The 69490-nt window shown below is 42.0% G+C and overlaps 3 protein-coding genes and 1 non-coding gene across 4 annotated transcripts; 2 read left to right on the top strand and 2 right to left on the bottom strand.

Moving 5' to 3' along the window:
- The first annotated feature begins 15435 nt into the window (after nucleotides 1-15435).
- Nucleotides 15436-31448, top strand: LOC141019080 (NACHT, LRR and PYD domains-containing protein 3-like). Its single transcript, XM_073493876.1, has 8 exons — nucleotides 15436-15715; nucleotides 18741-20610; nucleotides 21495-21668; nucleotides 24953-25126; nucleotides 25382-25555; nucleotides 25858-26031; nucleotides 26149-26195; nucleotides 30490-31448. The coding sequence occupies exons 1-8, from the start codon at nucleotides 15439-15441 to the stop codon at nucleotides 31050-31052; spliced, it is 3453 nt and encodes a 1150-aa protein (XP_073349977.1). The 5' UTR covers nucleotides 15436-15438; the 3' UTR covers nucleotides 31053-31448.
- Nucleotides 31449-31536: 88 nt separating this feature from the next.
- On the bottom strand, nucleotides 31537-42939 carry ube2z (ubiquitin-conjugating enzyme E2Z). The gene is made up of 7 exons (XM_073493877.1): nucleotides 42042-42939; nucleotides 41354-41426; nucleotides 38391-38578; nucleotides 38137-38248; nucleotides 36516-36628; nucleotides 36258-36348; nucleotides 31537-35310 (listed from the first exon to the last, which is right to left on the bottom strand). The coding sequence occupies exons 1-7, from the start codon at nucleotides 42506-42508 to the stop codon at nucleotides 35128-35130; spliced, it is 1227 nt and encodes a 408-aa protein (XP_073349978.1). The 5' UTR covers nucleotides 42509-42939; the 3' UTR covers nucleotides 31537-35127.
- Nucleotides 42940-44031: 1092 nt separating this feature from the next.
- atp5mc1 (ATP synthase membrane subunit c locus 1) lies at nucleotides 44032-50677 on the bottom strand. The gene is made up of 5 exons (XM_073494707.1): nucleotides 50601-50677; nucleotides 48977-49024; nucleotides 47990-48070; nucleotides 47237-47415; nucleotides 44032-44458 (listed from the first exon to the last, which is right to left on the bottom strand). Exons 2-5 carry the CDS (start codon nucleotides 49013-49015, stop codon nucleotides 44344-44346), a joined length of 414 nt encoding a protein of 137 aa, XP_073350808.1. The 5' UTR covers nucleotides 49016-49024; nucleotides 50601-50677; the 3' UTR covers nucleotides 44032-44343.
- A 3965-nt stretch (nucleotides 50678-54642) lies between these two features.
- trnas-uga (transfer RNA serine (anticodon UGA)) lies at nucleotides 54643-54724 on the top strand. Its single transcript has one exon. It is a non-coding gene; the product is annotated as a tRNA-Ser (tRNA).
- Nucleotides 54725-69490: the final 14766 nt, after the last annotated feature.

The raw sequence follows: 69490 nt of genomic DNA, 5'->3' as shown, positions 1-69490 counted from the left end.
AACTACCACAAAAACAGGTCTGAGTGCTTTGTCTGTCTTTCAGCAGATTTTGAGCAAGGGCAATGGAAGTAGGTCACAGAAAGAGGGAACAGGTCGTTGTCTCTTGTTCTTTTTGTCAACAAATCACATGCCGAGGCCAAAACAACACTGAATGTATCTACTAACAAGTATTGCGTCTGTATCAAAGGCTGATTAATAATCATAATAATGACTGTAATAATAATAATAATAAGAAGAAGAAGAAGAAGAAGAAGAATTTTGTATAGCGCCTTTCAAAACATAGTTACAAAATGCCTCACAATGTCAAAATAAACAGAATCCAATAAAATTACATTATAAAATTACCATAAAAGAATAATCTAAAGTTTACAATGAGATCAGAGGAAGAATAATGGTAACTTTATTTATATAGCCACTCTAAAAACAGAGTTACAAAGTGCTTCACATGCAACATATCAACAAAGAATGAGTCACAAAAAAGCAAGTAATTGCAGTGGTAATCGCAAATATAAATATAAACAGCAGACAGTGTAACACAGGACAATACAATAAGTCAAATCTGGATTTTAAAAAAAAGCTAAAATTATCTAAATCAGGTGTTAAAGGCAGCTTTATGGAAAGGTGCAATTTTGGAAATGATAAAAGTTTTATGTGATGGTCTTAGGCAGCGCATTTGGGCATAGGGAGAGAGCAGCTCTGCAATGTAAGGTGGTACCAAACCAGACCAGGCCTTAGTAGTAATTAAAATAATTTTAAAATCAATTCTAAAAGACACGGGTAACCAACGTAAAGATGCTGAAATCGTACATTTTTTTGTATAAGTTGGAGGAAATGGAGGGATTTCTGAGAAAGACATGCATACAGGGAGTTGCAGTCGTCAAGGCACGATTAAATAAATGGGACAGCAATGACTTAATTTTTGCAATATTACGCTGCTGATGAAAACCCGTCTGGACAACCTTTTTTTACGTATACTTCTAGTTTAAAATCTGAGTCAATGAAGTACCAAGGTTTCTGGCTGAGTTCTTTGTTTTGGAGCCAAGTGGACCAAGGAGGTGATTATCAGACTGGGTCCTGATATGGAAGGGGCGAAGAGAAGAGTTTTTGATATCTGCTCAGCGGTCGTGAAGGCTTTGGAGGGAGGTTTGGTCATTTGGTTTGATGGGAAGATATAGTTGTGTGTCATTAGCATATGAATGGAATTGAATGTTGTGATTCCGTATGATATCACCCAGGGGGAGCGTGTAGATGGAGGACAGGATGGGGTCTAAAGTTGAGCCTTGGGTGATACCACAGTGGCACGTAGCTGGAGATGACACAGCGTGACTGAGAACTGCCTATCTGTTAAATAGGAGGTGAACCACTTAAGTGCATGACTGGAGATAACTATGTTGACCTTCAGACAGATTAAGAGGACTGCGTGATCAATGGTGTCAGAGGCTGAGCATAGGTCCAGGAGGACCAAAATTGAACAGTACCATGAATCAGCTTTATTATTAAGATGTGTGATGAACTGATAGAATACTACTTTATCAATTGCCTTTGAGAGAAATGGGAGTTTTGAGATGGTTCTGTAGTTGAGGAGAACTGAGAGGTCTGGGTTTGTTTTTTTAAGGTGGGGAGAGACTAGGGCAGTTTTGAAATAGGTGGGAAATGATCCAGTGTTCAGAGAGCTGTTTCAGAGGTGGGGGAAAGCATCTTTGAAATAGTTCTGAGGGGCACAACATGATTGCATGATTAATGGTCCTAAATAAGATTCTGGAGTTATAGTAGTTGCTGGAAACCAAGGTGGAGAAATGTCATAACACAGGCAGGGTTTTGCATAATTTTATTGTATACATTCAATTTATTTGTGGAAGGCTGCTGCAAAATCAACACATATTGACATTCAATTTTGTGGACACACAAGGGAGTGAGCAGCAGCAGCTCAGCAATGCAGCCACCACACACTAAACAAGCATCCAGTGTGGCCAGCCTGTAACTGTGTTGGGTGGACTGTTCAGGTGTATAAACAGCAGCTGTATAAGTATATTTGGTGACCCATTTTAATGTTTCTTATTTCTATTTTTTCATCCGTGTGAGAGAACGACACCATCCTCGATCGGCCGACAAGTGGACAATCTCCCCTCACGCTCCTCCTCTACAGTGGTACCTGCGCTCTGCAGAGAAGCACAGAGGGAGAGAGAGAAAAAAACAAGCCTCCTCCATGCGCGGCTCACCTGCTTTAGTTAAGAGGGAATCTTGAGTGAAAAATCAAATGCGAGGGGTGTTTTTGTGCGACTTAATAAAACATACTGCTGATGAGGAAAGTCCACAGAGCACACACATAGGCTACAGGAAAGGCGAAACCCTGTCCATCAACTTAAATGCATGAGCACCAAGCATCAATGACGTCAACACTGAGTCCACCTCTCCGCTTCCCGCTGAAATCCTGCGCTCTGTCGACTTGGAATGCGGTCCGCTCGTCGAGTGCAACAGCTTTACCGGGATGTTGCAGTGGAGACAGGTCTCTATAAAGATGTGGGCTAAAACATTCCCTGAATACCTTGTATTACACATCATCATCTTGCGATTACATATCTTGGTTACAGAGTCACTGTACAAAACATTGTCAACACAATGTTCTAAGAGTTGATGTATTGTTGGCACCAAGCCTTAAGAGGCTGTTTGATATACACCCATATTAGGGACATCTGATGGGTCTGACATGCCCATTTTTATTCTTGCCTTTTAAGTTATAGAAGTGAATTGGTTATATCTCTATTTTAATACATGTTACTTTCAATAATGGTGTGAGGCTGTTATAATGACACTGATAACAGAGTTTGGTTCACAAATAAACTCATGTGTTTTTTTGTTTGTTTATTTTTTTTTACCTTTAATGGTATCTGACCATGCAGATAGTTTCAGGATTTTTTTTCACTGAAACTACTTTTCACGTCTGTGGAATGACATGTTGCTGTGGTATTTATTAGATGCAATTTTTTCAAACCTGTGAGCACCACAATTCATTCACCTGCTTTGTATCGGAGTGGACGCATAAATGTTTCACGTGGATATCTCAGCATCGACTGATATTGTTTTTTCAGGGCCAATAATTGATAATCAAGGAGACAACATTTGGAACCGATATACTACATTTGTAGTAGAAATTAAAATCTTGGTGTCAGAATGTAGACAAGTTAGAGAAGGAATTTAATCAAGAACTGAACTTGAACTTGTGAAACTTGATAAAGGAAAAAATCAATAAAGACCCTAAATTTGTTTCATGGTACCAACCATCTAATTGTGCTGGCTGGTTTCTGCTGCAGTCAGTCAAAAACGGGGCCAAACATACTCAGGATTACATTGGACAACCAAAACCATAAGTGCTGTTGTGGAATGATATCTAAGAATACAATGTTATGCAACAAAAAGTCAATCCTGGGAATGCCGTGGTAGGTGTTGGCACCACTGGCACTGTTCACGAAGCTTCACATTAGCTTCATTCATTAATTCCAACATGCTCCGTGTGATCACTCAACTAGAAACAATGGAAACTAAAGATATTTGCAAAAGGTGAACTACAGCAGCAAGTACCAGGGATTTAATTTAACTAACAGCTTTCTCACCCAGGACATCACACATACAACACCCCCTACTATAACTGTCCCCCATCTGCTTCTCTTTGGTGGACATCCGCAGTCTTTGCAAACAATAGCTCGCAGCTGATGTCATAACTCAGGTATGACCCTGATATGTTGAGTCACTGAGTTAGAGGAAGAAGTTCAGCACAGCCATGAGAAGTATGTAGTCCGACCAGTACACCAGAGAGAGAGCAGGAGCTGAGATACAGCCCTGAGAGCATGATATAACAGCCACCTCTTCAACCTTTCCTGGAGCACAACAACAAGGTCATGTGTCATTTGAATTCTACAACATGTTTCTGGTGCCATCACAAACAAGATCCTCAGCGTCTTATAGCTAATCACTGCGACTCTGGAACATCCCTTGTGGCTTAAGTCAAGTATGTTTTGCCCAAGCAGCAGCTACCAAGGCTGAATGCTAAACAGGTAGTTCATTGTCTGACATACACTTCTGTGCTAAGTTTAAACATGTCCATAACCTATTGTGTTCAACTGAAACAAAGTTTGCAGGCTAGCTATTCTGAGGAAGCTGAGCTAAGAAAACAATAGTGCAAATAACAGCAGCACAATTGAAAGAAACACACAAACAGCGACCCAGGGAAAAGAAACACTGCCCAAATGTAACTGAGCATCTTGGGTCTGCCTAACAGGGCAGGGTTAATAAGAAAATAATAAACGGGATATGGAGACGCGTGCATTGACCAGCAATACGTTTCTTTTTATTTTCTCTCTCACATGTCACAAACTCCTGCCTTACAGCAACTCTGAGGGGATGCGCTACCTTTTTTGCAGCCTCTCGCAGTTGGTGGCCTTTTAAATCACACTGTTACAATGTTAGAGGGCTCAGTGGCCGATGATGACTGTCAGCCACTGACGTTCGGCCAAACCCTGCTCAGAACTAATGGAAGGTGGAACATCTGTCCTGTAGTTTCAATATGGAAGGAATGTAAATGTCCACAATGGAAATTAGTCAGAAGATGATTGTTGTATTAGCAAAATCATAATTACAGTGAGTTATAAATGCAACATGTGTTTCAGTGGGTGAGGCACTGAATTATGTAACGGTGTATCACATAAACATTTCACTTTGAAAATATAAACAATTTTGCAGTGTCATAAAAAGCTAAAATATGGCTGCATGTTTGAGAAGTTATTTGGCTTCAACATGTAAAACTGCTGGTATGGTCCTTCAATCAGAAGGCTTTTCCTTTCAACCACGAGAAGCAAGATAGGTTCTCAGAAGCTAACTTTACAGTTGCTCATCATATGATGCAGTATGTGCTGCTTCAGCCCATGTGAACCACTGAACCAGTCCAGTTATGCAAATGGTGTGCAAATATTGCTGATATAACACTATTGTTTTGTAGTACAGAAATACCCACGATATTTTTGAGGTCATTTAGAAACAGTAACATGATTATATAGTTTGTCCATCGGAAAACTCTGCCAAGTTTATTTTTTGTAAAACTTAAGTACAGTGGCTTGCTCTCAATACTTAGGAAATAAAAATCCTTTCCTTATCGAAAATGTTAGTTTATGCCTTGTGCTGTCATATTTATGATGTGTTATATATAGCTCAATAACTTGTTTTAATCTTAACAGTGGCCCTTGGTATGATTAGATGATTACAGTACTTTGTAACGTAGGTTACAGAGACAGTGTACAGGAGTCTTTTTCCTGATGGTCTACTGTGTCGAAAGCCACACTTATATCTAAAAGAATTAAGATTGTGCCCTCTTCTCTGTCAGCAGCTTAAAAATGGTTTCCTTGAGAAGGGCCGTTTCCTCACACAATGACACAATGAGATTTTTGGTAAATATTCATCAGTAATGTGGATATAATGACTCCACTTAGTCATTATATCCACATTACTGATGAATATTTACCAAAACTCTGGGTAAAGGCAGGTATTAGACACAATGAGATCAGCCGGTAGAACTTACAAGTACTGTAGCTAAGTTCAGAAAATGACATCACTTTACTGTAATGCAGCCTTTAAAACAAGGAAAAAACAAAACACTTAAGACACATCACATTATAATGATATCCAAAATCTATGATGATATATAGTCTCATGATAATGATATGATATTGATATAGTACCCAGCTGTAACTGAGGTCCATCCCGCGAAGATTTTCTTGCTATGTTTAATCAGTGGCCACAGTCAGCAGGACAGTGACTGATGGAGATCAGATGGAGAGTAGCTGTGCCAACATGACTGTGGGTTCTTATCATTTCTCGTGTATCCTCATTTCCTGCACTTGTGTCTTTTTCTTTGAGTTTTAGTCCCTTTCTTGTAAGACATGAGGGAAACACGCAATGAAACGATCCCAGGAAAGAGGACTCAGGGAAACATACATGTTTTAGTAAAATGAGAGTCTTTCCTCTCAGGCATCAGTTTCTGATTGTGGCATCACCTGCCTGGGTAGTTTGATGCCTTGGAGTTTGTATTAGCACTGATAGTATGATGTACGGTCCAAACAATAATAATGGGCTGATAGCTATTACTTTCAGTGCTGTTAGATACATCTTTGTATGTACAGATCCACCCAACCACAGCCTATATGTGGACTCCACTGCACAATCACTGAATGATGTCTTATGACTTAATGAAAAGTGTTTATTACAGACACAGCATGTCTGGGAGTGACATTACACTCCTGTGTAAGATCTGTAGAATGATACGTGTTATATCTACAGCTAACACTTCCAGTGAGTCAGCCAACACAGGAGCTATGGGAACCATGATACAACCTGACTGAATCAAATAAACAGATGGTGTTGATATACAGTAAGAACAATGTGATCTAATCACATTCATATCTATATGATGTCATCTCAGACAGGGCCAAGACCCAAACAGACTGGTTCTCTCTCTCTCACTCACACGTCTATTCTCCATCTTTTACTCCCTCCCTCCCTCCCTTTAGGAATGTGCCAGAGCAACCTGCACAGTCTGCTTGGCAACACGTGACTAATGGGACTTCTATCTAGGTTTACAACACAGTGTGTACAACCCAACATTTGAATTTTAGGTGCAGTTTTGTCTTAATCTGTCAAATAAGAGGGAAAGTCAAGTATGCAGTCTACACCTGTAGTTTTTTGATCTCCTTAGAGATTTTGATCTCTTAAAGCCTCATTTTAATTCTAGTACCACCAAAATCCAACAGTTGTGTTGCAGATTTATTTGCCATCTATAGTGATAGAGGGAATGAGACAAAAGTTTGATTCATAATTTTACTTTACATCACTGGCAGCCATTAGGGTTGGGTTTCCAACCTCAATTGTGGTTTGGCACAGACTGAAATGTATGCGGAGCCTAAAATAATAGTACTACACTCAATCCAACATATCTGTGATAAAACCTATTCTGACCAAAAGCATTATACTGTCATGTGATCTCCTACTTTAATGCACGCTAACAACAAATATTACCGGGACCTCAACAAAAACGGTCCACCCAAATACTAGGTTTTGACTGAGTCTTGTTATAGTCTTGTATGCCGTTTCCTGTATGGAAACCAGCAACTGAACTGAAGACTTCTCTCAAATTCGTGTGCAGCCGCTGTTGTTCTGCGACCCCTGTGGCACACATGACAGTCTCGCAGAGAAGAGAAGAAGAGAGAAGAAGAGAAGAACAAGTTTTCAACTGAACAATGTGTTCAGTTGAAAACTTGTATGTTGAAGTAAACATGTATGTAACGCTGTGATCCTACCCTCTCACTGAAGTTACACAGAGCAGAAACAAGAGACAGAGACACCATTCACCCTGTTACATCACACTGTACCATCAACATGACTCTGAAGCTGGTAGTTTAATGTGAAAAAGTTACATTATGTTGCTTTATATTAGGGCAACTTAATGTCTGAACAAGGAATGAAGGGGGAGAGTACACAGTCAGCCAAGTAGGCACTACTCTGTGATAGATTTAGACAACCATCTAGTGGACAAAAAGAGGGAACTAAACTTCCTGTCTGTGCTCGTCTAGATGGAATTGTTGTGCCCTGAGCACGGCCTCTCAGGCTTCATTTCCTCCCTTCTACATACCGCTGCTGGCAAGATAATAATACATAGAAATTAAATATTTTAGATAGTTCATGAAAGTATGAGGTACTTGCCAATCATACTAGATGTGGCCAGACTCCAGCATCCAAGGAAATTCTGCCTGGGAGGTTTAACTCAGGGAACCTAAGCCGACTTCCCTTTCCTCCACCTCAGACTTGCACAGTGTCCTGCCAGTTATGCCCTTAAAGTCAACTCAGTGTTTGCTCTACTGATGAAGAATGAAAATCTCAAAAGTTCTCATTTTTAATGAATAAATTATTGCTTTTTAGTCTATAGTCATTTACAACAATTACAACTGGGGTACACATAATGCAGAATATTCATTTGAGTTATTAGTACTGTGATTTTGGATCTTTGAAACCTTCAAGTTAATGAAAAGTTATTTATTATTACAGACACAACACATCTGGGAGTGACATTACACTCCTGCAACCTGCGACGTCAGATATGTAGAGTGTAACTTCTGGAGTGTGTACAACTGCAAGACATATTGTGATAGTTGACAGTGGAAATATACAACATTATATCACAGTGTGAAACCTTTTCACATTGATTTTTTTAATGAAAAGTGGAGTGACTTGAGTTCCCTTTATTTTACTTCCCTATATTTAACTGAGTTGTCAACAGGTTATGTGTCACACTGCCACGCAAATTACCACATCAACATTTACTCTTTTGAGGAACCAATCAGAGATTCTACTAGCAAATTTGCTACAAATTACACATATTTTATGTGAGACCAATGTCCAAGCATCTCTGAAGAAACACACTCCTCGATGTCAGGTCAGGTATTTAATGACAACGATGAAGGAGCCCTGCAGCAATACACAGAATAGCAACATAAGCTAAAACAAATAGCTAATTAATATGTGATACTGTGTAGCAAAGGTAACAGTATGAGCTTAACCAAGCTTGATAGTAATGAAAATAAAATACTAAGACTTACAGGAATATGAACAGAGATGAACCTCCAACCACCATAGCAGGAACATAATAAACAGATACTCACAAAATGGCCGACTACTAACTGAGCCAGTGTAGCACTAATAAGATACTGCTCCCTAGTGGCCAGGAGTACTCCTCATCCCCCCCAGTCCGTAAAGCTATGAACAGGAATAGGTTAACGGACTCAGTCCCTTATCCAATGACCAGTCTCAGGCTCGTAGCGCCTGGGCGGCCTCCTCGTGCGGCCCGGCTGCACAAGCAGGGGCAGCGATGGTGGCGACTGTGACACCGTAGGAGACGCCTGCGGGGTGACATCCGCAGGAACGGGGTCACCTCGGGTCCCGAGGCCAGGGGATGTCTCATCAGGGGACGCCAGCGGGGAGGTGTCCAAAGCGGTGTCGCAGGGTCCATCCAATATCCGTGGGACGACCCCCTGGGGCATCACAGGTCCAGGGTGGACAGGCACGGACTGGTGTTCCAGGGCCAGCGGCGGCGGCAACGGCACAGCTGGCTGCTGTCGGGTGTACGAGGAGGCTGGCGTGTAGCCGCGGAGGAATCGCCGGTTGCGCAGAGTCAGGCGCCCCGACCCGTCGACCTTAATCCGATACTGATCATGACTCAGCGACTCCACCACCACGCCCGACCTGTCCCACTTGCGAGGGCTCGGGCCTTGCTGATTCTGGAGGAACACCCTCTCACCAAGCGCCAACGGGCGGAGAGGCCTTGAATGAGCTCTCAAAGACTCCGTGGTGCGGGACATCCGGGTCCGAAGGGCATCTTCCTTCGCCGCCCATGCTTGGCGCCAGAGCGGTCGGACATGCGGGTTTGAGAACTTCTCGAGTCTGTTGATGAAGGATAACGAATCTCGAAGAGGTCGACCAAAGATGATCTGCGCTGGTGAGAGGTTGCAGTCGGGGTCAGGCGTATTTCGCAACCGCAACATGGCACGCAGGAAACGGTCATTATCAAGACAGCCTGTCGGGCCAGTGTTGGACATCAGGAGGCGCTTAGCAGCCTTCACTGCAACTTCCGCCCTTCCATTCGACTGTGGGAAGCCAACAGAGGACATGCGATGCTTGATGTGCCACAGGCGGAGGAAGTCCTCTGTATGGCTTGCCTTAAACTCCGGGCCACCGTCGCTTGAAAGTTCCTCCGGTACGCCAAAGGTGGCGAAGAACGTGCGCAGGTGGCGAACCAGGCCAGCCGAGCCTCCCAGATCGGTGCCCGCTGTAGAGCTCAGGACCTCTACCCAGCCTGAGAGTCGGTCTCCAACAACCAGGTAGTGCCGGCCCCCGTAGTCGAAGAAGTCAGCAAACACCGCCTCGAATGGGGTCGACGGTGGCGAGGACGGTAGGGGGGGTGTGGCTGCCTGTGATGGAGCATTGCGGTTACAGTCTGCACATCCGTGCCTGGTGGCTTGGATGTCCTTCGACATCCCGGGCCAGTAGACTATGGCGCGAGCCTGCTGCTCCATCGTAGAAATCCCTTGGTGGGCGGCATGAAGGTGGCGAAGGACCCTTTCACGCAGCGATGGAGGAACCACAACACGGTCGCGGAATAGTAGGACGCCATCCTGCGCGTAGACGGACTCGCTCACCGGTGACAGACCCATCAGAGCAGGGTCGTTCGCGTCGATCCCGCCCCCGTGCTCAATCAGGTGCAGAAGGTGGCCAAGACATGCATCAGCCGACGTCTCTTGTGCGAGAAGGGACCACGAGATAGCCCCAAGGTCCTGCGCATCATCACGGATGGAAGCCATAAGTGCTGACTCTACGGCGTCGGGCACGCTTGGTGATCCCAGAGAGAGGCCATTCGCCGAGCCTGAGGGGAGGGATGTCTTGAAGTCGCGTCAGCGGCATGGTTACTCTTGCCGGGCAGGTGCACGATGTCAAAGCGCCATGGGAGGGTACGCTGCTTAAGTCTGAACAGGCGTGAGTTTGTTATCTCATCCAGCGTACGGTCGCCGAAAATCTTCACCAGAGGCTTATGGTCAGTGACTACGACGAGGTTGTCACATCCCTGTGTGAAGTACCGAGTCTGCTCCAGGCCCCAGGCCACGGCCAGGGCCTCTCCCTCGATGGCCGCATAGCGTTGCTCTGCCGAGGACAGGAAACGTGAACCCGCAAGGGTGATCCTCCATCCACCCGTGCAACAGTCTGGCACCCCAGAGGTGCATCCACAATGTTGTTGGAGTAGGAAGTAACCAATGCCGCGCCTGGACCAGTCAGGGCGGAGGCAGGTGCGTCTCTGCATGTCGTAGATCTCCACGCCCTCACGGATGGCTTCAACTATGGCTAGTTTGGACGTCCGAAAGGCTTCCTCCAGGTCAGGGGACCACGAGAATTTACAGCGTGGGCTCAGGAACGGCTTGAATGGTGCCATCGTGTCGCGCAACTGGGCGTAGTTGGCCACCTGGTTGACAAGGCCGAACCAGCTTCTGACATCCGTCGTAGAGTCCGGGGTGGGGAAGTCACGGATGGCGTCCAAGTACTTCGGGAGTGGTTCGATGGTAGTGTCTGATACCCGGAAACCAGCAAAATCGACGCACCTCTCCGCGAACTGAAACTTATCCGGGTTTAACACGATGCCCGACCGGCCAACACATGCCAGAAGGTCGATGGTCCTCCACCAGTGTTGCTCCAGGTCAGAGTCATAGTGGATAGTGTCATCCACACAACGTTCCTTACACTCAAAGTCCGAGAGGATGGCATCAAAACGGCGGTTGTAGCCATCACCCGACGATAGGAAACCTTGCGGAGCCCTGGTGTAGCGCCAGCAGCCGAAGGGCGTGATAAAGGTGGTCAGATGACGATCCGATTCGCGGAGAGGCACACTGTGATAGCCGTTCCAGGCGTCCGTGACGGTTTTCCAGGTGTCCTTTGGGATGCGACGTGCGAGGTGGAATGGGGACTCGGTGGCAAAAGTCTCACGTAGGCAGAACTTGTTGAGAGGTGAGAGGTCCACAGTCCTACGGGGGGAACCATCGTGCTTTCGAGTGACTACCATACGATGGCACCATGTCACCGGTTCACCATACGGGACACGTTCGATGACACCAAGGGCTTCATCCCGGAGGAGGTCGTCATAGACTCTCTGCTGCCAGTGCAGAGGCACGGTGGCCGCGGTGTGGCATGCTTTGGGTGTGGCTCCAGGGTCCACATGTATTTCAACGGGAGGCCCATCCATGCATGGCAAAGCTCGATGAGGGCAAGTGTTGAATGTAGATGAAGCATATCTCTCAAGTAGCCAATCCCTCATCTGGCCATTGTTCTCTGGAGTGCAAGGGAATGGTAATGTCACTGGGCGAAGCGGGGGGACTGCACGCAGGGGACATGAGCACTGGGCGTCATGGAGATCCTTCGGGTACTTACAGCCGCTGTTGGTGGACCTAGTAGCATTGACAGACGAGGGCTTGTTTGTTGAGTCAGGAGCGCCAGGGCCGTGCTCGTCTCTGGGTCCTCCTGCGCTGTTACTCGACGGGAAGTCCTTAGGCAAGAGGCTGAGGTCGAGCAATGACTCATAGGAAAGGTACATGGCACGGACCGAGCTGCTCACGTAGACCATGGAGCGGCAGGATTTCACGCCACCGCTGCAGGGAGCTGTAGAGAGCCTAGCAAAGAACGCTCCTTCAACTGCTATGGGGGAGCGGTTGGCGGCTGACAGGCTGAGTTTCACTGGACACAGGTCATCGTGCGAGAACCCACAGGCAAGGAACTCCTCCAGAGACCAAAGGTCAGACTGCGCCCCGGTGTCTGCAATGGCAGATATGTTCGCCTCGTGGTCCGGGCCCCGGGTGTTGGGTCGGCTTCCCGGTCCAACAGGCTCGTCGATCGAGATGGTGATCGACACACGGGGGTGGTCCCTCAGCTTGGCCCGCCTCCATCCTCCCTTAGAGAAAATGTGGTGCTCGAGCCTGACGGGTGTGGGTTTGTTGACATTGCTGAGTGTCGTTTGAGTACGGCGTCGATGATGACTCCTGTAGTGTGGGCCAGGGCGGGCTCCAGATTGGACTGAAGAAATCTGGGAGATCGGCTCTGACTCAATGGCGGCCTGTTGACTGTCAGTCGATGGCTGTTCCCGCCTCTTTCGTCTGCGGGTTCTGTAGCAGTCGATACAAACTTGGTGAGGCTTGGTATTCCATCCACGAGGCCTCTCCGTGAAGACCTTAAAGGTGCTCTTGCAGTCTGGGCACGAGGCTCGCTTAGCCTTGTCTGCAGGGGCTTGGGTCGGGGCGGGGCTCGTTTGTGGATTTTTCTTCAGGCGCTGGAATGACGACATGGCTGATAGGGTGGACGACGGGAGCGCATTGCGGCGTATGTCCGAGTCATAAATCCCGTTGATCAAAACGTCACAGATGATGTGGTCGGTGTAGTCTACATCCTTGCCACACTCGCATACCGCCTTGTAGGCGCAGGTCTCTGCTTTACCCCGCACCCTGGCGGTGAAGGCGCGGAATGCTTCGTCGCGTTCCTGGTGTAACTGAAGCAGCTCGGTGCGCAGGACACATGTAGCGACTGGAATGACTGCTAGTGAACGCATGGCAGCGATCAAATCCGGCAAGGTCCCAGAAGTGGCGTTGGGGTTAGCTTTCAATAGGTTATCTCCGAGTGTAGGCCCAGCGCACTGAAACAACTGGGAAGGGGCCTGGGCCGCTCCTATGCCTGAGCCGGTGCAAAAGACCTCCCAGCGACGGATGAACACGTTCCATTCCTCTATCGATACGCCAACATCAACTTTAGGTCGATCGAGCTTCGGGCCTTGAGGAGCTGGGGCTTGGGCCAGCGCAGCCATGACAGGCGGTGGGTTCTGATGGGCAAGTCCATGATTTGTCAACACAGCAATGGCGAGTGCTTCAGACACGTCACCGGTGTTGAACGTGCAGTTGGGAACAGAGCACTGAATGATCACCATGGCTCCTTCATGAAGAAACACACTCCTCGATGTCAGGTCAGGTATTTAATGACAACGATGAAGGAGCCCTGCAGCAATACACAGAATAGCAACATAAGCTAAAACAAATAGCTAATTAATATGTGATACTGTGTAGCAAAGGTAACAGTATGAGCTTAACCAAGCTTGATAGTAATGAAAATAAAATACTAAGACTTACAGGAATATGAACAGAGATGAACCTCCAACCACCATAGCAGGAACATAATAAACAGATACTCACAAAATGGCCGACTACTAACTGAGCCAGTGTAGCACTAATAAGATACTGCTCCCTAGTGGCCAGGAGTACTCCTCAATCTCTGTGACCAGAGTGGAGAAAAAGGAGACACCAATAAAGTATCACAATAAGTACTCATATTGGTTTCCTACATGACAGTACACATTGTTGGGTCCTTTTGAATTTGAATATGTTGCACTTTCACAACTGCTTACTAGATACCTGAAAATAAAGCTAAGTGTCTACAACCACACAGCCACAGTGGCTCTATGAGCACTGGCGCCCCCAAAGGGGGGCCAGGGGGGCCATTTTTCCATTACATCTGCAGGCCTGGCTCTGCTCAGTTTGACTCAGTCCATCAGCTTCAAACTAAACTTCAAACCACATATTACATGAATAGTGTGGCTTTGATTTCACGTAAATGTTTGAGTGGTGGAGCAAGAGAGGCTAGAAAAGAGGGCAGTGAGCTGTAAGTTTGCAGTTTAGCAGTGACTTCAATGTACAGTGAAGGCCAAAGTTGTCAGTAAATAAAGGCCACTCTTATTGGTGCTCTGAGGGGCGGGGATTGAGGAGGGATCTCTGAGGAGCGAGTGAGGACACGCAAGTCTTTCTACCGGCTGATAGGCCCCCTACTGGATATCAGTTAGTAATTGGATGATTTAACTAATGTCATACATCAGAACATCAGTGGAGTTTCATACTGCAGCAATGACAGTTACTGTAACATATTAAACTCAAGTGTATTACTCTGAAGTTTTAGATTTTGTCTTCTGATTCATCATGTAGTTAAAATGTGCATGCCTGATTTTAGGTGAACACAAGGACCACAAACCACTTTCTTTATTTATTAAAAAAAAAAACTTTTCATGATCTGTTTTATACATGTGAAGTTTTACAACAGTTTCCACTGTTCAACAGAAACCATAATCACATTCTGAGTTACTGAAGAATGATTTCACAATCAAGTTATCAGTGAATACAGATGCAAATAATGGATAAATAATACAAATGCATTCTGCAAGTTGAAATGGCCGACACAGTACACAGTATAAATATAGAATGTAGCTTGTTATTTCTGTGCAGGTGTTTCTTAAATAGGTAACAGGCTACCAAGAGAAAACCATAAGCGCAGTTGTAACATTAAGGTTGGGGGTTAAAAAAAAAGTTTAGCCACTCATGAGGTAACGTGATTTTTTGTAATAGATTAAAACCAAAGCATTCAAGTTTAGTTGCTTTTCACAATTAACAGAGTCTTCAGGAAAATGAAATCCCTGGAAGTCCCTCACAGCTGACCTTTGACCTGACTGTGTAACAGGTATGGACTATAGTATAACTTTTGAAGTTTTTATGTCAAAAATGGCAGCTGTCCATAGGGTGCAAAAATCCTGTTGACAGTTGAAAATCTCCTGTAAACATATACCAGCAAAAAATAGCAATGTGAAATGTTCATTTTAGACTCATTTAACGTATAAATATTCATACTACTGATATTGCATATTATAATGTTAATAAAATAATAAACATAATCAACATATTGAAAACACTGTTAATCCAATGCAATAAGATGATACCCTTTTGATCACCTTGTTGTTTGAGTCAAAAACACCCTCTCACTTACCAGGAACCAGTGATGGCAGCAGTTACGGGACTGCTTTTGGAAACACTGGAGGATCTGGGAGATGAAGAGCTAAGGACCTTCAAGTGGTTTCTGCAGCATGATGAAATCCTCGAAGACATTCCAGCCATCCCAAAGAGCCATCTGGAGAAGGCTGACAGGCTGGACACACTAGATCTGATAGTACAAACTTACAATGAACAGTCTGTGAAGGTGGTCAAGAAAGTGTTGACAAAGATCAACAGGAATGATCTGGTGCAGGGTTTGTCCAACATCGACTCAGGACCCAAATGTAAGTCATTTAATCTGAAATCTGAACAAAAAGGAAGTTCTGGTTTAAATAACATGACATTCTTGGGACTTTCTTGATTCTTTCTTCATCTTTATGTAATTGTACATGATGTTGGAGAAATTTCAAAGGGAAGCATTTTCTACTTCTCTTCTTCAGCCTCCCACCAACAGCAACAGACAGAGGCTATGTCTACACTAATAAGTTCTCCATGGGGTTTAGCATAGTTTCAGAAATATTCTATATCCATAATACATGCATAAAAAAACATGACCATTCTCGTACGTGCGCCTGCAGAAACAGGAAGCTGATGGTTGCTGATTGGTTGCTTAGTTACTACTTACTCAGAGCAGGACAACAGTAGGAGGTCCGGCTGGGCATCGTCAGGTGTGGCTGACTGAGGTTCAGGCAGTGTCAGCAAGGATGGCCCACTGGTGCTCAGGTGTGGTGGGCTAGCTGACTCAAGCAAGCAAGGTGCAGGGTAATGAACCAAAGGCCAATTGATTGGAGTGCAGGCTGGATGCTTGTAGTTTGTGGCATAGGCAGTTGCCAGCATGGTGAGGTGCAGGCTGAAGGTTAGCAGGCCAGAGCAAAGGCTGGTAGCTAGAAGGCTGGAGTGAAGGCTCAAGGCTAGCACACTGGGAATCACAAGCTTTAGTAAAATCATCTGCCTACCCAGGTTGCAATTTCCTCAACCAAGGCTTTGAAAACACTTCCTGCCGTGCGATTGACAAGGCTGCCTTCCTGACCTCACCATTGGAGGCATATTTCCAGTGCAAAAAACGAAAAGTTGTACGTTGCTTCATATAGACCCCTACAAACAAGATCCATCTGCTGGGTTTATTATTGGTCAGTACATTCTGTCACAATCATGAGGGAGAGTGGAACCAGCAGAAGGATCCAGATGCAGCCATACAAGTCAGAGGGATGATTTCAGTGCTCAAATAGAGTTTGAAATAGAAAAAACACAAAGCAAAAAACAACAAGGCAACTAGGATGTACTGTCAGGGGGTGAACAAAATTAGGATGATTAAACAGCTGGAGGACTGATGAGCACAGTGGGGACAGGTGAGCAGGTGGGTGGGGAAGGTCAGGTGATGGGGAAAGAAGGGAAAATCCAAGTGCATCAGGTGGACAAGAACAGCAGTAGTCTGAGGAAGTGGGCATGTGGCTGGGTGGAGGCAAACAAAGGCAAAATGTGACAGATAACTACAAAGCACACTGTGAGCTCATAATTTCACCAAGACAGCACAATTTTAAATGTGATTATTTTAATTCAATAAAATGTTAAGAAATGTTTAAGCATCACAGCCCGGATCTGCACTATATAAAGCTAAAGGAATAGCATTGACACTTCTGGAAGAAGCTTATGCTTAATCAGATCAATACCACTCTCGTGTGTGATTAAACTGTGTTCATCTGTTCTAATATAAGCTGCAGATATTAGCAATCCTTACTAACTAGCTAACTATATTAATTAGAAACCTTGCACTTTGTCCAACAGCAAGTGGCACAGCTAACTACTTTCTTTTGTGTTGTTACATTTTGTTAGAAAAAATATCTGTTCAGGACTGGAATATTCATTCTGTGGGAGCCAAGCTGCTGCTTACAGGAAAATTCCAGGATTTTTTTAAACCTGGGCCTTATATTTACATTTTTGGTGCATAAATGTTTAATACTGACCAAAAGTTTTGAAATCACTCCAGTAGATTGTCTCAGCTGGCAGCAGCAACAAAGCTGCAATGACTGCAACCATCTATGACTGTCAAAGTTACATCCACCAAAAGTGCTTGTTTTTGTCACTGAAAGGCTGGTGGTTGTTCTTCTCGGTGTTAACATTACAGAAACAATTCCTACCGGAAAAGACATTTTTGTTAGAGGGTACGATTCTTAGTGAAACCAGAAACACAAGTCTCGCTCTGAAGGAACTGCCACCAAGAATTAATTTCCAAAGTCAGGCAACAATTCCGATGAGGCAACAACTACAACACACCTCGCAACATTTCAGAGCGAGACTACTTGAATGAGACTGTTTGTGGTTACAGAAAGGATCTCAAATAAGGTCTCTCTCTGGAGGAATTTCCTCAATGTTGTCAGATACTTAGAATAGCAACCTCAGCCTGTCAGTGACAAAAACAAGTACTTTTAGTGGACTTAACTTTGACAGTACATTCCACTTGTGCGTAGGAATATGGATGTACGGTTGAGGGAATGTAATGCCAAAGGAAAAGGCTGTTTAACTGCAACATAAGGCACAAAAAATGTTAAAAACATAGCGTACACTTTAACTTTATTTTAGGTTGTTAAAATTCGTCTTGCTGCTGGTACAGTTTCAGCAGTAAAAAAGCCCTGCTTCCTGCCGGTGCTGCGCATTACTTCTCCACATCAACAGAGAGCTGACGGTTATCTACTGCAGGTAACACACTGACTAAGGGACAAGTACTTCATACAAGCCTACATCAAAAGACCTAAACTATCCCTTTAAGTATGAATCTTTTACACACCAAAACATGTAAATATAGGGCCCAAATGTAAAAATACTGGAATCCCCCTCTAATCAAAGTGACATTAGCAGCTCTTTGTCTTTGGGAACTTGCATCAGATAGCAATAGGTTTGCCAACAGTTACTTCCTCTTTATTTTTTTTTCTCTTGTTAAAGTGAGGCACACTGATGGAAATCAAAATCTGACCACTGTGTTGCTTGTCCATATTATTTTCTATAGTTAGCGTATGAACCATCAACAATGAGAACAAATAACATTTTCCATTTGTATATTATAAAATATATAATATTATGACTAAATAGCTCTACATTACACAATACTGCTCCTTTATTTCTCTGTCTTCAAGGATCATTGTGTCAAGCTTAGAATGAAAAGATTGATCGATGTAGCAAATGTAGCTAAGCTGGGCAGGACTTAAAATATGTTTGATTGGATGCTACATGTGAAATGACATATGTGAATCCTTTTGTAGATATACAGATTGATTAATTGTTCTTACTGAATGTTCATTTGTTTTTGCATAGATTCGCCCAAGCATAAACCTGACCCTCCAGAACTCATTGAATCATACCAGAGCACACTCCAATCACACCTCCAGAATAGGTTTATGTGTGCACAAGAAGGGTGGACAGACAGGGTGGACAAAAAGCATCTAGATGATATCTACACCGAGCTCTACATCACATATGGGACAACTGTAAACATCAACAGGGAGCATGAGGTCAGGCAGGTTGAGATGGCATCAAAAGAACCAGGAGGAACAGAGCAACCAGTTCAACCCAACGATATCTTCAAACACCCTTCTGGAAAAAACACGCATGTAAGAACAGTTCTGACCACTGGGATTGCAGGAGTTGGTAAAACGTTCCTTGTACACAAATTCATCCTGGACTGGGCTGAAGGACGAGCCAATCAAGATGTGCATCTCTCATTCCCCTTCACCTTCCGCCAGCTGAGTTTACTGAGGAGGAGAAGGTTTCGTTTTGCTGAGCTCATTCATGAATGTATCAGGGAAACTAAAGACATCAGGGAGGAGGACCTTAATGACATATTTACAAAACTACAGGGTTCAGGGAATACCAACTATGACAAGAGCAAATTTAAACTTCTGTTTGTGCTTGATGGGCTGGATGAAAGCCGCCTTCAGCTCGACTTCACTTCAAACAAAAATCCCACTATTGATGTGACACAGGCAGTTGGAGTAGAAGTCCTGCTGACGAGCCTCATCAAAGGTGAACTGCTCCCCTCTGCTCGCCTCTGGATAACCACACGACCAGCAGCAGCCAATCAGATCCCTCTTGACTTCATTGACATCATGACAGAGGTGAGAGGGTTCACTGATCCACAGAAGGAGGAGTACTTCAGGAAAAGATTCAGAGATGAGGAGGTGGCCAATAGAATCCTCTGCCACGTCAAGACATCACAAAGCCTCCACATCATGTGCCACATCCCAGTCTTCTGCTGGATCACTGCCACAGTTCTAGAGGACATGTTGAAAACCAGTGACAAAGAAGAGCTGCCCAAGAGCCTGACTGAGTTGTACACAGAATTCTTGGTGTTCCAGATCAGACAGACGAAAATGAAGTATAGCACAGAGAAGAGCATCCAATACATTCAATCACTTGCAAAACTTGCTTTTCATCAACTGGAAAAGGGGAACCTGATCTTCTATGAAAGAGATCTCAAAGAGAGTGGCATTGATTTCAATGAAGCCTCTGTGTACTCAGGAGTGTTCACACAGATCTTTAAAAAAGAGCACCACTGTAAGAAGAACAAGGATGAGGACAAGATGTTCAGCTTTGTCCATCTGAGCATTCAGGAGTTTTTGGCTGCTGTTTATGTGGTGCAGTCACTCATTAACAAAAACAAAAACGTAATGGCCAAACAACAACACAAATTCCAAAGTGTGCAGATGTTTTTCAGTAAACCATCTGTAGCGCAGGTCCAAAGAATGGCTATTGACAAGGCTTTACAGAGTCTAGATGGACACCTGGACATGTTCCTCCGCTTCCTCCTGGGTCTCTTCCTGGAGACCAATCAGAACAGCCTACAAGACCTTCTCAAACAGACAATAAGTACATCAGAGGCCAATCAGGAAACAGTGCAGTACATCAAGAAAAAGATCCGGGAGGATTCATCTGCTGAGAGATGCATCAACCTGTTCCACTGTCTGAATGAGCTCAAGGACCATTCTCTAGTGGAGGAGATTCAGCACTATTTGACTTCAGGAAGTCTGTCGACATACAAACTATCTCAGGCTCAGTGGTCAGCTCTGGTCTTCATCTTAATGACATCAGTAAAAGACCTTGACGTGTTTGACCTCAGGAAGTACGCTGCTTCAGAGAGAGGTCTGTTGAGGTTGCTGCCAGTGGTCAAGAAGGCTCATGTATTCTTGTAGGTTTATAGACAATATTATCATTATTATAACTTTATGATTGTTTTTATTTTTTAACTTTTTAAGCCTGTAAAGTCTTGAATGCGGTGATAATTGACCACCACAGTTTCTGACTAAATCACAGTTACAATTGCACATAGCCAGCTATCAGACCTTTTAAATGGCAGGCATTCAGACTTGTCATAGCAGGAAAGCACAGATGTAACTAATTTTATCAGTTCCATCAAGTGTAAAACTAAGCCATGACTGTGTATCTGCTGTCGCTGTGTTGTCCTTCTGAGAGTATAATTAATGTTGCTTCAGGGCTATCAATTTAACTTACGAGACAGCGATGAAGTCCATATTTGGAGCAAATCATTGTGGCTGAATAGGTACACAGAAAGTGTACGACTCTCACTCAGGAGACTGGGGATCATATCCCATTTGGAACATGATATTATTACTGTACCATTCACTTATTGTTATTATTTACTTGTTCCATTTCTTTTCACTTTTCTGATGCAGTTTGGTTAGGTTTAGGCAACAAAAATACTAGATTAGGTTAGGGTTAGCGTTAAACGTATTTCAAAGGACAGCTCTTCCTATGTGCACTCCCATGTAACGGACTTGCAAAGCTATGGCATTACAAAAACATGATTGGTAAATTGCAATGGTCGTCCTGGGGCAACATTAATCATGATTAAGATTATGAACGCATAGATATCAGATTATGCAAGCCATCACAGTGGGCCAGCATGCACAATAGCAGGACCTCTGGAACTAACGCCTCTAAATGAAATGCATTTATTATGAACGTCTTCAATTTCACTTGTGCATTTCCTACTATGGAAAAGATCTATTGTGGTTTTGGCTAACTTCATATCTTTCACTCATTCTTCTTCAGGTTGAGTGGCTGTAACTTGTCAGAGAGAAGCTGTGAAGCTCTGGCCTCAGTCCTCAGCTCCCAGTCCTCCAGTTTGAGAGAACTGGACCTGAGCAACAACAATTTGCAGGATTCAGGAGTGAAGCTGCTTTCTGTTGAACTGGAGAACCCACACTGTAGACTGGAAACTTTTAGGTCAACTTACGACTATTTTACAACAGTTTGTAATTCACTTTATTTGTGATTCACTTTACATATTTTATGGTTGCACTCTTTGAAGGGTGGAAGTAACAATTGTTTGATAAAAATGCATTTCAAAAAAATGTTTAAAAATTTTGTGTTAAATTATCAAGTGATTTGATTAATTTGAAGCCACTTTGATTAAATCAGTTAAAATATATATGATAAAAAAATAAAACAGGGCAATGTTTTACAATTTCCCCCGTTTCACATTCCTCATTCACAACATGTTTATGGCATTTATCATTTAATAAATGTGGCCTCAATGGTCTGGGATAATCAACTGGGCTGTGTTACTGTCTACCATTCATCATTCTCACCACCCAACTGACATTAATGTTTACAGCAAGTTACTTCTGCCCAAAATGTCCCTCAAATGCTTTTTCCTACTTACTTTTACCACTTACAGCCTCCATGTGTGAATAAACTTGTTTAAGCAGATTTTGTGTAAACATTCCATAGCAGAGTACGAGGAGGAACTGTGTCGACAACGGAAAGCACTGGAGGATGTTAACAAGCCTGAAGTCCTGTTCCACAGAGCAGACATGGCTGACATGGTGACATTGATCACAACTGTGCTACCAAACTGCCAAGTGCAGCCTTTACTGGATACACTCGAAAGCATCGGTGTGAGCTCATTAGAAGATCAGGGGTTTGTGGAGCTGGACAACCTCAAAGGTGTCTTGAAGAAAGTGGAATTGAGGAGGCTTCTCGCTCGTGCCAAGGCTCTGATCAGCCCTGCAGAAAGAAATTACTCAGAACACGAGTCGTATCTCAGCTCTCCTGCAGGCTTCTCTTCATCACAGGCTACGCCACGACTTCAGCCTTGTGTCAAAGCTTTTACTTGCTCTCCAGCCTTGTCCGGGAATTCAGGGGCAGGATTTGAGGATGGGACTCTTCCAAACTCTCCTGAAAGCTCACAGTCAGCTCTGAGAATCAGCACCTCCACTAATGCAAATACAAATGTTGACAACTTGACAACCTCCACCAGTAACAGTGATATGCTACTATCAATGCTGGACCATGACTGGCACTTTAACTTCTGCATACCTTGGAATTCGATGCCATCACACATTAAAGAAACTCTGGAGAAGCAAGAACATCCGTCTGCTAAAGACAGAAGAGAGGTGATCAGGATGGTCACTGCAGAAGTCCTGGCAGTGTGCAAATGCCCACAAAAGAAACACTTGAGGGAAATTGCTCGCAAGATGGTGTTCGCTTATCCTAAATCATTCAAGGACGTCATTGAGGGTCAAGTAGTAGGCAGCGGCTATGATTCCCTTACAAAACAACTGCAGTGCAGAGTGGACAACTGCAGACGAGCACAGCCAGTGATGATCACGCCAACCAGCTCTGGACGGAAAAGAAGACAGCAGAAGAACGTTTATGGATGTGTCAACCCTGATCCGCTTTCAGAGGAAGCGGTGCAGCGAAGCTCCTCTGTGATATCCAGTCTGCAAATACATGTGGGGAATTATATCATGCTGTGCTGATGCTGTTACTCCACTTCAAGGAAGACGAAAGCAAGATTTTTGTCCAAGCTGAAGACACCTGCGTGTCAGCTGAAGTCCGGCGAGACGATCTACCTCCAAATCCATGCACTGTGGTGTTTGGAGACAGCCCACTGACGACGGGAGAGTTCATGGTGGCGGTGGATCAAGTGGTTGTGATGGAAAGAATCTCCACGTTCACCGGTGCGATAGCTGCCACGTTCATGATGTACTACGTCATGAATATTGACTACCCTGCTGAGGTTTGCACCACCCTGGAGTTCCTTCAGAGATGTATATTCAGAATCAACCCTGACAGGAGGCCAGGAGAAAAGAAAACGTTTGGCTGTCAACCCAAAGGTCCTTTCACTCATATCCAACATCTCAGAGAACAACTGAACAGGGGGACAGATGCAAGAATCAACCAAGGTACACGATACAAGAATCGACCAAGATGGCTATCCCACAAGGCAATGCTACACATTTTACGGTGGTGAAATAAGTGTTCTTTGTGCGCATTGTTAATTTCTCTACGGGGAACATTTAAGAAGTGAATCGGTGATGTCAGACACCAGTTTACTACTCGATGTTTGTGCTGGTCTGATGCTGTACGCCAGTCATGAGCAAGATGTTCAGCATGATGCCTGCAAGTATTGTTGTGTTCAAATAATGGCAGTTTTGATTAAAAAAAAAAAAAAATTAAAAGAAGGGGCGGCTGTGGATCCGGGGGAAGAGCCAGCATCTTGTTATTGGAAGGTCGCTGGTTCGATTCCCCTGGTCTGCATGTCAAAGTGTCCTTGGGCGAGATACTGAACCCCAAACTGCTCCTGATGTGCTGGTCGGCACCTTGCATGGTAGCCATCACCATCAGTGTATGAATGTATGAATTACTGTGAGTCACTTTGGACAAAAGCGTCTGCTAAATGCCCTAAAATGTCAAATGTAAATACAATGCCCACTGACTAAATTATCAAGTTTTTAACTCTAGACTTGCAGGCCTGGCCTCTTCTTGAGCCTATTTGACTTGGCAGTGGCAAATAGAGACAGAGGAATGAGAGAACTCATCCTGTAGACAGAAAAAGTCAAAAGTCAAATTTCTATTTCTTGTATTTTGATAGGGTGTAAGTAACAAAAATTGCTTGCTGTATACAATCTCAGTGGGGTGTTTGGAATGATGAATGGTTGACAGAAACACAGCCCAGTTGATTATCAGAGCAACACTGTTTGAAATAAAATGTCAATCAAGTTTATGAAATCACTTAACAGTTTATTACTCCATTTTCAATTCACATACATTCCATCACCTCCATCATTAATTCATAAGCATTTCCATTTTGTTACTTCCACCCTTGAGGCCACTTTCCTTAAATAATGAATGGTAATTTTTCATTGTCAGTTATGAATGATGAATATAAGATGGGGGAATGATAAAACAGGGCTGTTTTCATCATATCATGACCGTTTTAATTGAGTTGGCTTGAGATGACTCAATGATCACTTGATCAGTTTTACAAATTTTTGCCTCTCTATTTTTCACTTCACATGTGTTTCCATCACCTCCATTTTTACAAATTAATTGTTGTTACTTTCACCCCTCATAGAACTCTGCTTTGGTCTCTTTTGTGGCAATAACTAAACATAGTTTTACTATAGAGCAAAAATACAATATGTTTGTATTTGTGTGTCTATGGGTGTAGAGGTTTGAAGCTAAGCTTACTGTGACCAATTTAATTTCTGATTCCTTTTCAGGCTTAGTGGCTGTAAGCTGTCTGAGAGAAGCTGTGAAGCTCTGGCCTCAGTCCTCAGCTCCCAGTACTCCAGTCTAAGAGAGCTGGACCTGAGTAACAACAACCTGCAGGATTCGGGAGTGAAGCTGCTTTCTGTTGGACTGATGAGTCCAAAGTGTAGACTGGAAACTCTAAGGTATTCATTCACTGTACTTATCACCCACCTTCAATGCAGTACTGAGTTCCCTCTCAACACAGCTTAACAACCATTCATGCCCAAGCAACCCAAATGAAGGCCAGTTGGGTCAAGGACCCACAAGCGGTCCAATTCCGATACCTGAACTGCTTGTTTCAAGACATTACGTATTTAAACTGAATGGTATGCCTTTACTATTATTTAACTTGAACTTTTTAATGCTCTGTTATATACCTTTTTATTTAAAATTTTCAGGTTGGATGTGTGTAACCTTTCAGAGAAAAGCTGTGAAGCTCTGGCCTCGGTCCTCAGTTCCCAGTCCTCCAGTCTGCGAAAGCTAGACCTAAGTAACAATGATGTGCAGGATTCAGGAGTGAAGCTGCTCTGCACTGGACTAGGGAGTCCACACTGCAGACTGGAAACTCTCAGGTCAGGAATCCTGATTTTGAATATTTAAATCTTACTTTATATGCAGCTTTATGTCAGGGAATGTACCTAATGTCACACAACATTCTCTTCTTACATACTCATATATATATATTTTTTTTTACACATTTTAATGACCAAAATTACATTATGAAAGAGAATTCTGATCATTATGTAGCAAGCTTAATCAAGAAAGAGAGAGAAGATTATATAGCAGTGGCCACAGTGTGTTTTTCTGGTACATGGTACCACCAGACATACTAAGAGCTTTAGAGTAAAACCATGGCCCTCTCATGTATGTGTAGGTTGTCAGGCTGCCTGGTCACAGAGGAAGGCTGTGCTTCTTTGACCTCAAGTCTAAGTTCCAACCCCTCCCATCTGAGAGAGCTGGACCTGAGCTACAATCATCCAGGAGACTCAGGGGTCAAGCTCCTGTTGGCTGGAAAGGAGGATCCACAGTGGAGACTGGACACTCTCTGGTATGGCTTTATATAAAACAGTCATACTGATTAGTTGAGAAAAATGATCTCATATGTAACAAGGTTATGACTTTTATTGCCTAACCTAACTGTCTGATTTTTTTTTCATCTCTCCAGTGTGGACCATATTGGCATGTGCTGGTTGAAATCTAGTCTGAGGAAGTGTAAGTGTGTATACTGTTGACTAACAATCTTCTCACACTAAGTCCCGTTCATTCAAAAATGGACAGAAGTTTTGTATGAATGCTAAGCTGTGACACATTTGGGAAGCAAGGCTTGGGTCTGTTAGGGCTGTCACTTTTTATTCAAATGGGGGAAATCAAATCTTAATCTGTAACAGGGGCAAAATAAGAATCAAAAATAAACAAAACATGGAAGTTCCCCTTAGCAGCTTTAAAGGGATAGTTCGGATTTTTTGACATGAAGTTGTATGACATCCTCACCATCAGTGTCGTGCATCAGCAGTGACTTTTCCCCCACTGCGTCCTGTGAGCCGAGGTCTGTCCCGCTGTTGTTGCTGAAGAAAGCAGTTCTGGCTAGTTTGCGGGGTCACGAAGATAAAGCGTTTTGCTTCAAAAAACAATATCCGTTCAAAAGAGTAAAACATTTGCATCACAAAATCGTTTACGACAAAAAAGTCAGACCTCACGATCACCTGGCACTATTTCCCCTCCCTTCGTATCACTGCGCGCTTCCGCCTGTTGACAAACCGCACCGCTCCGTCAGCTGTTTCACGGTGTTTACATGCTCGGATGTGCGAGAGAGCTAACGAGAGAGCTAACGTGAGTACTAGCGAGATTATTAGACAAGAGGATATATAAAAATGGTGCGGATTTGCGATTATCCGGGTTGCAACAACAAAGATCACACCAAGTCGCCGTATATATTTCACCGCTTTCCTGTCACGGACATTGCTATTAGGCAACTTTGGCTTCTTGCCATAGGCTTGAACATTGAAGCGAGACTGCCAAGGGTGAAAAAGCTTCGTGTGTGTAGTGCACACTTCAGCAAGGACGATTATGTTCCTACACGCCCAGGAAAGAGGAAGAAACATGTTTTGAAGAGCGCTGCTGTGCCACGACCCCAGGTAAGAACAACTATCTACAAGCTAAAGATGGTGCCTTTTTATATGATGACTGTTATTATTATTGTCAGCAACTATGTACTGTCTGTACAGGTCCAACTTCAGCTTGGACCACTTCTCTGTCTCTCTCCCCTCTCTCTGCCCGTTCTAACTCCCATTTGACGAAGCTCGGTGTCTGTGTATTCGGGTTCATAAAGATATCCCTTTGGCTCTGTGGTAAAAGGAATGTCTTCATCACTCGTTTCGTAGTCAGACATATTTACGTTTACCATCCGAGCATGTAAACACCGTGAAACAGCTGATGGAGCGGTGCGGTGTGTCAACAGGCGGAAGCGCGCAGTGATACGAAGGGAGGGGAAATAGTGCCAGGTGATCGTGAGGTCTGACTTTTTTGTCGTAAACGATTTTGTGATGCAAATGTTTTACTCTTTTGAACGGATATTGTTTTTTGAAGCAAAACGCTTTATCTTCGTGACCCCGCAAACTAGCCATAACTACTTTCTTCAGCAACAACAGCGGGACAGACCTCGGCTCACAGGACGCAGTGGGGGAAAAGTCACTGCTGATGCACGACACTGATGGTGAGGATGTCATACAACTTCATGTCAAAAAATCCGAACTATCCCTTTAAGTAGTAAACAAAGATTCAGATTTTCGAAATTTAAACTTCATCTTTCCCTCCTCCTAAAATTTCAAGTGGCATTACTGTTGGCACCACTGTCACAATCACAGCATTAGCAACAGGGCTATCACTAACAGCCTGGCTTGTGTCCAAAACAGAAAACAGCCATAAGAATCCCAATTTAACCTAGAAACCCTGATCTCAGTGCTATGAAAAGGCAGAGTAGACCTGAGAACACCTGATGGCATTAATAAGTAGGCAGGTTTTGTTACTTACTGATCTAGTAAAAAGATTGCTGGTTTTGCACCGTCTTAAGTCCAGTTGCCTACAATACAGCACTTAGATTTACCATGACCTGGATGACTGAGAACCTTCATCAACATGCAAGATTTGTTGCTCTGATAACATATTAAACCAGCTTCCTGTGTATTGTACCTGGATTGGCTGTTATTTACTTGCTGTCCCTTGAGAAAAAGAAAAAAAATTTCCACAAATAAAATAAAATAAATTAAACCAGCCTCGAAGACCCAAAAGGTACTGTCAACATTCTAATCTAGATAACATTACAGGGCATTGGAGTCACTGCGCTCTTCCTCTACGTCATCTGCAGAGCTACTGCTGCTATTACCTTCAGCAGCTGAATGTACAAGTAATTTTGAAGAATTTGGATACTGTATTTTTTCGGGATTCTTCTCTTTTAAAGGGTGTTACAACCCAGCTCACTAGGGAAAAGGAAGCAACATAAAACCACATGTTATGGTTGAAATATAAATAATTTATTTGCCAAAGTTTAAACCAAATGAGAATAATACAAAACGGAAGACGCTGAAAGGGGGGAAAAGGCCGATGGATGCTGCCCAAATCAACAAATAAATAAAACAAAAAAAGGACTCCGAAATCCGGAGCTATGTCTGCTTAACAAGGAAAACATTGAAAATAAACCTACGTAGACCTCGTCTGGTAATGGTGGTAAAACAGAAATACAAAATGAAGAGCACCCCTAATACTGTTGAAACTAACACAGAAAACCAACTAATGAGTGTGATCTCAGTAATAAAATACTAACCCTGGCCCAGTCCCCCGACACAAGCCACAATCAACAATACAGAGCATATAACCGTCCGAATCAAGCGAGACGAACTGGCCACAGGGATCAGCAGCCGCGACTGGCAAGCTGGCAGACCATTTAAAAACTCAGTCCCTGATTGCTGACTTCGGATTGGCGCGCCGGATTGGCGCGCCGGACGGAGCCACACCAATCAGAAACCGCCACTGGAACCATAGACGAGGGAGGAGCCTGATCTGGAGCCGGAGAGCAACTGAGCAGGAGAGGGAGACCAAACGGGACAAAACACATACACACACCACTTCTGTGTTGTACAGGAAGCCAGTCTAGGCTTATTTTGTCGGACTTCATTTCATTACTAACGTTAGCTACCATTACTCTCTGTAAGGGGAGCGGGGAGAGGCACTGAGACGAGACAATCAAGAATGCATAAAGTCACATCCTTTGGACTGTCGTGTAAAATCCAACACGAGTCCTTCATAAAGAAATCCACATTCCAGCAGCATTAAACAACTTTAACAAGTTGTCCACAGGCTTGTATTGTTATGCTTGTACAGACATTACAATCTGCTCACAAATGACCAATAACATAACAATTATCACATGTAAATTGTTACAAATTGTTACATAGAGCACCTTTAACTTTTCAGGCCTAGACTTTATATTGTCAGCTTTGTTATTCATGTTGCACCATTTTCTTCTATGCCTGTTCAAACTGCAAGCAATGCTGTCAACAAGTCTATTCATTTCCTGTGACACTGATGAGTCAACAACAGTTGACTGCTCACTGGGTCAGTGTTACGACAAAGTTAAAGAAACATTATATGCAGAAATGTGCATTTTGTGCTATATGCTGCTCTTACAGTTTCTAAGTGCAACACAAGTGTCGTGAATACAAATCCCAGGTTTCTGTAATAATTTGTCAGATGTAATGTAACGTTACGTGCTTAACCTCTAAACCTCTGTTGAAATGGCCTGACTTGGCTAATGTTAAAAAACTAATGAGCTGACAACTTTGCTAACACAGCCAAACATAAAGCAAGAGCAACAACACAAGACATGTAGCTTCGCAAGCCAGATAATATTTTTTACTATTCAACAGCATCAAGTCCAGCACGACGACTGTCTGTAGCTTTTATTCAGTGAAGCTATCACCAATGACAACAAAAATCCTGTCTTAGAGTTACTCATCTCTTGCCTCTCACTCGGCTGCTGTCTTTTTCTCGTCTTAGCTTCCTCTGTCAACATCCTCTTTGGTCTCTTCACTTCTGTCATGATGTCTGTAGAGGCCGTTGAGCCTGGTTCCATTGCCCACGTGCTCCTCCTGGTGGTCCACAGCTGCTGTCATAACGATGTTAACTGTCGGTGGTGTTCCGAACAGGGTCGGCTAACAGAGGGGGGACCCCACTGCATGCCCTACTGTCTGAACAGTCAACCCAGCTATTGTTGTTTTCCTAACTAGTGCAAAATGAAGAAAATTTGCAGGCTGTGCTAAGTGGAAAATCATGATAAACAAACCATCTGCCATGTACTGTCTATATATGTATGTTTCTGTGTGGAATATGTACAGACAATAAAGATTATCTATCTAATGTAACAAAGCATTTTGGCCTTGACGCCGAACATGTAAAAATCATATCAAAAGATAAGGCTGTTTGCTAACCTTTCTGTATATTGCTGTCTCAGATACCTGTGAGCTAACCCTGGACCCAAACACAGCAAACACATACCTCCGTCTGTCTGAGGACAACAGAACAGTGACACTGATGAGAGAGAAGCAGCAAGATCCTCATCACCGTGAGAGATTCCAGCACTGGAAACAGCTGCTCTGTACAAATGGTCTGACTGGCCGCTGTTACTGGGAAGTGGAGAGGAAAGGGTGGGTGTCTGTGGGAGTGACTTACAGAGGAATCGGAAGGAGAGGAGAAGGTGCCGACTGCTGCCTCGGCCTGAGTGACATGTCTTGGAGTGTGTGCTGCACTCATAACCATTACTCTGCCTTTAACAATAACAGAATGACGACCATATGTACGACCACCTCTGTTTCTGACAGAGTAGGAGTGTACCTGGACTGGCCTGCTGGCACTCTGTCCTTCTACCAAATCTGCTCTGAGACACTGATCCACCTCCACACCTTCCACTGCACATTCACTGAACCTCTCTATCCTGTGTTTGGGTTTGAGTACATGATTAGGTTAGACTCCACCGTGTCTCTGTCAGATGTAGGAGGGGAAAGTTGCCTCCCGTAGACAAACGCAACTGCTGAAACAAAACCATACAAGAGCAACCCCCCGAAAAAAACTTTTTTCATGTGACTGATCGATCACAATGTGTTAATGTACTCTGTATAGAGTGAAATGATCAAGGTTGTAACATAACTTGTGCAAGGATATGGACAATTGTGTGAGGGATCCTTATGGCAGACCACTTTATTTTCTCTGTCACTTTTGGTCACACATCCACCCTGCTGTAACACTCTTGTGGGTCTTGGTTGTCACTGTTTGACACGACAACAGTACTTGGAAGCTGGAAAGCTTTGATACCTAATGTTTGTACATGTTTTATGTAATGTACCAGGGCTAACTTGAGCCAGTGTTTTTCTTTCCAAATGTTCAAACATGATAATGAAATAAAAGTTAGTGTCCAACAAAGTTGCACATTCTGTCTGGATTTCCTCCTAAGATGCATCAGTAGTGGGTGTACATATACAAGAAAAAAACAACAAAACACTAGTTAGATGAATCAGGACTGAACAACATTTTATTCTGTACTTTTCCAGAACTTCTGTACAATACCAACATTTTCAAGACCTGGAAATAATCACTTCCATCCGTAATCCAGGTTTTATAGAGACGTAGAAGAACCCTGATTTAAGCACAACACAACACAACCAAACAGGGATATGATTTCTTCACTTCCACTTCAGGAAGTGTGTTGCAATCAATCACATTTTGGCAATCACATATATTCTGCTAGGATCTGCTTCTCATATAACCATTCTATAACGTAATAAAACAAATAAAAAGGAATGCCCTATATTAGTGATCCCATTCGAATCTTTTGCTACCCCTGCCAGTGGAACAGGGTTTGACATAACACCAACAACAGAGGCAAACTGCTCCTCTCTCTCCATTAAACATGGCTGCAGAGCTAAAGGCAGACTGGAGGACAATGGAAGGCAGGAAGGAAATACAACAAACACAGCGCTTATACATCTGTCTGACACCTTGTCTCAACATGTTGGAAAGCTTCTTGAAAACTGTATAAGAAGATCAGTATGCTAAAGTTAAACAGCCCGTATTTGACTTAAGGAGCAGTTCAACATTTTGGAGAAAAAAAATATTTCCTTTCTGGTAGAAAATATGATGTGAATATTGATACTGCTGTCATGTCTGTTAAAAATGACGTTACAGGCATCAGCTTGTTAGCTTAGCTTTGTACAAGTATGGAAAAGAAGGGGAGCAGCTAGCCTGACTGTCCAAGGGTAACAAAATCAACCAACCAACTCCTCTAATTTGAACTAACAAGCTACTAATCTTGGATGTTTGATGTGTAAAAAAATACATGTGTACAATGTCATTTTGTCTTTTTTATTTTTATAATGGACTGTTTCTTGGCACATAATCGCACTGTAAAATGGCTAATGTCATGTTTACCCTTTGACTTTGTTCAGACGAGACAATATATATCATGCAAATCAGTGAGCCTTAGAGGTGGTGGTAGGTATGTTTTGTTACCTTTGGACAGAGCCAGGATAGTTTTCCCCGTTTCAAGTCTTTGCACAATGCTAAGCTAACCAGCTGCTCGCTGTAGCTTTACATCAACTGTACAGACATAAGAGTGGTAACAATCCTCTTATCCAAGGCTAGGCAAGAGCACGAATAAGTGTATTATAGAAAATATAAAAACCATTTCCTTTAAAGAAGATCTCAACACAATACCCATACCCTTTATATACATTGAAGGAGTTGCTGGTGCTGGTTACTCAGTATAATCATTCCTCCTCTTCATACTTCATACGTTTACTGAAAAAAATGTAAAGTCAACCTGAAGCTTCTACGACGCTCCAAGTCAAATCAAGTGGGTATCTTTCAAAAATATCAATAAACCTCCGCCTGACCATAGACGGTATAAAATGGGGTCGGATGCCTTAACCAGCACTCTTTTTAATGGTCAGCACTGGATGCAAGAAAAGGGTCTGATTGCATGTTAGCTTATGATTTATTTCCACAGTGAACAGAGTTTTTTGGTGAGTTTATGTGAATGACTTATTCCAAGTCTTTTTCAATACAGTGGGATGTTCATTTTGTAAAGTATGGTCCTATTTCAAGTAAAATAGACGATAAAGCAGGATATGCTTTCAGGCATGGCTACCACAACGACTGTCAATCAGGTAGATGCAATGTGTATCCTCCCCAGCTCCATCCTCTTGTCCAGTTATGGTCACACCAATGGCGACCCCAACCCCTGCCAGAAGTCAACAAACCAATGGGTAATGTCAAAGTGGCAATGTCCACTACTTTATATACAGTCTATGGGACCAATGTACCCACTGGATTTGTGTTAACTTTAACTGTTGAGCTGTTTAAATGTTGCCTCATTAGCTTCCACTGAGGAACTAGAACGAGGACTGTAGATCTAGTCCTATCCTTACAGTTGAGTCAAGCTAGAATGGGATTTAAAGTGGAATAGGTGGAATGAATATAACAGTCAATAACACTTTCAATGTACATAAGACATGTGAGATAACTGTATTAAGGTGGACTTGAGAGACCAAAACCAATTCCACTGGAGACTTTCTTTTTATAAAGCCCTAGAAGTTCTGCACCATTCTCTTCCTTGCCTCGAGAACGCTATGTTCAAACTGCAAGCAATGCTGTCAACAAGTCTATTTATTTCCTGTGACACTGATGAGTAAAACTTGGCCGTTAGCTGATGTTAGCTGAAAAATGCTGGCTAATCAGATTTCAGGGTATAGGGTTTATCAGTTTATTTACACCAAAAAGAAAAAAGCTACTTAGTCTGGAAATGCCATATTTAAGTATTAAAATCCAATTATGTAGCTAGCAATGCCAAAGAAGTAAAACGGCATGATTTGCCCTCACGTAAAAGTCTGTAAACATGAAACCAAAGTGTTTGGTTGGGCCATCATTTAGATAGAATGGACTGAGTTACTTGCAGTATGAACGAATGGAAAGTTGTGTTTGCTTGCCTCCATTAGTTCCTCCAAGTGGCCCTAGCTCAAGCATGGGGTGGTTTGGTTTGTATCTTGATGGGTTAACCACAAGAACCAGCAGCCCAAAGAGCGGCAGGGTTTCCAAATAAACAATTCACCCTACACACACTGCAAATTAGCATTAGTTTCAGCACGACAATGAGAAAGCAGCATAACAAAGGGTATAAAGTTGGATGTCAATGAAACTGACATTTCTCTAACGGCTTTTTCATCTGGTAAACAGATTTCAACAGCACTATTAGAACTGAAAGCTAAGCAGAACTTTTTGTATAATACACAGGAATCATTGTATTCAGAATCGCGAGCAGCTGATGTTTGATGTCCAGTCTGAAAGAACTGCACTTTTTGCGCATTTGACTTCACCCTGCCCAGAGGAGACAAGGCACGTGACTCGCAAAGCCTCGACAAATAGTCATTTTTTTCAAACTACCTTACACTGTTAAAGGTTCGTCTTTCTTTCCTCCGCTCTTCAATACAAAGGTCTAAATTGAAGGGCAACCTGCTCAGATGAAACACCATCAACTTCCACTGCTCCAGCCAACTTACTGTGGCCAATTACCCTCCTTTCCTCAAGATCCCTTCATTTGGCCCAAGCCTTGCTCATCTTTAAAGCCTGACTAGATTTCTGTTTGGGCTAGTGGGCTTTTTGTGCATTCTTACAGCGCATTTAAAGGTTTGAGCCATGAAACTAACCTTTTATTTCGACAAGCAACAATGGCTGGTAAATCTCAAAATCTATCAGGCATCTGGGCAGCCAACTTGAGTTTTAGAATCAAACTGACAGCATCAAAATTACAGCTGGTAAGCTACAAAAGTAGCACAAATACACCACTCCAGGCCAAATTTTCCAGCATTTGACTATTGGATGGTGTTTGTTTTTCATAGTTGAGAGACTATCATTTCTTCTCTCTCTGCATCACCAGTCAACAGAAGCTTGATTCCAAACCTGAACCCTGGACACACTAAAGCCTTAAACGTAGGTGTTGCATTCTCTTCTGTGATTTTGTTCCTCCACTGCAAACAAAACAAAAAAGGTCCCTTTGTCTTTAGTTCTTGGCCTGGCTTTGTGTCCAGCACCATCCAGGGAGTCAGGGCTGGGAGCTGCCCTGACTGTCGGGGTCTGTCCCAGAAGAGCTGGTGTCTGAGTCTGAATCGTCGTCATTGTGGTTGTCCTCCGCAAGGCTTTTCTCCCGTATTCGTCTGTGGGTGGTGCTGAGGCGAGCCAGCAGGCCCTGGTAGTCGAAACGACCACGCTTCTCGCCAAATGGGTCCTGGGTCAGAAAGAGAGGAACAAGAAAAATAATCAGAGAAGACTCAGAAATAGAGCTTGTGTTATGGTATGTGCATTTAGTCCTGCAATGGGAGTGTAACACAGGGCTACCATCTCTTTCTATTAGAATTTAAAAAATAAAAAAAATCTACAATCATTTTCTTTTTTTTTGGTATTATTCATCACTTTGGAATCTTTTTTTTTTTGGACACATTTTCTTTGACATATTTGCATTTATTGGTAATTTGACCAAATAGACCAGAAGAGACAGGGGTGTGAAACAAAGGCCCCAGATGGAACTGAACCAGTGGAGCCATTAATGTAATACAGAACTGGATACTGAACTGAAAGATGCTGCCTATTCTATGGGACCTTGTCGAACCAAAACTGTTCACCTGGTGCAAAGTTTTCTCCTGCTGGCCCTTCCTGCTAGTTCCAGCTCTGCCCGTAGTTTTAAATTGTGATGTCACATATTTTAAAAATCCTTTTCTCGGCTTGAGGAAAGTTTTACAAATATAAATCATCATCCATAAATCCAAAATGAATAAACGAAAGACTCTTGACCTCGTTTACAGCTGGAGGTGTCCTGTTAACAGTTTTACAGATGTCTTTTCTATTATGGTGCTCTATGGGAGAAATGCTTTTTACTGCAGCTGGCCACTGGGCAAAATTAGAACAAGGCTGAGCAGCGCCGCCATATCCAGGTCTGTAATACATTCATGGAGGCAGAGACAAATTAGCATTTGAATATCGTAAAAAAGATGTCTCTGAACCTTTTTATTCCTTAGTGGTGGCTGTTACAAACTCCTAGTGTCAGTTTCAAATAAGACACTGCATTGACACATAAATTGTGACAATAACAAATCAACTAAAAATATACTGACATCTACAAATTAAAAGAGATGTGAGAAACATGGATTAGAGAATAAATCATATTTATATAGTCACCTGCATGTTCTGTCCCTGTAGATGCAGTCTCTCTTTGCAGACTCCCTCGTAGAAATCATAGTATTCTAGGAAGGACTTTTCCATCACACTCCTAAAAATAAACAACAAAAAAGAAACCACACACACATTCACACACCAATCAGCTGATATGCAGAAAGAAGAGATGAGAGTGTGAGAAGTACAGCAAAGTATCAGAGAGAGGAAAAGATGTTAGAGACAAATGGAAAAGAAGAAGAGAGACAGTGACGTTTATCTCACCACAGTGCCTCGGGACAAGGGACTTTACCCTCCAGCATGTCACACACAGCCACTCTCATGGTTTCATGGCGGATACACTCGTTGTAGTTCTTGCTGTCCCCTGGGTGTCGCTCCTGAGAGACACGCACATTACTGGTATTATTTCATACAGTTGTTACAATGCTTCAGAGCTGAAATTCAACTAGAATCATCTCTCAGCTACATTAAATCTCCCATTTATTAGTGTGTCATGTGAGAGTCACCAAAGACATGCCAAGAAAATGTATAAAACGCAGTGTGGTTTAAAGATTTCCTCCTATAAAATTGCTGATGTAAAACTACATGTATACATTTTTTCCTTTTTCCCCTACAGGATCTTAACAACCCAAAACGTAACTGGTATCAATTGTCACAGGCTCTGCTTTTATTTCCACTACTCAACAACAACTTTGGGGCTGGGTTCTTGGCTGAAATTTCAGAGTGACTCAGGAGATGTTATGAAATGCAAGTTGCAGGTACTATTGGGGCCAAGGAATGCATCAACTTGCTGAAACATAATGACACTAAACACAGCATTGAGGTTGTTCATTAGGGGTGTCATGATTTTGATTCTAAATAAAAAACGGACACAGAAGAGCTTTTAACTTTTGTTTTCTTTTTCAAAGAGTTGATGAACCAAACTTTTTTACAAACTGAATTTCTATCTTTTATTGTAATTCATTCCATAAGGATGGGATTTTTTTGTTGATAAAGTCAAGCTGTTGTTGTAAAATACCCATGTCTTTTTGTCAAGGCATAAAACAATGATCCGTTGATTTTAATGAATCCAAATGTGATAGTGTAACAACGGCATAGCTGTCAATGCTGAAAAAATGTTTTAATCAAACTGAATCATGGATTTGAAGAACTATGACACCCCTTATATAAATACAATAATCAGATTCAGACTATCCAACTCAACTTTTGGTGCCTCGCTCTGCATTTGTCTGTGTAAAATGGAGATTGTGCATTGGGGAGTACATCACTAATTTGATTACATTTCCCTGTAACTTTCAGGTACATAATTGTGTTTATAACATTTCTGGCAGGGGGATATTTTCTTCATTAAGTAATGGGGTAGTGCAACCAAGCATTACATCAATATTTTTCACTTATTCTTACTCTAGCTTTAAGTTATGAGTCATAAAGTTTCTGAAATGGGAAGAGGGATGAGGGAGCTCCACTAATGTTAAGGTATAAAGGCATTTACTCAGTATTCAACATCAGAAAGCTGCTAGATTTGAAAACATTTGTGAAATAATACTTTACCAGGACAGTGGACACAAATGTTTTGTGCTTAGGTTTGTGTTTTAGTCTAGTTTCAATTTCAACTTTAATATGGTGTGTTTATAAATTCTGACTTCTGTTCCCGCATGACGCTGACACAATGTGTTTAGGTGCATGTGCTCAGAGCCTTGCATAAAAGCCTTATAGACTTTCTCATTTGTTTTAAATACAATACAGATACAAATATGTGTCACTGCTGTTTTGTAAAATTGTTCTGAGGCAAACACACAGCTCTCCCAGCTTACACACACACACACACACACACACACACACACACACACACACACACACACACACACACACACACACAGAGTACCTGCTCAAAGCCTGGCTCGTTGTGATAGGGGTTCTCTGTCATCAGAGACTGGATGGAGATGAGGACAGATGAAATACTCTGAGCTGGACTCCATGCTGGGCCTGTCCATGTCCTACACACACACACACACACACACACACGTTATAAAGTATCGTAACCATAAAGTAGTCAGTAGTCTGAAACACACAAATGGTTTCCCACCATGACCAACCATCTTTAATGGAGTCCTGTGACAGAAATGAACCCCGACTCACCCCAGGATGCTGAGGCAGACCTTGCCGTTGCGGTAAAAGTTGGGGTTGAAGCGGACAGTGTTATGTCCGGTGGTGATTAGCTTGACCCGTGGTGGGTGGATGGGGTAGTCGGGGGGGCAGCGGAACAGGAAGAGGAAAAAGCCACCCTCGTACGGTGTGTCGAATGGGCCTGTGATCAGGGCATGGATCTGTTAAGGAAAGAAAAAAATATGTGTCAGGAGGCAGAGAAGGACTGATGGATAAGCGGAAGGAAGACCCTGAAGCGGAAAATCTGACCTAGAATACAACTGACAACATCCACATCAGACCCCAGTTAGGAAGAAAATCAACTTTCAGCTAGGCTTGCTGCAGTAGCTTGTGTTCCTGTGTTACACGGTGGTCGGGCATACATTTGCCCAACGCCCCCACCGTCTTTTTGATAATTGATACTTAACTGGACGATAGACGATAAAATTTCAAACTCTCTGCAGCACCTGCAGCAGTGCATGCAGCACAAGTACCAGGAGTCACACTCCACTGATCATACAGTATATTGAAAGTAAGGAGAGTTGACGATGCCAACAAGGAACCTGATAACGTTAATGAGGGAGTGCGTTGCGGTGTGCGGTCTTACGCCTGTAGCTCTTCATCTAACAGCTCCTTCTTGATGAAAGCATTTTTGATAAATGGTAGCGCTAAGTGCTAAACTCACTGATCAACACATGTCCCGCTTATAGTCTACTTCAAAATAAAAGTCAACGGTTAAATGCTTTTAAGGTGAGGCTGCAGCTGTAAGAAATGTTCATTTTCCATCATCAGTTAATTAACACAGCGCTCTACAGATAGTGAGGACAGCCACAAACACTGACAGAGATTTATAGCTGGATCAAGTTGTTTCTGTGTCTAAAAAGGGCCTCATATAATGCAGCTGGAATCCAATACATCACACACAAACAAGTTAATTGCTGAGATCTGGGACGCAGTGACTACACTCACTACAACAACTCCGAATGGACAACAAAACACAAGCAGTCAAACTGTCAAACAGTGTGAGTAATTTTTTTGAGGAAAAAAAGGAAAAATTCTTCAATTCCAGCTTCTTAGATGTGAATATTTTTTGGTTTCTTTCCTCCTATACAACAGTAAACTGAATATCTTTGGGTTGTGGACAAAACAAGACATTTGAGGATTTCATCTTGGGCTTTGGGAAACACTGATCGACCTTATTTTTTACCATTTACAAGCAAGTAATCAATTAATTGATAAAATAATCAACAGTTCATTGAAAATGAAAATAATCGTTAGTTGCAGCCCTATTGTTGACAAGGCATTGTCAGAGATGAAGCCACGGAAGTCAACGCCACAGAGTGTAGATTCCACTGTATGAATAGAGTAGACTCTGCACACTGATGTCTGTGCCTAACATACAGAAGGAGCAGTTGAACTAGTGTGTGGACTTCTTTGCATCCAGCACTGACAGGAATACTTGAATATGCATGATGATGACAGTTTTGCAGGTGCCGCAAATGTCGTATTTGTCAGAGTCATTAAAATGAGTGGCTCTAACAATGTTTAATTTTCCTGCATTTTACATGAAAAATAAATGTGATGAAAATCATCATCGCTTTCACATTTGTAAAAAATATTTTTATGCCCATATTGCTTAGCCCGAACCCAATTGCAAATCAACCAAAATTACTTTTAATTATGTTAATAATTGTATACAGCAATCCCTATGACGCTGTAAGTGTAACATTTGGAAATGCAGCATCAGGTTAAAAACAACTTGGCTGTGACTTTGCAGATGCAGTCTGGAGACTGTGGCCCTGACTACAAACAATCAGAATAGAAGGAAGCTTGCTAAAGACATCACAGTAAACCAAACTGCACTTAACTGATGACAGTTATGTACAGATATTCATGCGTTGGTTTTTCTGTAATGGTCAAAAGCAGAAAAGTGGTGGCAGCTTCTTCTGTAACTGACTGAGGGAAGATGATTAAATGGGAAGATGATATCGTCTGATATCGATTGCCCCTGAATTTAATCGAATCCAAAACGTATCCTGGCAAACTTTGTGACATTGGCAAATACTGTATCATTGTCCAAATAAGCTATATAATATTGTATTGTGATGAAACTAGTGATTTACACATCTAGTCAGTAGGTACTCTGTAGTCATAGCCACAAATGTTTGTGTCCTGTGGTAACAGCAGCTGAACTTACACTGAAATTAGCTGCTGTTCTCTCCGTTTCATTTAATAGCTCATACATAGGCCCCAAACGTTTGTAGTGCTTATCTGATACTTGATCAGTTCAAACAATGAATGATTTGTGTGAACGCAGAAGCAGTATGCGAAACACTTTTTGTCTCGCTTGTAATCCATAAATACAATTAAACCATGTGTTTGAGTTATGCTGCATTCCAGACAACTCGCATGTCTAAAATTACGGACCTCCTACTCGATAAAGTACAACAGAACGCCACTTAATGTCAGAATTCCTACTTGTAAAAATGGGGCGAATCCATCTAACCCAACTTCATGTGGGAGCAGTTGTCTAATGTCACACAACAATGGCAGCAACCGTGGGGAGGTAATAGTATCAATTTGTAGATGACAGTATTTGTATTGGGCTAATGAACGGAATATTTAGATTAGTATCCAGGTATCAAAGAGGTGTAAAATAAAATGATTGATGGAGTCTGTTAACTCATGTGTTGTTTCCTTCTATTTTTTTATATATGCAAATTTTGGAAGATGGAAATTTCAACTAGGAAATTCCTACCTCCAACATTGACTGGAACACAGCATTAGTTCTTGCTTAGCTAAGTTTTTCTTCTTCGGGTGTTTTTTGAGCTTGGCACATATACGGCCAAGTGTATCACATCTCATCTAGATTTTATCTGGATACAAGACACTTGAAATGGCAAATGTAAATCGGGTCATGATGTGAATGCCTCTTCACAGGGGACCTCAACTTTTACCTTGGTCATGTCCTGAGGATCGGGGACAACAAACATCCCTGGTGGAGGTTCCTTGTAGATGGACATGATATCCCTGCAAAGACAAGAGAGAGGGAGGGAGACATATAAAGTCATGGTAGCGATGGAAAGGATCACACATAGAGATCTTACACAGACATCTGTCCCCGGTCTGAGCACAACCTTGCTTAGCACCACAGATGAAATTCCACTTATGTCCATTGTGAGACTTAGCAGCAGTGAGCTCATGGATAGACAATCTCAAAACCACAGCAGCAGGTAAATCCAAAACTCTCTACTTGGTGATACAACGGGGGAAAAAGAGAAATGTCTTTTGGGTGAACTGACCCTTTAAAAACGTCTCACTCTCGTTTAATTAGGAAGCAACATGTCAACAGTAATATACAATAATTAAAATGGGTTTTACATTTAAGTGCATGTTTAAACAAACAGAAGAGGTAACACAGCTATCCTGAGTTAAACATGTGCTCTGTGTATTGGCTTATTTACATGAAGTTACTTCTCCGTCATTTGGAAAGTCCCTAAAGGTTTCCATTGATGGCAGAAACTTTGTAGAAAGCTTTCACTTTCGATTTTTATTCACCTCATTGGCATTTCAGGGCCTAAACACCAACATACAACTACAACGACACAGAATATTCTTCAAAACTGTTTTACTGCTGTTTAGTACCTCTTTATCCTCAAGATGCACTGCTGGGAAGCCTTCTCGTTGTCCCAGTCCGTACTGAGGGTCGGGTCCCACGAAGTAGCGTGGATTTGGGACAGGAGGCCCGCTCCTGCTACACCAGCCACCCCGCCGACCCCTAGCCCTACACCGGGGAGAGGTGAGGAGGCGTGTAATGTGGGTGACACGGCCACGACGGGTGGTGAGGAGCCGGGGGTGAATGTGTTGCCAAAACCGGCTGGGGTAGCAGTGACAGCGGACATAGGGGCCACCACAGCGGCTAGGCCACTCTGCGCGGCCGCGGCGGGAGAAGGGGAGGCCGGGTTGGCGCTGGAGTGAGCGCCGCTGGCTGCCGAGTGTCCCACCGGCAGAGAGTTGGCCAAAGTCGGCAACAGCGAGGCTCCGCTGCCCTGTCCGGTAACGCCTAAGCCAAGGGCACCTCCGCTGGACTGCTCTCCAAAGCTGTCCGCCATGGCTCGCGGGCTAGTAACGTTAAGCTAGAGTAACCGTTATCGTTGACTAATTTACTGGGCTAGCTAACTGTTAGCTGCATTGACAGCTGTGTGCGAAAGTTACCTCTGTTTGTTTTGTCCACTGGAATCAGAGAGCAGAAAAATGGAGCCGAGCCGAGCTCAGAGGCGAGGCCAGAAAACAAGGTATTTCTTCCCACGACATGGTGGCTACTTCTCGTTAGCTTATGTGTTTTTCCACAGGCCTCCAAAAAGTATGAAGTCGTTGGCAAAATTACCGCGTCCACCTTGCTACGGCTTATGAAGTAGGTCACCGCCCGGTTGTTATCGGTTTAAATGAACATGTTGTCAGAATAGCTGGTTTTCAACCGACCACATCCCCACCAGACCAGTCCATCACATAACGCAACTTCAGGCTCTGTTTTCTCTCCAGTCAGGCAACACGGGACATCCGGTGGGCACTTTCAAAGTAAAATTCCTCCTTTGGGTGTTGCGATCCCATAGGTCCATGGACCCGATGTGTAACACTCAGAGGTGGTACGGTTAAAATGAGTGTTTATTTCCTCGATCACAGTATGGCTTCCTGTAATATATAGCCTATTTTAGGAGTAGTTGATTGGTTGCTCCTAACTCCCAAGTAGACGTTTATTTTCATTAATTTCACTACAGAATTAAAAATCAATCAATTTACAGGCAAGGTGTGATCCATTCTAGAGCCAACGCCAATAGCAAGAGAAATTAAACGCAAATGTGAGGAATTTGCTTTATACCACTGTAAAAATGAGTATTCGGGTTTTAGAAAAAAAAAAAAAAAAAATTGAAGACACCCTAAACTCAAACTGGGCTTAGACATTTTATGGACAAAACTAAACAGAGAAAGTAATATGCAGGCTGACTGACTGTAAATTGTAGTCCTAAAATAGTTTCAAGCCAAGTTTCATGACTGTACAGATGTTTTTTCATAGCATATTGAAGGAATGGAAGCCAAAAGCTACTATGAAAAGGACAGAAAAGCTTAACCCAATTGCCATTCTTAGTAATTGTCTTAAACATCATGGGGTGTCCGTGGGGGTCCTTTAAACCATGTTAAAATTAACACAGGTTAGACATACTTGTACATTTGATAAGTACATAACTCTTGAAATTTGATAACTTTTTTTTAAACTTCAAGTGCTCATGTGAAAACAGCCAGTGTTAGTAGTAGGTCTCATTAGACATGACCTTTTGGTACTCTTCACAACCAGTAACTTATTTTGTAAGCTTCCATAATTGTCACCGTTGATCATCAGGATACATCTACATTAAGATATTTACTCTTTTTTTTATTTTATTTTTTTTAACAGGTCACAGTGGTCAATCTTTGTTCCGCCAGGAGACAAACACTTTTTGCTGCCGGTGTCATTATTTAGAAGAGCAAAACACCTGAGTGACACTTGAAACAACTACCTCTTGTATTTTCACAGATAATATTCAACAGTTTTCTTAGCAACAAAAACAAAAGAGAAAGATGAAAACACTGCAGACTGTTCTTAGTTATCCCAACCATTTATTTTGGACAGATTATTTCAACCGAAGTGAGGTCTTACATAAAACTTCTGAAAAACAAAAATAAGAGTAGGAACATAAAAATGTAGGATTGGAGGTTTGTTGCCCTCAGATGTGAATATTTTTCCTTTGAAACTTTTCCCCCTTGATTGGAATGGCATAGCAGCTCATTCAGAGTTCCCATTCTGGAAACCCCCCTCCGGATGGAAGAATGGGAGAGATAAGGGAGCAAGGAAGGAAAGGAGAGAGGGAAGTAAGGGTAAGTGAAGGGAGCTGTCGGTGTGTTTCCAGGTTTACATGGCGAACAGGATGAGGAACGCCACCATCAGACAGAAGAGACCCATAGCCTCAGACAGAGCAAAGCCCAGGATGGCGTAGGAGAAGAGCTGCTGCTTCAGGGAGGGGTTCCTGTGAACACAGACAGAGCACCAAGTCAGATATACAGCTAATTAAATAGTAATTTAACAAAGCCTATGTTCAGACGTGCATTTAAAATGTGGCCATGCCAAAAATGAAGAGTGCAGTCTGTATGCGGTCACTGAAAAAACAAATTGAAATCACTCTGCTTTTACAAGAACAAATGAGCTCAACACAAAGAAATCAGGATGTTTTGGATGCCTTCTGTAAAGGTTTCATGTGATTGATACAAAGCCCTTCACATGTAAAATGTTTTGGGGCAAGCTGGAATGTGACCTGTAACATGAAAATGGCATTTATTGCTACTCTTTTCAACTGTGGGTGTGTGTCAGTGTTTGTTTTCTCCATTTGGTCCCCTCAGTTCCGCTCATTTGGGATTGCAATTACCCTTGTGTGTCATACATGTTCAGTGTGTCCCTGTTGGCCAGCACACTGATTTTTTATACACAAAAGGTTTCCCACTGGTCTAATTTGGTTCAGGTCCAAAAAGACAAAACTGATGGAATAAAAAACACTTTGCATGTGAACAAAGTGGCTTGAAACTCCCTGAAAAACATCTCAAAAATCCTTAAAATCTAAAAAAGGGACTTGGATATGTGCTTATTTGCTTGCGGCACAATGGAGAACACAGAAAATGACTAACTTTACTGAATTTTTTGTGTCTTATTTTGGTCATAGACGGCCCTCTCACATTCCTGCATTTTTTGCTCATGCAAGGCAGCGTAATATGCATGATTATACTTCAGTCCACGTTTAGCACCCGTGCTTGTGCATGAGCAACCGTACTGTGACGAAGCACACCTCTTCCAACTGTGCAAGGGTCAAGGAAATGCACACGGCACGGAGTGCTCACACTAGTCAAACAAACTGGACCTTGGGGGTTAAACATGCTTGGGCAAGGTAGGATGCCCTAAACATCAAACATGATGAGCTGATATGTACTGTGTTAGTGATACTTCATTCACACAGATATAAAATTAGTACCACCATTGATCACTCTGCATCAAGTGAAAAGTTGTGTTCTGATGTAACCACTGCACTACACATGTGGCAGCTATTGCAGTTTGTTTCCCCTGGTGCAGAATAACTATCAGTCTATTTTTAATGTGGTAGATGTTTTTGAAACCGCTTTAATACAACAATGACGCCACTGCAGCAATGCAATCCTGCCTCTGTACTGGAAATGATCCCTGCTTCTCTTGTAGAGTGTAGTACATGGATCTGCTTTTGTGGCAATCACAAGAGTGCTGGGAAAAGATGCTGCTCGCTGAACAAAACACTTTATCTGATGGGGCCTGTATGCTGTGCAAAACAGTGAAAGTAGTCACCAAACATCTTAACATGTTAATATCGATTAACACCATCTGTTCATTTACATGACTACATTACTAAACTGAGATTGAACTAGGGGTGCAATGGATCACAAAAGTCCCAGTTCGGATCATATTACCGTATCGAGTCAGGAATCTAATTTTTATAAGAAGGGTTAGGGTTACTTTAAAAAGGGCTACTTTTGCTCTGAAGTAGATACCTCTGTCTGTAGTCACTATGGCTGCAATTAATAATTATTTTTATTCCTGCATAATCTGGCCATTTCTTTTCTTGATTAGTTTTTTGTCTATGTCTACTTGTTCCCCCAGAGCTTCATCTTCAAATGTCTTGTTTTTTCCACAACAAGATATTTAATGTTATAGAGAAGTAAAGAAACCTAAATAATATTCACATTTAACAGAAGCTGGCATCAGAATTTGGACTTTTTACTCTCACTGATGAATCCATTGTCAAAATAGTTGGCGATGAATTCCAGCTTTAGCAGTTGCCTGTATCTGTCATCTGTAGTCTCGCTCAATGTCCTGCCCATGATAGCTCATCTGATTGGTTACACGCCCAGAGTAATAACCTAATCACTGAAGGGCAAAAAACTAGGTGCTCTGGAAGGTTCATGTTTAAAAAAGGTAAAGAGACAGATAAGTTGCAATATTGTCACAATCTTATGATCCATTTTGTTAGGATAACCAGCACACCCAGTTTCCCCAGTTACACCACAGAAAATACTCCAAGTCATAGCCTATGGGACTTCAATAAATTGAGGCGACAGTGACAGCTTTCTGAACCAATCATTGCGTGTCAGAGTAAAACACAACAAGCACCTGACTTGTCTTTTCACTGCAACTCTGCTTCAAGGGGTTATACTATATTAAATAAAATGATTTTTAAAAAGCCAATAAATGATGCGACTATGCAGAGATAAAATCTTGCTCACTTGAGAACAGTGAGCAAACTATCTCCTAGGCAGTGAGATTTGATTCAATACTCAAAAGCTTTTAAGTGGAACTTGAGGTGTGATTTTTTTGGTCACGCTACAGTTTCCAAGGTCATGAAGTATAAAGAAATTAAAAGACAGCCAGCATCTTCAGGCAGAAACAAAAAAAAAAAGTCCAGTTTTCATGCGAGTAGCTTGAAGGGAAGCGTTTTTGATTGTAGAAGTGTGATGGACAGTGGGATGGCCCATGGAAAACACACCTAATGTCTCAGAGAGGTTTGGAAAGGCTGTAATGCTGACACTGATCTAATTGAGAGAATCTGTCAGGGGAGGCCACTCAATGTTATTATGCATCTTGTCAGTTTCAGGGAGGTGGTCCATTTTTTAAACCCTTAAAAACAGATGATAGTACCATCAGGGATTGACGAACAGTGTCACAGCTATAAACACTTCAGGGTGCTGTGGATAATCCAAATGGATGATGAGTATCATATGAAGAACTCTACCTGGCATAGCCAATGATGAGGCTGCCGAACACTGTTCCAATTCCAGCTCCTGAGCCGGCCACACCCACTGTGGCAGCACCAGCACCAATGAACTTGGCGGCAGTGTCGATGTCCCGGGAGACAGCGCTGGTCTGGAAGGAGCGGGTCAGGACTGCAGACTGGCTGACTGGCAACAGGGCCTGGGAGAGGAGGGAGAGTAGAAACAACTACAGTACAAGCCACTACTGCATCAGACAAGAATCTACTTGAAGGCCGTCTATACATTTATTGTGTATTATTTGTTTATTGTGTGTGTATTTGTGTACAAGTGTATCCACTAAGTCTGTACCAAAGACACATTTACAATGAATTTGGTGACCTACTGAATTATTAAACAACCACAGGATGTGTGGGGTACTGGTACACACCACTGATATCTGATATCATGAATCAAGAAATACTGTGCATTGCACCACATCTCTTTGTACATAGATCTGTTCTGTGTTACTGCAGAATCATTTTACATACAGATATTTAGCAAAAGTTTGTGCCAGGTTACATCTCATGCTCAATTAGATGCGACTGAAATGCTAGTCAGATTTTTCTATATATGCAACTTGTGGCTATCACAGCACTATTAAGTGATAACACTGTTAAGAGATTTGGTCAATTGCAGCCATCCTATGCACATCAGAATTTGTCAGGTGTCGGCAAGAAGGCAGAATATATTTTAAGACAACTGGGTTAGGGACTGTTGAAGGTCAAAGGACTGACCTGCTGCTCCACTGTGGCTTCAGGTCTGTTGAAGAGGGAGACTGAGACTGGCCGGGCGAGGACTCTGGACCCCCCACGCAGCTATGTACACACAAAAAGGAAAAGAAAACACTGAATTATCACACTGAACAATGAATCATGTTTCAATACATTGACCAGCTGCAATGTAATTTATATAACAGGCTTAATATTAAAAATCTGTTATCCTTCAGCAAAAAAACTGAAGCCTTTGTTAAGTCCATAACTGAAGATTTAAGATACTGGATTCTGTCAAAATGATGCACATAATAACAATAATAATAATAACAATAATAATAATAATAATAATAATAATAATAATAATAATAATAATAATAATAATAATAAAAAATCTTTTGACCCCTAATCAATACCATGATTAATACACTTCAAATTTTTGAATTATCCACTGTTGCAGATTTTAAAAATCACTTCATATTTATCGCTGATTACAATTTTTGCAAATCAATGAGCAAGACTGATTATTGCCAATTATTGCATCAGTATACATTCAGCCTATCCCTTGAACTTTATTATGTATGAACAACACACACTGTTCAGCAGGACAGGCAGAACATCAGTGTCAGATGTAAATATGGAACTTAGTCCTCTACAACACCTCCATGGCTGAGATGCCTAAATGCTGCAGGGTCAGCTGACACTATCTGTGCAACTGTCATAAAGAGCATGGAGCAAATATGGCTGTCACAACTACTGTGCCCTTGAAGACAAAGACACCAAAAAGCTCATACAGTCATTAACCTCTAAATGTAGGTTGTGTTTCCACAGGTTGGTTTACACTTTTCAAGGTATATTCACAAGATATATGCATTACAGTTACAAGCCTCACAATCATTTGCTGATGTCAGTAAGTTAACCATCTTTCAGAAAGGTTTAAAACACAACACCCCCAACAATTACACTAGTACATGTATAGAATAAAAAGAAAAGGTATTTCAGTTGACATACCACAGCAGGAGAAGTGACAAACTTGGCGCAGGCGTACATGGCTGGAAGCTGGAGAGAGAGAGAGGTGTAATATTTTAAATCTGTAGCCAGTGTTCTCATTCAGTCACTTCTGTCGATCAAGCAGCAGATTCAGTGATCTGGTTAAAGCTGTTGCAGGAATCAAACCTGGAACTATATAGTTGTAGACAGTGCAACTAGATTCAGAAAGATTATGAACACGAATGAAAGGTGGACATCTAGAGGCTGTGTTAGAGTAGTTGGTCACTTTATTAAAGAGCAAGCTTGTAGAACTATATACATCTCTAGGTTGTTGACATGAATACAAGTTATCTTGGAGAGCTTCATTTTAATTAGGATGCAAGTAAAAAATCTTTCAATCTCACAAGGACAGAGATCCTTCTAGTATCAGGTGAGTTTCAGAGAGTTTGACTTAGTCTGAACAACCCGATGTTCAGAGTATTAGAGGCTGCAGCTCTGTACCACGGTTTGTCTTTACTGACCTGCAGCTTTGACAGCTTTACTGTAGACAGGTGTAACCTTATGCTTACAGCCCAGGGTCAAAGTACTCGTGCAAGTAACTTCCAAGTGCATCAAAGTTTTCCATTTGAAATAACCAGTTTCAGTAAAGTAGGTAAATCTGGAGTATGCAGAGGTCAAGTCGAGCAACAAGTTGATCGAGAAGAGGAATACTGGTCTGTTGCTCCTGGCCAGTTCAGCCAAGAGGCTAATCCAATTGCATCGACTACTCCAAGGATCAACTCCAGATAAAGCGCTAAATATCCACGCATGCTGCAGAATGAATGGCTACACTCCCACTTTCAGACGCCATTAGCTGAAACCTCGAGGACATTTCTGCTTAGAAGATTCACCCAGTCCACGGTGGGAGTTCAGCAAGTGTCAGTATTATATGCAGACTCGAATATGCTTTGAATCTTCGCAAGGCCTGAGGGAAGGTTAAATTGCATGTTTATAATCACCCAATTAGCCCTAGGTCTGGTTGGCTGTCCTCGTAGAGGAGGGGAAGCGACGGAGCTAGGCTAAGTTGCTAAGCTAATCAGCCTGCAGACTTGAAGGTCAAAAATGAGCTACAGACGGTCACATTGGGCCTGTAAAGCAGCCACAGTGCACTCCGTGCTACGATACACCTACTGTAGTGCAATGACAAGGGCCAACATGACACCGCAGGTCGCCGACAGGGATGTCCTTGCAGCGGCGGACTGCTTCAGAGCACGATAGGCCCCAGACTGTCAGACATTTTACAATCCAGTGTGTCAACGCAGCTTAGCCGTGCTATGGCCGGTGTGTGACCCGCTGCTAGCACCGGCAGTGAGACAACCACAGCGGCTGACCGAAACGCACTCTTCAAGGTAGAACTGATCCATTACCTGTCATAAAGGTAGACCAAGATCATAAATAGCAGTCGGTACAAAAGTCAGTACCGGGAACCAAGTCATTGAATGGCCGACCTAGCCTGCTAGCTACCGAATGTTAGCAAAAACAGCTAGCTCTATAAGCGTCCTTGCTTACGACCGATTCTCCACGTTAAATATCAAACGTACACGCGTTAAACACACGAACCAACATGACTACATGAAGTGTGGCAGCTATGAAATGCAGTCATTACCGGTTTGTTACGGCTCTCGGAGGGTCCGGGATTAGCTGCACTCGCACACAGCGACAGTCAATGAATGTAGGATGTGCTGCTTGTCACCTTGTCATTTATAAGCTCAGTGTCTACGTCCTAAACGCCCATTGGTCAGAACGAACCCTCCTTCGCTTATCGCCATGTTACATCCGCCATTCTAGCCAATCGGGTATAGCTTTATTGAACTACAATATTTTTTATTGGCCGGGCGGTTTGTGTGGGCGGGACCAAAGAAACTTTCATTAATTTAATTGGACAGTGTTGCCGGGAATGACGAGTTTACGAGAAACGACCTTTCAAAGCACATCCAGTGTCCTATGTGCCTATTGGTTATTCTGTGGGAAGTCCCGCCTTAACATAGTCAGAATTCTATAAGAAAATTGTGTTACTTATATCAATGGATCTTATACACAACTTCTCACTCCATAGTGCATGCAACAATTTGTAACTGTATGCAGGGGCTATCTTATAATTGCTTTACACTAAACACAATCCACACATTTATGTAATTCATTAATAAAAATTGTATTTGTTTCTAATTAAGACTGCAATGAATTACCAACATATTCATCCACATTGTTTCACTTCATAAAATGTATTAAGAATTTTATGAGAACATGCCTTAGAAAAACGAAAAGACGAAATAATGAAAATCTTCTCCCCCTGACTAAAGGATAAGGTCACCCCAAAATGAAAATTCAGTCATTATCTACTCACCCTAATGCCAATGGAAAGTGAGAGGGACCTGGATGCAGACACACGGAGCTCAGCAGAGAGATCTCAGCAGCAGAAGTTTATCTTCTTGTGTCATTTTTGGTATATTCAGCTGCAGCCGAGGCAATGATTTCAAACTTAACAGTGACGAATGATGGGAGACCAACATGGCTGAGGAGAAATTACAGATGGGGGGGGGAGCGCATTAATAGAGAGGAAGGAGAAGATAAATGGTATGACTGAGTCTGTGAAGTGATAAAATCAGTGGCATCTGAGTCAATTCCAATCAAAAAATTACCAAGTGGGAAACCGATAGTTCCTTGGTTGAACACAGTCTGTAACTCAGTGGTCCCAGCTAGGAACAAGGCGTACAGGATGCTGAGGCAGCAGCCAACAGAGCAGTATGCCAGTGAGTATAAAGGATTAAGAGTAAAAGCACATTTTAGATTTGTATTCATATTTTATCCTATTTATTCTATATGTCCCTTTTTAACATCACATAATGGTACGTGCATGTATGTATATATTCGTAAATATTGTGTTATTTTTACCATTCTTGTGTCTGTTTTTTATATTGTGTGTTATTGTGAGTTGTGTGATTTTATGTGAATTGCTACTGCAACAGTAAAATTTCCCTAGTGGATTAATAAAGAAATCTATATATCGATCTGCAATAAATTGGGACCGCAGAACAAAGTTGGACAGGTCTGGAACTTAACACATGGAATTTCAGGAGCATTTAAGCAGGCAAATATTCCAGTTCTTCAGCACAATGAAATAGTGGCAGTGCCTAAATAAAGATGAAGAACTTTTGCTTGAAGTCATTTCAGCAGGTTCACAACTTGGAGAGTGTAGGAGCTGAAAGGAGAGGAGAACAGAGATAATCAATACAGCACATAAACAAACATATTCTTTATTTTACAGGAGCTAAAAAGGCAGTCAAGGTCTGACACAACACCAGGGAGAGATGGGGTGAGTTATGCTATACTTGAACGTCTAGGAGACTTAATGCGGGACAAGTTGTTAGCGCCAACGAACACAGTCTGGGAAGAGGGGACCCCGTCCAAGGAGTGGAAACACTACCACAACACATCCCATCCCACAGAAGGGTCATATTGACCAATAGCTGTCACGTCAGTGTGGAAAGGCATGGAGTGTATGCTAACAGATTGGCTACTGTACACATTAGAAAAGAGGGGGTACTTTGCCCCATTCAAGAATGGTTTCAGACATGGAATATCTACCATGGAGGCAGTTGGATTTGTGTATATATCTATATATATATATATATATATATATATATATATATATATATATATATATATATATATATATATATATATATATATACATATAAAGCCTTGGCTTCTAAAGATGCAGGGAAGTGTGATCAGTCCAGTTTTGTTTAATATCCTGGTTAATGACATGTTTAGCAAGGTTGAGGGAGACTATGGGCTAACCCTTTTTTCTGATTACAGAGCATTATGGAAAAGGGGTATAGGATCTGCCATATGTAGTCAGTCAAATTCAAACAACACTGGACAGTATGATTATATGGGCAAATGAATATCAATATCAACTCAGAATAAGTATGTAGTGTTTGGTTTTTGGTTTAAAAAGAAAGAATCCAATGCAAGTTTGACAATGTATGCCAGCTGAACTAAGAGAGTCGCAATTTTCAAATCTGTAGGTGTATGGTTTGACAAAAATATGACCTGGCATACACATGTGGAGAAAACCTTCATTGTGAGACAGTTATTAATGTATCAACATGTCTAGCAGGCTCTAATTGGGGGTCTGACAGACAAACTATGATGATGACATACAGAGCTATGATAAGATCAGTCATTTGACTATGGGTGTCTAGCCTATGGGTCTGCGGCACCAACTGTACTTGCTAAATTAAATGTTTTGCAAGCTTAGGCTTTAAGAGTGTGTAGTGGAGCATCTCACACTTCTCCAGTGTCAGCACTGCTAGTTGAATTCGGGGAAACTCGCTGGAACTGAGTATGGTTAAGTTAGCCCTCCATTACTGGGTTAAACTCCAAGCATAAGGATCATTGTCTTCATGAGCAGCACTGGGAATTTTCAGGAAAGACTACTACTATTACAAAGACTACAACGGTCAGTTTTGTTAATGCCATAGGACAAAGGTCCAATGGCCTCCTACCCCTCTGTGGCTCTTGCCATCGCCTGATATAGATTCTCTTTCTGAGTCTGGTCAGACGGAAAATTTTAGGTGATCCCTCGAAGGCAGTAACAGAGCAACTGAAAGAGATGTGGGGCACCTGCCTTCACAATTATACCGATGGGTTAATATATATTGGATCTGCAACAAGAAATAAAATGGCTGCAGTATGTGTGCATTTAAAATATAACTTATTTTAGATGTCATGATGGTGATCCATGTTTGAGAACTGTTACTCCGTCCACCTTTGGTACAAACGCGGTATCAAAAACAAAATCACCAGGGTTGATGCTTCATTCAAACATGACATGGCTCTTGGATTGGCCATGGCAGGGTACACAAAGATCGATAAAAACCAGGGCCATCGTCAGCTACTGTTGAAGAGTTTGGTGTGGTATGGCTGGTGTCAGTGTGATTCAAAGAGATCTCAACACTGGCAATGAAGGCAGAGCACCTGTGTGTTTATCAGTGAAAGCCTGAGAAAGCTTATTTGTGGCAGCAGAGCTGAGGATTCTCACTGAAGTGGAAATCACAGTCCAACAGTGTTGTTAAATCATCTCGATGATGTGATGGCCTCCAGCTTTGTTTCTTCTTTTCTTTTGTATATAAAATAATGTGATTCATTATGACAGTGATGCTACTGGTAGTATCAGAAAGTATTAGTGGAATATGTGTCAAACTTTATGTCAGTGAAATCAATCAAAATGATAATGATAATATAGGCATTTATTAACGTTTACATTAAATGTGTCTCAGGTCTGCAAAATGTCAATGGCCAAGAAAAAGCAACAGGTTTTTTATTTTTCTTATTGAATCTATATTGTAAGAGTCCAGACTATGTGTGTGTGAGATGTGTGTCTTACAATAAATCAAACATATTCATTTTTCATCAGACCTTTCAGATGTGACATTGAGGAAGACAGTATATGCACGTACAAACAAAACCTCTGTGAAAAGCAAAGGGTCTGTTTGAATCGATGCCTGCATCGTCCTCTCGATGAACCCAAACAGAACCACCGACTACAAAGGTGAAACATTAGCAGGATCTTCTGGATCTCTGCCAGTGCACTTTGTGACAGCATTTGTCTTCACAGCGGTCCAAAGAACATATGACACCAAGCTGTGATGGCCGAGTGGTTAAGGCGTTGGACTTGAAATCCAATGGGGTTTCCCCGCGCAGGTTCAAACCCTGCTCACAGCGATGTCTCTCTTTGCCCATGTGTCTGTATAGGTCCTGCCCCCAACTGTGTGTTGCTTAATATAATACAGTCAAAGATGCACATTTCTTGGGGCAGCTATGGCTCAAGGGTAGCGTCTTGTAATCAGAAGATTCCCCTGCTCTGCGTGTCGAAGTGTCCTTGGGCAAGATACTGAAACTCCTGGTCGGTACCTTGCATGCCACCGCCATCAGTGTATGAATTACTGTAAGTCGCTTTGGACAAAAGCGTCTGCTCAATGCCCTAAAATGTAAATGTAAAAAAGGCTCACAGGAAACACACTTTATTTATGATGCCAACCTGCTCATAAGGGAGCAATCTGAGATTCAGTATTTTGCTCAAGGACATGACATGCAATGGGGGGAGTTGGGTGATTATATACTAATGAAAACATAATTATGACTACTATATTCAATATAACCGTGACATTCCCATGCAGTTTAAAACAGATTAGATTACTTGTACCGTGCTAGCTTAACCGAGGGAAAGAGTACATCAGAACACATCTCACCTGCACAAAAACTGTCCAAATTTCCAGTGATGTCGTTCATGCGTATTTTGTGTGTCATTAATTAACCCCCACCCCCCCAACTACAACAGGTAACCCAGAGCTATGATGACATAGACAATCTAGACTTCATGGCAGAGAATGACTCCAGGTTTTGACATCAAAATTCTAATTCAGGCAATGCAGTGCCCCTGCTCAAGAGAAATAGAGTCCTGGCAGACAGCTTGCTTATCGTAACACTAGCCTTGTAGCTGCAGCAGCTAGAGTTTGTTTAGGAGGCAGCGATGGGTAAATGATCAAATGAACGTAGCTGAGTCAATATGTCTTTTTTATTCTCCGCCATAAAGTCTAAATTTCTGGGTTACCTGTTGTAGTGGGGGGGGGGGGCACCTGAGATGCGTTGTGATGCTCTTTCTCTTGGGTAAGCTAAAACGTTTAAAAGTCATCTAATATGTCTTAAACTGCATGGAAATGTAGATCATTGCTAACACGTTCTTGAGATTTTCAATCGAGCAACAACATTTTTTGTCAGTAAACAGACCTGAAAATACTATTTAGAATATTTAATTTTGTCACGTTATGAGCACACAAACAGAACTTTTGACTTGACCTTCTTCAGCAAATCGTTTCCACCACCCTGCCTAATGCACTTGACTTGTGACAATGTGATGTTGAATCTTTGTCCTGTTTTTTCCTCATCATCTTTTTTTTAATACACTTTTTAGCATACCCAATGCATTTCACAGTACATATTATGTTATTTTTGATAAATAAAACTGAATCCTTAAATGACTTTATTTCATTATTGGCAGCTCTAGACTTCCATAGTCTTTAGCTCTTCCTTCCTCCCTCCATACACCACCAGGCACTGTTATCCTGGCATTGTTAGCCAGCTAGCTACTGCAGCTCACTCCGCTCATTCTAACTTCCTCCAGATGAAAACGTCAGCTAAATGTTGAAAATGTAAATGTAAATAATTTAGTGCCATTTACTGCCACCACTGAACAGAGGAGGCAAGCTGTCAGCTGATTTATGCCTGCCATGCTGGCAGCTGATTTGCTGATCTCAGATGAAGGCCCTGCTCATAAATATTCATTATATCTTGTAAAAAAAATTATAGATTCCTCTATGGACAGTAAGAGAGAGGCACAGAGGGTGAGATGTAGAGCTCATTAACTTACACTCCCTGGCAGCAGAGGGCGCCAGACGACAAGATGTGACAACGTTTCCTCTGGTACATCTTGTGTATCTTCCCCAAATATCCCTGATACTGCAAATTACACATGACAACATTATTTATTTACTTCAAGGTCCAGTAAATAACCAACATGACCTTCTCCAGGCTCGCTGTATGGCTGTTTTTTTTCCATCATTTAAATAACAAACAGTTTTATTTAAGAATATACATTGTCTCCTGATTGTCTCGTGATTAAAGGATAATTTTCACCCAAAAAGTAAAATTCATTCAGGTCATTATCCTGACTTCCATGCTGATCAAAGTTGTGTTAAGTTTTGCAGTCCACAAAACATTTTACATCAAAACAGGGTTGCAAAATTCTCTGAAATAACTGAGGGACCTGTTTTAAATTGTAAATAACCAAAAAAGAAAACTAGCCATAACATGGCTCCATAGGCTACATTTCCTCCAGCACAATCCAAAGTCTTGGAAGCCCTGAGTTCCCAAATTGATTTGAAAAGACCTTTTTTCAGCCAAAATCTTCTTGTAGCTGCTGAGCCAAAAGCATTAGCATGAACCGTGTGTGGAGTGGACGAGCTGGACCGTGTGTTGAGGGTGTAAATAAAATCTTTTCAAATTTATTTGGGATCTCTGGGCTTTGGAGACTTGGATTATGCTGGACAAGCGGTATGGAGCGCTATGTTATTTTTTTTCTGCATTTTTTTTAAATTAAAAAAAGTCTCCAGCTACTTCAGTTGTTTAAGAGAATGCTGCAAAGCTGTTTTACTGTGAAGCTCCAAATATTTTGCAGGCTATGAAACATCACCTGACTTTCCGCTGAAAGGAGGACGGTAAACAACTACATTTTTATTTATTGGTGAACTTATCCTTTAAGGTGAATGCCATATAACGTCAACATTCCCAGTTTGCTTTCCTGCTTGTGCCCTAATGGGTTATATCTAACTCTTTCTACCTGACTTTTCTGACTTACACTGTCACTATCTAGGGCTAACATGCATCAGTGTTCTTGGCATTTCAGGTGATGTTATATGTAGAAGGGCTTACTGAAGAAAAGGGGGAAAAAATTTGGAAGTTCTTAAATAACGACAAACCAAATGGCACAAGAAGAGAAGAAGAACATTTCTGTCTTTTATTTTTTTCCATTGCCATACCACCAGACTACAGATCAGCTTCATTTTCTCTGGCAGTGAGATCCCTGAACTCATCCTCATACTCCACCATAGAAAACACTTTTGTCTCGGATGAAGGGACTACAACTTACATTTCTTTGTACAACCCTGTATTGTAGAATGACAATTACATGAACCTTGAACTTTTTTTCATTCTTACATTTTGCCAGTTAAATTGACAGTGATTATTTTCCACTTTGAACGTTGTCTATTGATTTTTGCAAAGTACTTCTGTAGATAGGATGAGTTGGTGAAGTCAGGAGCTCCACAATTGTCCAGTTCTCCGAAGAGAAAGGTTTGTCCGTGATGGACCTTCTGCTGTTGCCTTCAAGCTCTCCAGCTGTCCACCAGATGTCCTCCTAAACATTGAGCTAGATCTGATTCATGTCACAGTTACTGGACCCACACAGCTGAGTTCAGTCCGTTTTCATTATATTTACACAGTAATCTGGATGGACTGTGTGAATGATCCAGCTACATTATAAAGATGTTTTCTTTTATTCTGAAGGCGACAGATGGACAACGATTTCATTTGCTTCGTACAACTGTTTTATAGAGGAGGACATTCTGTTTTCATAAGAAGAAATGGGCCAACTCCCAACCTAACTATGAATACATTGGCAACCATTATCAGACATATACATGAAAAGCCAGGGGAAAAGTAAAGTATAGTATATATAAAAGTATATGCACATGCTATGTTCTTTTCTTTTCTTTTCTTTATTAAAACTGTCTTGTTATATGACCTGGTACACCTGGTTTTATGTACTGACTACAGGCCATTTTACTCAATCAGTTCCATTCATATCAATGTATACAGCTACACCCTCGATGTTCAATCATAATACCTCAGCAAAGTATACAAGAGCTACAGTCAAATATCTATCAATAAAGACAAAAAATAATGATGAAATGATGTTTTATTAAATGTGGAAGTAACAGACATTTTTCAAAATGATTTTATCAGTCTTCATTCTAATTTATTTATTCTTATTGTTGTGGTCAGACGAGCAGCCTGGTTTAAAATCCATTTATCAGTCAAACTTAATTGGAAGAGAAAACAAAGGCAAACAGTAAAATTATTATCCAAATGGAAACATCCATCCCAATGTGCAGACGTACTCCCTGGTTCAGCTTTGACTCATTCTACTTACTACAGCTGTGTGCCCTCACAGTAGGCCTGGGCAACGAGGGATTATTAGCTACATTATGAGTGTGCTGACTTTCACTTTGGACTCCCAGATGTCGGCTTGTTTACAGCCTGTCTGATCTACTGTTCGTGATGTTACCGTGGTCTCAGATCTCAGCAATTACACTGGAAAATGCAGCGTTATAATTACTGATAGAACTAATGGCAAGAGATATAAAGTCAATACATACAATGCAATGAATGCAAGATGCATAGACTTGCATCAAAATGTTCCCTCAGTTTAGTGAAATCACTCATCTTTAGTTTTTTTTGTGTGTATGTGTAATTTTGGCAGTATTTAAATTTAACTCAAACAACACATTTCCTACGGATGGTTTAATTGCCGAGAACAACTTTCACTAGATTGTGCATTGTATAATTGTATGTGATAAACAGGTTTTTTTAAACATGGGTACACTCGCTAAAAATCACCTATTGACCCCATTCCCACTTCACACAGTCGAGGCAGCCCATCTGTGATTTTATCTGAAGCATTTCGTTGTACGACACTGACGTCATGTTTCATGTCACGAATGCACCTGAAACAGTTGTAACAGAAGAGAAAACAACAATAGACCCATTGTGAAAGAAGCGTCTGTAAAACGGTGGATAAATTCTTTTGAGCGTCACAACCTCTGCAAAAGGACTCGTTTCACTATCATAATTTGAGCCATTCGATCCAATAACATTTGGAAAGTCTAGAAGCATGGCACAATTAAATTATTTTATCCCCCTTCAAGTTAGCCGGGCGCTAAACCGGAAGTTTAGGCAGGTATTTTGACAGTCAGGAAGTCGAGCTTTTTTGGTTTCAAAACACCACTGAGCAGCTTTCATAGGAATGAACGACGCTCCACCTCCAACGCTGTGTCCAGTAATGCCTTGAATAAACTGCATCCAAAATTCCTTCCTTATTTACGTGCCACCACCGGATGTTGATAACTTGTCATCACTTCGTGCGGTGGAATTTGACGTGTTCAACCCGGTCTTACGTTTAGATCAAAACCGAGCCGTGATGATAAAACCTGTGTCTACTGCAGAGTCAGTTGACCCGGGTGTAAATGCAGAGTTTACACATTGCCATTGCATACAAAAGCCCGATATTAGTGGGTTTAGGTGGGATTTTTGACCAGTGGAAAAAGGGTGTAAGGTTTTATTTAAATCACATGGAGATCCTGAGGTATGTGTATTAAAGTTAAACTGAAGTATAGTTCTAGAAAAATCATTTACAGGAAGAGTGAATGATGCTGAAGTTAGTGTGCATACTTTTTCAAAAGAAATTACAGATGTGTGCACATCCAACTGTTTAAACTACAAATGTTGAAACAATGCATGTTTTCCTCCTTTTTGAACAAGCACACAGCATTATTTATGTGCCATTATGTCACAGCCGCTTTCAAATACTTAGTAGTGTTAAACACAATGAACTTTTAACTGGTTGTGAAACAGTCTCAGTATAATACTGATGCCTCTTTATGACCTACATAAGCAAATGACACCATCAGTGAGAGGAGTGGCTATTTCTGTATAGTTATTATAGTTATTCTCAATGCCTGTCACCAGGTCAGACTCCGACTTATCTAGGTAGGATAAGTCCTGAAATGTAAACTAATGTATATGGTGGGGTGCTGATGATGAATTGAGAAGTCTCACAGCCTGAGGAGAGAAGCTGCTCTGTAGTGTGGTGGTGTGGCACTAAAACAAAGTTTGCTTTGTTTCACAATTGTGATCTTTTGTCCAAAGGGGCCACCAGAATCACATCATCAAAAAAAGTTCCTTGTAGTAGCTTTAAGTTATAGATCCATCCCAGCTGCCTCCCTGATGTGCGAAGAGTATTTGCAGCTGTCTTTGCTGTTCACAGAGACACTTGGCACAAAGGCGTAGCCGCTTTAAAACACGTTGGAAAAGTGTGTTTTGGGCAACAGCGTGGTGTGCATGTACAGCGGGGCTGCGTGTGCAACCCACCATCACATGTATTTAATGGAAAAAGCTGTGTGACTCTGTGCCTTCTGCTGAAAAGTTAAAAATAGTCTACATACCGACTGAAAAATGCAATGCAAGGTGCAAGAGAGAAGCACACCAGGCACGCTGAACCATGGAAGTTTTGCTGGCGACGTGTTTCTAGCGACATGTCTCAGTGTAATCGGCCACTTACTGCTTATTTGTCCTTATTTTCGGACATTGTCACATGTCGGAGGAACAATGTGCTTTTGTAAGCTAGGCTCAGTATCTTCTAACCGGAAAGCGTTTGCCTTGTTAGCACTGATACTAATTTGATGTTACTATTCGTTTATGTGATTTCAACACCTGCTGAGTCTTCGGCAGCTTTACAGTCAGCACTGTGTTTGTCCACATTATGGGAAGGGGGGTAGCTAGTGTTAGCTGTCTGCCGTTCATGGATCCAGATGTAGTGATGGCAAATGACCTGAGAAAACTCACAACAATGGGGAGTCCTGTGACCTCGGCACTCTGTGTATTACTTGGTGATGTGAAGACACAGTAATCTACAGTCACAAAGTAACATAGATGGTGGTCAATCATTTGCATGAAAATTGTTTGCCCGAAGCATAACCTAGATTGGCTTTTTTTGCAGTCTGTTTTGCCTCCATGTTGTGTGGCCCACTGCACATTCACATTAGTGTTTCTCTCCCTGCCCTCTCAGCCCAGACTTAGCCTGTGACAACCTTTGTTCGTGACAATATGAGCTGAGCTGGCGTGCGGTGTGGACAGAGCTGATTGAAATATCGCTTCCCTACATGTTTACATATTCATGCTTGTTGAACGGGTGTGTTGATAAAGTTCTGGCTTTTTTACTTGCAAAGGTTTTATTGCACTCACAGTAACAGAGCTTGGTAGGAGGGGCTCCTTTGCTCTCCTCAACACACACAGGAACCTGCATCAGGGACAACAGACCACAAAACATTAAAAAGTATTGATAAAGGAGCCGTTAATGTCCGAGCCAACGGAGCGCACACTAATGTTACAGTCTTTAATGATTTAGCTCTAATTTAAACCCGGGGCCTGTTTAACTCTGTCTTTCCACACACACCCCCCAGTCCATTTACCTTTGCAAACGAGTTCAAAGAACAGTCTTCACTTGAGGAAACAGCTAGTTGAAGTGAAGAGGGAAAACCAGATGGATACAATTATGGTCAAGAGTCTCTTGATCATTGTCATTAGTCTACACATCTTTATTTTGGAGGTGGGTGAAGGTGAGGGAAAGGAATCTGGTGCTATGATTGGTCAAACATTTCTTCTTTTTCTTTTGGTTTTCAGGCTACACACTTGTTTGTGTATTGCTGCTGCGTCTTGCTATTAGACAGAAGTACTGCAGCACAATTTTTACAATTCAAAAGGCGTCTCTGGCAGGTCAGTCTCCCAGGTAAGGTATGGTATGGTGCCCCATAGTGTTGAGGTCAACCTGTTTAACAGGCAGGGAGGTGCGTCCTGGCATTCAAATGGCTGTATCCCCACAGAAGATAAGGTAAGAGCTGCTAGCTTGTTTACATTCGTACCATTAATGAGCAGGTTAGTGTAAGAGTAAGTCAGTAAGAGTAATTTAAGTAAATTAAGTAAGAGTCATTTTTAGCATGGAGGATGCTAGCTCAAAAGTTGTTGTAACAAAGGGGATTTAGAAGAATGCTGACTGAAAGAGGCACCCAAGGTCTCATTTTGACCAAATCAGGTGATCAGGAAAGCACGAGTCCAGTCATGCATTTAAAAAAAAAAAAAGACGAAACAGAATCCAATTTGGAGGAACAAAACCCAATGTAATGTTGCGGTCAGATCGGAAAAATACCAACACGGCTAGCAATGCTAACAGCATGAATGAACAAAAATGCAATGGTGTGTAACGTTTTGTTTCATGTGTAGTAACTCAATTTGGCGTTGTGCACCAGTTCTAAACACACTGTAAATATAAAATATAGGCCTCACATTCTGGTTAAGTTGACGTGTTTTTTTTAATGTTTTTTTTTATCTGTCGATGTGGACAATCACTGTAGGGCTGGCATGCTAAACCACAGATCAGAGGCAGAGTGGGATGGGTCATTTGCAGCGTACAGTTCTAGTAACATGGCTAAATACTTGCACTAAAACACCAAAATGTGTTCTGGTAACATTTTGTTTCACTTTTATTCACTCAGTTTGGTCATATGCCTCGCATCCTGGTTGTTTATTGCAAGAAAATGTGTTTGTTTTTTAATTTAATTTATTGATCAGCGCAATCACGTGTACAACCAGCATGCTAGAAGCATAGCAACCTAGCAGTCTCTCCTTTGTTGTTTCATGGTGGTAAGCTAACTGCTTTTAGGTGTGTTACCGCCACCGTCTGGATCAGGAGGCTTAAAGTTCACAACATTATGTCACAAAAACAGGCCATGGGATGAGTCCTTATAGTCCTGTCAACAGTCTACTACAGGCTGTCAGACTACCAGCTGGTTAAGTGCCCATATGGCGGTTGGAATTAAGATATTAGCTGTTTTTAGTGCCCGCCCACACAGATATTACATGGATCAAATTACAGTACGGTCACCGTCAGTCCGTGCAAAAAATTGATGACCACCCATGAGAGCACTGTTGTTGGGGGAGTCGCAGTCACTGCAAGCAAAACATCTATCAGCTTGAATGTTTGTCAGCAAGCAAGAAAATTCTGCTCAATTTTCCCTTTCCTTTTTACTGAGGCAGACAGATTGAATTCTCTCTTTACCATCCAGACATATCCAGGCAACACACACACACACACACACACACACACACACACACACACAGAAACTGAGAGAGACTGCCATCTTCATTAGTGCTGAGTGCCAATGTGGCCTCTGGATTTATTGGCAGGCAGAAGGGAAGCAGACATGTATACACAGAGCTACACACACACACACACACACACACACACACACACACACACACACACACACACACACACACCTCCTCAGCATTCCACTCCACAGTAGCCTAGAAATAATGACCAACCTCAGTGGGATCAATAGACTGGAGACAGATGAGCCTGGTTAACACACACACACACACACACACACACACACACACACACACACACACACACACACACACACACACACACACAATTTTACATCTTCACTATGCTGGTCTGGTCTAAGCTCAGGAAGATGGATAGCTGCATTCACACTGCAATTAATAATGTTTTTACAAGACTGATAGCAGTGTGTATGTGTGTGTGTGTGTGTGTGTGTGTGTGTGTGTTTGAGAGAGATCTATCGTATGATGGAGACATAGCTGGATAGTCCTCCCTCCCTCAGATCCATCCATCCATTTTCTAAGCTGTCGTGTTTATGATGACGGGCTCTTGGAGCCTATCCCAGCATGCAGTGGGTAAAAAGGTAGGTTGTCGTCTTGACAGCTCTTCATTCACTTTGCAAACACTTAAGAGGTTCCAGTTCACAGAACCTGCATGTCTTCAGAATGAAAGACAAAGACCATGGGTTACATTCCAGTCTTATTCCTTCCTTCCTCTGTCAACAGTAAGGTGTTCAGCAGTGTCGCTCCACCACAGATTACAGACCCTTCACAGTAGACAACATGACTATCCATGATGCTTGTTGTCTTCACCAACCCTGGGAACTAGAAATTAAGTTTAACTAATTTGTTACCTGGTTAAGGGAAATTTAATCCGCACTACAGCTTCGGCTGGAATGTTTTTCAACCTGTAACCAGCTGTGAAAATGACCCCCCTGTGTGTTTCCTTCCTGAGCCACCACAGGACGGGAAGGCTCATCGCTCCATCCATGTCTGTCTTTTCCATTAGCTGCTGTAAGCAGCTGAGCTGAACATGTGTTAGACTGCTTTTCTGCCTCGGCCCCCGGGGCTCCAAACACTGACAACTTTTGACTCATCTGATTAGGTGGCTGTACATCATGATCTTCTTGATAGGTCCTTACGTCAGTTTTCCAGCTCACACTGAGCCACCATATTTCTGTGTTGTGTATGATAATGCATAGATGCAAAGAATTGGCAATATGTGAATATTATATTGTGACATGAGACTTAGATTTTGAATATCGCCATATCATTGTTACATCGATGTTGTGTATTTTTGTGGTTTTTAAGGCTGTAACATTAAAGTCACATTTATAGCCTAAAAATATATATCAGATAATAGATATTATTTTATGGCATATTTTCTTTTGTACATTTCCAGAACACTCATCAACTGGTTTCTGCTTAACTTCTGCTGATCATGTCATTTTTATTTGTAACTATTTTCTGAGTTGTTTCAGCTGAATTTCCAACTAGCTTCTGTCCGTTTTGTGCAGGTCAGTAAAATGACAACAACGAGGCTCTCTCTCTCTGTCGTTGTCTGTCACACTCTCTCACACACCCAGTTATTGTATGCAAGTATTTAAAACATCATTTATTTGTCCTGTTATTTTTTTATTTGTTAGTGTATTGTTGTCTCAAAATATAAAAAGACATTTGGAGTGAGGACATCATTATTAGGCGTCAACAGGCAATTAAGAAATGAAACTTTTAAAATGTGAAATTAGTAACTTAATTATTGATTATGAAACCAGTCGGTAATTAGCAATTTATGGTGGCTAACTTAAAAAAAAAAAAAAAAAGTAATTTAGGAAAACTGTTTCATGATGGACTGATCTGCTGAAGTGATTGGGGAAAATGTAAATGGTTAAATAATGTACATCAGTTTACTGACCTGCAGTGGACAGAAACTAGAAATTAAATTAAGGTGCAACAACTCACTTCAGTTTAGTGGACGGCTGAGGGGGAATCAGGTTTGTTCTTGAATATGAGTTTGATGGGCTATTACAACACAAACACTTAGGCCATACTACAGGAACCATCGCTATGTCTTTACTCTGCACAGAAGGTGGGAGGCTGCTTGTCAGACTATTGCTCGGCTGGATGTATTCCTGGAGTCTTGCCATCAGGAGAGACTCCAGTAAATGACTGCAGCCTCCTGTCCAACACACAACTCCTCATGAAAACACAACATTCTGTTTTTACACTTATTTCCCAAAGCTTTTATTTTAAATTTATTTTTCTGTTTCATTTGGAAAGTTTTGTATTACTTAACTTATGAGTGAAAACTTCTATTATCTGGTAAGTAGTAGACTAGTAGCTTCAAATAGAGCCAGTAGAATCAACACAAACTGAACAGAAACAAGTAATGTAACTATTGTAATGCTGTTTGCACTGATATTTGTATTTTTTCCCCACTTTGACATGTCTATTCAAATTCCATTTTTGTGTAAACTATGACATGTTCACTGAGCCATTACTGTATACATGTGTCCTCTCTCTACAGTGTGTGTGTGTGTGTGTGTGTGTGTGTGTGTGTGTGGGTAGGGGACAGTGGGATGTGTTCTAATAAACTCTTTGTTGGGTCGCTGTGTGACTCTGTCACCAGAGGCTAAGACACAGAATATCATTGCCTAATAAACTGTGCTAATAAGACACACCCAAATAGTGTAATTATCAATCTCTGAATGATTCCACTGATCAATAAATTAGAAAAACTGTGAATGAGAAATTTCTATGTGAATATAATTTTCTGCTTTCCATAACCTGAACAATGTCACAGTGAGAGTGAGCATCAGTGAATAAAGCTGTGGAGACTAGTGTGACTCACATCACTGTGTCACACATATATTTTTATATACAGTCACCTGTGTAAGATTTAATCCAGCAGCCCAGCTGTGACACACTGCCATTGAAGAGTGCTGTCGCCATGAGGGGGAGTACCTGGTGTCTAACAGTGATCGGGTACATTTACTCGAGTACTGTACTTAAATAAGATGTTGAGGTATTTTCTGTTACTTTATACTTCCACTCAAATACATTTTGGAGGAAAATATTGTACTTCGTATGCCATTACATTTATTCAATAATTTCAGTTACTAGTTACTTTACAGATTGCATGCTGCATCAGAGCATTTCAAATTAATTTATTTAATCAGAGAAATGCTGAACATTTGATCAGATAATTGGTCAACCCATAGTATCTTTACTTTGGATATTTCAGTGCATTCGGTGTCAAACAATTTTTGATACTGAAGTACCTTTAATATCAGATATTTAAAGTCTTATACTCAAGTATTATTCATACTAGGGCGACTCTCACTTCTACTTCTACCAAAGTAACACGTCTCATCCTCTTCCTTGTAGAGTAAATTGTACAGCTTCCTCTTATGCCGTGTTCAGACCAAAAGCGAGAGTTGAGGCGAGAATTGTTCGCGAGACTAGATTACATACAAAGTTAATGATTAGGCCCCGGGTGGTGCGAATGATGTGAATGGTGCGGTGCGATTGAAGCGATGACGCGAAAAATCACGTCAAGCATCAATCGCATGCGGTGGAAAAGTTGAACTCAAATAAAATTTTCACTTTACACTGCGTCGCGAAAGCCTATCATCATTGGCATTCACAATGAGGTCATGACCTTAACGTTGCTGATGTCCAGACATTCCTGAACAACAATGGAGGAGAGGATAGTGAGTGGGAATGTCAGGCTACTTGGTAAGTTTTGGAAATATGTTTCAGCACTGCACAGCATAGCAGAATCTCAGGGAACAAGCTCTTTAAAAATTGTTTGCTTGTCGTCTGGCCGACAGCCCTGAAGATGTATGAATTCAGGCATTTTACAAGACGCCAATATGATGTTGTTTTTCCGGCATCCTTCTGATCCATTTGTTGCAGTCAGATCACAGAGAAATCTCTTTGTTTTCGGTTCATACGGATGTGGTTCATGGTTATTTTTATTTGCGTTAGTCACGCGAGTAACGTAAAGATTTATAACCCCACGATCAAACTGGCGTGAGTAAAGCTACACAATGGTTTCTTCGCGTTTGGTCTGAACACGGCATTAAGATCATCAATATCCTGGCACCAAATATCGATATTTATATTAAATCATGCAGGTGCTCTAAACAAATTCCTCCTACTATCTGACTCAGCAGGGTCCCTACTTCATGACTCCCTGTGGTGCAAACTTCTGTAAACTTAATTTACGCAGCGTGAAAACGGATTTAGTGAGCCATTTTGACTCCAGAACAGTTCTACTTCCTGGCAGTTTGGCCTTTTGCCAGTAAAAAGGCTGTTTTACATTGGAGTGATGACACACGCGGACCGGACGAAGTCAGTGTGGCACTAAGCTAAGACACTTTTTTATACACTGGTTGATCTCAGTTCATGTCTGATTCTGTGAAACCGACACCACAATGTAGTGAATAAATAAATAATTGGTGCACTTTGACTTTTTAGGGGTACTTCGTATTCTTCAGTTAGACACATATCGTGATGCATCATTACATGATTGCAATGTATCGATTATCGCAGGATTGCTGTATCGTGATACTACGGATGTCGTAGGCAATGTATTTTGTATCGTATCCTTACTTAGTTACTTTGTGATTCCAACCAATATTTCTGATATGTCAGTATCAGGATTGGATTATCAAAACATTAGGACTGTGGATTTTGTCACCTGTTTTTCAGTGTTCATATGAGCATCTGACTATTGTTTTTAGACGAGTGAAAAATTGTGGGCACATCCTTGAAGATGATCAGTTGATAGTACTTATTGGAGCCCTAACTCCACATGCTGTGTAGTTGAATAATGTTGATTTTTTCAAATTTAAAATAAATGTAATACAACTGGTATTTGTTGGGTCTGTGCCATGTGTCTTGTCTTAGCTTCCCAGCTGTAGCTATGACAAGTCAGAATGTCAGTCATAAAAATGGCCTCTGTTCCTTCCTCCTCCTTCCTGTGCTCTGATGATTCCTGGTATCTGTGACTCTGACAAAATTCCACAGTGTCCTGAATTGAAAACACGCATACATGTAACTTCACGTGCTTGTGTATCAGTGCAGCAATGATTCCACTGCCTGTGTCAGTGTGTGTCTGCGTCTATGTGTGTACATGAATATGTGTGTTCATGTGATGCGTATTACACTGCCTCTGTATGTGTGTGTGGTGGTTGTGAGGGAGCTTTACAAGCAATCTCTTTACTGCTTTGTGTGGTGCACACCTACTTTTACTACCCTACCACAGCGAAGAAAGAGCAGAACACACGCACACACACAAACATACACTCACACACACACACGCAGGCAGCTCCAATAAGGGCCACGTGAATGATATAGGCCGCTTGGTTTGGTATTGAGTTCTCTCCGGCCCAGTTTATGAGGAAGCTGCAGTGAGGGGAGGGGAGGGGGGGCAGGGGGTGGACGCAGACATTAGTTTGATTGTAGTCTGAGACTGAAGTCAGATCCTGGTCTCAAACAGCACTCATGCACCCAATCGCCAGAATAAATGTTGGCAATGTGCGCTTCTGCAAACCTATGTTGAAACTTTACATGTCTTTAAGTTGCACCTATGTGTTTCTGTAGGTTCAAATGTCTATTTTTATGTTAAAAAAACACCATATAGGTCAATTATAAAAGCAGCTTACAACCCACATTGGCGTATCTTGTTAGTAGACCTCCAGTGGCTGTAGTAATTATTACGGTGACAAAGGAGGAAGTCATTATGAAGAGTGAAATGTCCGTACAGGGAGGAGGCTATGGTTGGTTGGGTTAAACAAGCAGAGGACTTTCATTCAGTAGACCGCTGTTTGTGTCCAGTGTGAAACCAGAAGTCAACTGTGAGCTTTTTTTACTTACTTACTCACATAGTGAAGTTACGTCATGCAC

This window comes from Pagrus major, chromosome 23 (genome assembly GCF_040436345.1).
Source record: "Pagrus major chromosome 23, Pma_NU_1.0".
NCBI classification, from domain to species: Eukaryota; Metazoa; Chordata; class Actinopteri; order Spariformes; family Sparidae; genus Pagrus; species Pagrus major.
This window is presented reverse-complemented; position numbering and strand designations above follow the sequence as displayed.

Coding starts and splice junctions, on each gene's coding strand:
- ube2z (XM_073493877.1), bottom strand. CDS start 42,508: ATGGCGGACAGCTTTGGAGAGCAGTCCAGCGGAGGTGCCCTTGGCTTA. Junction 41,427..42,041: donor TGCATCTTGAGGATAAAGAG/GTACTAAACAGC, acceptor TTGTCTTTGCAG/GGATATCATGTCCATCTACA. Junction 38,579..41,353: donor ATCCTCAGGACATGACCAAG/GTAAAAGTTGAG, acceptor TTTCCTTAACAG/ATCCATGCCCTGATCACAGG.
- LOC141019080 (XM_073493876.1), top strand. CDS start 15,439: ATGGCAGCAGTTACGGGACTGCTTTTGGAAACACTGGAGGATCTGGGA. Junction 25,556..25,857: donor TGCAGACTGGAAACTCTCAG/GTCAGGAATCCT, acceptor ATGTATGTGTAG/GTTGTCAGGCTGCCTGGTCA. Junction 26,032..26,148: donor TGGAGACTGGACACTCTCTG/GTATGGCTTTAT, acceptor TCATCTCTCCAG/TGTGGACCATATTGGCATGT.
- atp5mc1 (XM_073494707.1), bottom strand. CDS start 49,015: ATGTACGCCTGCGCCAAGTTTGTCACTTCTCCTGCTGTG. Junction 47,416..47,989: donor AAGCCACAGTGGAGCAGCAG/GTCAGTCCTTTG, acceptor CTCCTCTCCCAG/GCCCTGTTGCCAGTCAGCCA. Junction 44,459..47,236: donor CTCATCATTGGCTATGCCAG/GTAGAGTTCTTC, acceptor CTGTGTTCACAG/GAACCCCTCCCTGAAGCAGC.